Source organism: Mauremys reevesii, linkage group 2 (genome assembly GCF_016161935.1).
Source record: "Mauremys reevesii isolate NIE-2019 linkage group 2, ASM1616193v1, whole genome shotgun sequence".
Taxonomy (NCBI): domain Eukaryota; kingdom Metazoa; phylum Chordata; order Testudines; family Geoemydidae; genus Mauremys; species Mauremys reevesii.
This window is the reverse complement of record NC_052624.1, coordinates 115,175,798-115,247,886: the sequence shown is the minus strand read 5'-3', so window position 1 is coordinate 115,247,886 and position 72,089 is coordinate 115,175,798. Positions and strand designations below refer to the sequence as shown.

The window sequence follows — 72,089 nt, the reverse complement described above, 5'->3', positions numbered from 1 at the left end:
ATAAGGCAAATTATACTTTAGCACACTAGCTGGTCAAGGTGAACCCTAGGTTCCCCCTACTGGTCAGTGAAGTCAGGGACTATTTACTGTTTGCAGTACTGTGATTTAAATTCATAATCTAGCTAGATACTAAAAATCAGTAACCCGCTAGCCCCACCCCCCCATTTTCTTTTGTCCGATGACTGTAGAGGTGTTAACTGGCCACTTCACCTTGAGTGGTCTCTTATAATACTTATTAACTGCTTATGCTAAACAACCTGTTCCACCTTGTATTTAGCTGTGTCACTCTGAGTACCTTTCCCAGATCTGAAGAGCTGTGTAAGCTTGAAAACTTGTCCCTTTCACCAACAGAAGTTGGTCCAATAAAATACATTACTTCACCAGTTTCAATATTAATTATGTTTACTATTGTACCAACTAACTTGGTTGTTTACAACTCTGTTCAAACATGGTAAAATGTTGTAGTGTAGAAAATGCTTCATCCTTTTACTTTAACTCAATACAAAGAATCAGGACATAAGATAAAGCTAAAATGAAACTTGCCTTTAGTTACTACTCAAAGGACAGACAAAAATTGGAGGTGATTTTTTTAAACAAAAGTGTGGCAGAACAGTACTTATTATGATTGGTGATACTGAGGAGGGACAAGGTGGCGGGGCGAGGCAGTGTTGCACCAGCTCATGGGGCCCCTCATAACTATTCAGTTCCAGATTTGAGGCCTATTTTATTTGTAAATCCTATGCTTATATCTGGAAAAGAGACAAGCAATCTTATTTCTCTTTAATTTACTGAAAGAATCCCTCAAAGCAGTTTCAATCATTTTGAAGTCATATTTGTATAATCTGGTTGGTTTTGTACATTTGCTTGCAGAGGTTTTCTGGTATACCTCTCCTGAACTTAGCAATTGGCTCTTCTGAGCTATTTTGAGAAGAACTGCCCCAGAAATGCTGAAGTCATTCAGGACAATTAACACACAGCTAATGGCAGTATCATTAGTCTAGCTTTAAAAGATCTCTTATTTCTTTTACATAACACACGTAATATATTTAAAAGTACGATGATCCTTTTTCCATGGAAATAAAACTACTCCTAAGAGAGATATTTATTCCTGTGCAAATATACAAAATGAAGGTATACAGATGACCCCTTTTCATTCGTTGTGGCTTTGTAATATTACGTAGGAATTTTAAAATACTGCAAAACTATGTTTTTAATTTTGTTCAAAATGTGAAGTTACAAAGTGGACAGATATAAAGAGAGAAATACACATATGACAGTATTGCCTTCTTTCACAATTTTGTCATGAATCTTGCATTATTTGGTGTTTTTTTTAAAGCCCCAGCTCCTGGATTCAAAATATTGTGTATGATTCTTGGCTTTCATTTTTTTTTTAAATAAGACACCTAGCCCTCATAGTTACAGAGAAAATAGTGGGTGTACTCTGAAGGGTCAGAAGGCAAACAACGCCAACACTATTTTACTTTTAAAAATCTCATGGTTTTAAAGCCACTCACATGATTTTATGAGGCCTGAGTCATGATTTTTGAACATATGAGGTTGACAACACTGATATAATATTTCATGAGCTAAGGTATCATTCACCAGGGATAGGAGAAAGCAGAGGCACTGATCATTGTGCGTGTCATCCCCTAGGCAGTGAGTCTATTTTACCCAGAGACATTTTAAAATATTTACAAGACATAAGGATGTTGCCTAGTATAATCTCTTAGTGTGGGTGTGTGGGGATACTGCATGCTGGTCTCGTTCACAGAGTGAGGTAGGGGGCCAACCCTGTCCTGTTTTAAGATCTATCGTTCCACCAGTTCCAGAAACTGGCAGTAGTCATTACTCCCCTCATCTCCTATGCCTGGCCTCATGCTACGGTTGGAATTAGCCCAATAGCAGCAGCTTGTCTGAGCTGCATACCAGGGATACTGCATGGGTCCCATGCAAGCCTGCTGCTGTCTTGTGCTCATGTGACAGACCCAAAGAGTCTGGTGTTGGGGGACTGGAGGATTTCTAGGACTGGTACAAGCAGGGTCTGTGACAGTGACTGTACAGCCTGGCGTTCTGCCCAAGCAGCAACAGCACAGCTGAAAACCACGTGGTGGAAGTGGAGGCTGCAGAACAGGTGGTAGCAGCTCCCAGAACTGATAGTTTGGAAGGAGAGAGAAGGTGGAAGCATCATCCCAGGAAGGAGCTGTAGATTAATATCATTGGGAGGTGCTTCCTTGAACTAAGGTCACACACTGACACTGCTGGTTACAGGTATTCTCCCGGGGTGCCTGCCTCTTTATACCTCTAAGCACCTGAATGCTTACATATAAGTGCTAGTTTCTTTGAAAGAGAGTACTGAATAGAGGGTAGTAAAAGCACTGCTCTCTCCAGTCCCCAAAGGCCCTTTAAAATATGTGCACATCATGGACATGCAATGCAAGAGTCTGACAATGGAGCCAGAGAGCTAGAGCCCAGCACTTGTATGGAAGGGATGGTGGCAACCCACTGCCACTCTCTCTAGCAAGATTTTTTTTTTTTCCTGAGTTCAAGTCTACAACTGTCTCGTGTTGAGAGCCTTTGAGATCAGGGCCGGCTCCAGGGGTTTTGCCGCCCCAAGCAGCCAAAGAAAAAAAAAAGCCACAATCACTATCTGCTGCAATTCAGTGGGAGGTCCTTCGCTCCGAGCGGGAGTGAGGGACCCTCCGCCGAATTGCCACCGAATACCTGAAAGTGCCGCCCCGCTCTGGAGTTGCCGCCCCAAGCACCTGCTTGATAAGCTGATGCCTGGAGCCGGCCCTGTTTGAGGTGCACCTCTGGCAATGAAGGCAGAATTGTAAGCCTGTACATAATAGCTATGAGCTGCCAAAAGGGACATAGCATTGCTCCATGTAAGAGTAAAAGACTTGGCTCTATGGTAGAAGCGTACTTAGCTAGATGATGTTATGCAAAAAAATTCCATTTTTATTTGGGAGATCACTTTCCAGGGTGAAATGTACATTTCATTGTCCAGTCACTAAGCTCTGACTCCATTTTGTTACTCGAAAATCACAGTTAGCAACTCTCAAAGGGAATACATTGAAGAGAGAGAATGTCTGTATGTGAAAAAAGGCAGCTTTTAAGGATTCAACTGTACAGCAGCTTCCGATTTTTTAAAAAGTTCCAGAGACAGCAGATTACTCTTTTAAAAGAAGAAAATATTTTAAGAAAAGTCTGGGGAAGTCATCTGCTTGCTGAAGAAAATTTTTTAAGCTGCTTTAAGTTGGGTTTAGGTAATAATACAGTTAGCAAAGACACAGTTATATATAGTGAAGCAGTGTCATTTAAACTGGAACAGTGTTTTCCCACCAACATAAATACAAAATAATTTTAGGCACTGTGGGTGGCTGTCTCATTATTACAAGGCTTTCTTAACAGAGAGAATGTTTTACAGAAGATTCATCCCCCCGCCAACACACACTAGTACACAGTTACAACATTAAAATCCAAAAAGCTATACAGTTTTCCTAGAAAGGGGTCACTCAAGAGCAACACTCCGATACAATACTGAATTCATCATAACCAGTAACTAGAATGAGGAAGAGGAGAGAAACTATTTTGAAAACCGTGCACTCTTGTGGGGGCTACAGGCACTTGCTGCTGCCCTGGTTACCTGGATGACCCCCCCCCCCATACCTCTGCTAATATTGTTGCACGCACAGAGGATTAGATAAGCAGAAGAGAAGATACTTAAATGATCACAAAGTGTACCCAGGAGCCTTTCAAGCCTCATCCATCGGCAATGCATTCAAAACGTGTCTCACACCAATACTTTGGAAAAAGGGGAAAGGGAAGAAAAGCGACAGCTCGTCCAGTGACCAGGAGCACCCGGCCCGCTCCCCTCCCTGGTGTCTCTCATTCGCCCCAGCTTTCCCCGGCTGCAGCCTCACCAGCACTTTACAGGAGAGAGGCACAGAAAGTGAGTCAGGCAGGTGTATGTCCCACCCCGCGGGGGACACCCCGCGCACGCCCCCGGGGCCTGGCCCGGAGACCTGAGCTGGGTGTGCGGGGACCCCGCAGCAGGGCGCCGGGCGGGGGTGTCCATGGCAGCAGCGAGCGGGCGCGCGGCCTTTGCCGCTCGCTACCGCGAGACTCGCAATCCTCCCCCCCCACTCGAATTCGCGGGACCCCCGGCTTCGAGGAAAAAGAGGCGGGAACTAGCGCCAACCCATCACGTGACATCCCTCAGCACCGCCCCCTGCTCGTCCAGTCCCGCCCCTCGCAAGCGCGTGCAACCGACACATCAAAATGAGCGAGATCCCTGATACCGGTACTTTCCCTGCCCTCTCGTCTATAAATAGACCGCGCCGTGCGTCTGTCACGTTCCCATTACGTACACGCACGCTGACGCACGGGACGGCGTGCTCCGTGACGCAAGCACGTATCCGCCAGAGCTATAAATAGGCTTCCGGCGGTGGCAGCCAGGGGACAGAGTGGTTGTGAGTTGGGAGCCTCGGCGCGTGGGCGGGTATGCGCGCCGGGGGCCGAGCCGCCCGGTTTCCATGGGGACCGATGGTGGGGTGTGCGCGCGCTAATTTCTTCGTGCCCCTTTCTCAAGCAAAGGGGTCGGGAGTCCCGGCCGGGCCGGGTGAGTGGGGGCGGCCCCGGCCCTGCCAGGCTGGGAGGGGGGCGCAGGGGCCTGTGGCGGGGAGGCTGCTCCAGCTGGGGACAGCAGCGTTTCCTGCTGTTCGAGTGTTTGGGGGGCCCCCCGTGGGTCCCGCCTGCGCTGGTATGTGTGTTTCAGTAGCGCTGGGGAGGCCCCCGTCACAGTTCGGGCCCTGGCCCTTCCCGCGGTGCTGGTACGCGGGCGGGAGCAAGAGGTGGCTAGCTTGGGGGGGGAAGGAGGCGTTATCCCTATTTCCACAGCTGGGGAGCTGAGACAGTGAGGCCTGGGCTGCAGTCGCCCTAGCTGAGTCGGGGGTATGGGTGTATTTACCAATGCCAGTGGACTGGTGTAACCCCCTGTGTAGATGCAATTATGGTGGCCTAAAGGTGCCTGATAGTGTATCCCATGTAACTGCCCACACAAGGGGGTTGTACTGCTCTAACTATACCACTCTAGTTAATGAGGTGTCATTTGTGTACCTAGATGAGTTTTAAGTGACTTGCCCAAAGTCCTGTCCAGAAAATCTGGCAGACTTGGGACCTGAACCCAGTTCCAGTATTTTAATCACATGGCCACTTTTTTCATAGCATATGTAATAATCATGTGAAGGATTGGGTGTAACAACAATAATGTAAATAAACTTTGTTTTTTATTTTGTGTATGTGGGTTTCTTGTGTATTTTGCAGTGTAGGTTGTCTCCTTAGTTGTTCCTAATTTTCATTGTAAGCTCTTTGCGAAAGGGAGTGTCTTGATTTTGTTAGTATAACAGCATACAGACTTTTCTTCCATGGACTCATATCTGTTCCTAATGGGACCATAATAAAGTAAATCTAAATAACATAACTTGGCGGCAATAAAAATTGTAGTTAATACATGAAAATCTAAGCATTGTATAAATATTGTCGTCTTTTCCAAAATAGTATTTTTGTTCTTATTTTATATACTCTGGCCTGTAGAATTTGTTTGGTTTGTTATAAGAAAAAATAGAAAGATTAATAAATTTTAAAAATAAATCTGATTGCATAAGTCTTGCTTGGCTGGTCAATCACAGCCAAGTGCTTTGGGTTGGCAATTTGGCCACAGCTACTGTTGCTCTGGCCACTGCCTCACTTCCCTCGTCTAGGACACCATCTGGCTGGTCTTGGTCAAATGAGTAACACAGTCAAATTACTTTTGCAACATAGTCTTACAAATTAAGCTATGAAAATAATTCATAGCTGACAAGTGCTGTAACTGTGTAGCTCTTAATGTGAGAATATTGTTAAAATCTGTATAACAGATCACAAAGGTTGTAAAATTTAACTTAGTACATGAATTATACCTTGGTGCACTATGCCTTTATTGTGTGTTTGTAAGAGCAGATTTGCTTTGCATACTTTTCCCTAGTGAATTGTTTTCAGACATCTCTTCTATCTCTAGGTTTGCAAAATGAAAATTTGTGTGGGGGGGGAAATACTTGTAGCTGTACAACACCCCCCTCCCCCCCCAAAAAAAACAACAAAAACCCCAGGCATGGTGGTTGAATTGTTAAGTATGACACTGACTCGACGTTTGCTCTAGAGCATAGCAGTATCTTCCACTACATGTTCTAAAGCATCCCACAGTGGAAGCTGTATTATATATCAATCTTTTTTTCCTTTTCACCGTGAGAAGTGAAAAAGCTATACGCTTTGTGGAGTGATGCTAACAACAAGATAAACAGAGGAGTGTAAATTTGTGTGGGTTGATGATGTCACCTTTCAATTGCAGCTGTCTGTAGTCATCCTTTACAAATGCCCTTTATTAATTTTTGGCCCTTCAGTACTCCTCTCCTTGTCCTTCCCCCACACAACCTGGGGTTTCAAGCCTCCACTTTATATCTCCTTCCTTCCCCAGTGTCATACTGTCTGGAGTGGCTCATGACTAAGTACTGTTGGAGAAAAACTCAGTTCTCGCTTTTTCTGCTATCTTATTTTTCTCACTTCTAGGAGATGCCAGTCTACATATTTGGTTATCAGTTGCAAGGTCGTAATAACTTCTTACACAGTTCTTTCCCTCTCGCCTCACACCATCCTCGTTTCTACAAGTCTCACGTCATTAGGGTTACAGTGTGGCCTAACTCTTGCTAACTACTAGCCTGACTGTTGCTAACTGACTGACATGCATTAAGATCCCCTTCAAATCTTTGTTAATTCTTTCCCTACTTCCACACTACCAAACTCAGGGCAGACTCCCTGAGGTGGTGGTACATTCTGTAATTAGATTTCACCAACCCAGTACCTAATGTGATCTCCTGGATCACTGGAACAGTCTTACCATAGAGTCCTAGATAGTCGTCCCCTTGGGCACTCCATTCAAACTTGCCACCCAGGCTAGCTGGACTTAGTAAAGTCACAAAATATTCAGGTTGCTACTAGTCCCAAGAGACCAGTCACTTACCCCAGATCAATTTGTACCTTAGATCTCACACCAAAGAGAATGATGGTAGCCAATTCTATAATAAACTAATTGAGGCTTTATTAACTAGGAAAAATGAGTTCTGTATAGATTAAAACAGGCAACATATATACGCACAAGTGAGTTCAACATCTGGTTCTAAAAGGTGACAGAGGTGGTAATTGGTCAGCACTTACTCCTGAGGGTGTTCTGTGCCAAAAAAAATTAAGAATTCTGTGCATAATATTTTAAAATTCTGCACATTTTATTTGTCAAATAAATGTGGAGGCTCCACGATGGCATTGGGGAGCACAGGCTGCTGGCCGCACAGAGGTGGGAGATCATGGTACAGCTCCCCCCCACCCCCTGGGAGATGGACTCAGCAGTGAGGGTGCACCCAACCCTGACACAGCACAAGGACTGGGCCTGCCCCTCTGTGCCAAGTGCACCAGGTGTGGGCAGGTAGGTTCAGCAATGCAGGATCCAAGGGTGGAGGGCCTTGGTGGGGGCAATCTAGGTGTGGATTGAGAGGACAATCTGGATGTGTACATCTTAGTGGAGGATCCGGGGGAGGGGGAGAATCTGGATGCACAGGGGCTTGGGGGGTTCTGGGTGCAATGGTAATGGGACTCTGCATGGGGTCCAGGTAAAGATGGTTGGGGCTCAGCAGGGGGGTCTGGGTGTGTGTGTGGCTCACTGGGGGGTTCCAGATGCTGGTAGAGTGGGGCTGGGATCCATGTGCAGTTGGCTGGGGCTCAGTAAGGTTGCAATCTGGGTGTGGGTGGCTCAGTGGGGTGGTCCAGGTGCAGGGGAAGTGGGGCTTGTCACGGGGTGTGTGTGAGGCTTGGTGGGAGGGTCTGGGTATGAGGGGGTGTGGATGCATGGGGGTTGGGTGGATAGAGGAGCAGCTTCCTGTACAGTAATCCTTCTCCCAGCAGCTGAGGAGCGATGGGTGCAGGAAGCACGCTAGAAGTTTCAGAGCTTCCTATAGCTGTGGGAGAAATCTGGGGGTGGGTCTGACACAGGGCCAGATGCTGTGCAGAGGCAGAGGAAGTCCCGTCCTCCCCAGCCCAGCCAGGACTAGCAGCTGGGCCTGGTGCAGTGAAGGAGGCACTAGTCTGGTTTTCTCCAGTCTTGCCCCACAGTGATTTACCTCGCTGCTGGCTGCCCTGGGCACCCAAAACATACTGCTGGGGAGTGTCACATGACTGCTCTTGTGGCTTCCCTGTTAGAAAGTAATTTTTCTGCAGGGAAGCAAAGAAATCAGCAGGAGACATAAATTCTGCATATCTGCAGTGATGCAGAATTACACCATGAGTAAGCACTGATTGTCTTCTTAGGGCTGATCCAGGTTGGTCCTGAGGATCTTGGCTTTTTTTTTTTGTTTGTTTCTTAGCTCCAGCCCTTGTAAGAGCCCAAACAGCAAAGAGTGGACATGAAAAATCTGTCTTTATTTCCCTCTTCCAGAATTCGAGCTGATGGGATATGTTCTCTGTCATGTAGCACCTTCCTGGGTGTAAGGGGACCTTTAAACTAGCCTTCGTGTCGTGATGTTCCACAGGGGCCCACTTAGTCTTGATAGTTCTGGATGGGAAAGGGAACCACTTTTCCTTCTTAGGTTCACATGTTCAGAGCAGGCATTTTTATAATTATAAAGCAAAATGTACATATCTTATAATGTGTTATACAGACATCACAAGTAAGATTAATGCATGCAGCAACTTACAAGCATTTTATAGAGTCTAAAGACATTTTTATAAGTTCAGCACCGACCTTGAACAACATTAACACATAGGCAAGCTGGTCTGGTTTCCAGCTATGAATTTTTCAAAGTTCAGCTGTCACCCACAGACTTGGTGAGAACTGGCACCTAGTTTACCAGCATCACACCGAACAAGCCCCTTCTGAACTTTCCCCACAGTGCATTTCCCCTATTGGCTAATTGTTTTGCTAGTTTATTTATTTATTAATAATGAAATCAGGATTCACTTCATGCTGGCTTTTTTATTATTAAAACTCTAACCACCATGATAGTGACAAGCTGTTCCTGCTGTGGAAGAAGTGCTGTTGAAATCTACAGCTGCTGATTAGTGGTTAATGTATCTTTGTTTTTTTTTTCTTTTGCTGCTGTCAGACTCCTTTTAAGCATTTTTGGTGACATTTGGTTTTCATTATTTTCTGCTTTTGACTTCTTGCTATTCAGTACTGACTTCAGTGATGAATGGAAACTAAAGTCCCCCCCTCCAATTTATCATGTGCTTCCATATATTCTTGGCTTTGGGGTGCAGTGGCAAAGGCAGAGCTATTTCATACACAGTGACGTTGAGCATTCCTTTCTATTTTGATATTCTTTTGCCCATTTCAACATGTCCCTTTAAAATATACAGAGTAAATAAATGTATTTTTTCTTCTTAATTTGTCCCTATTCATACTAAGTGTTTTATTCAGGTTAAGTGGATCAATTTATCATGAAAAAGCTGAGCTCCTGTGGTGGAAGGAAGGTGTAAACCTGAGAGGCCATTTCTCTGAGTGGTGAGGATCAGGGTGCTTTTAATGAAGCTGCCTTCTCAGATATTTTCTGCATGAGGGTGACAACTGGCCATGAAAGGGGGTGACCACCTGGCTTTTCTTGTTCTTAAAAGGTGGTGGCAAGTGTATGGGGAAGGTTGGACTGAGAGAGGCCAGCTTCTCTCCATAGTCAAACAGGGAGAGGTAACATCTGATGCTTATCTTGCGGGGGGGGAGGAGAGACTGGATCATCCTTCTCATCATGATCCTACTGTATGGGTGGGGGAGGATGGGTTAGAGGGAAGCAGGAGTTGATATTGCACATGCTACTTGCTGTGTATGTTATCAAAACGAAGCACTTTAGGAAGATTTGAGATGGAGCACTCACACCAATTATTTGGTCCATAAGACAAAATGTGCAGTAGACTTCTAAAGTATACCACCTAGTCTCACAGTAGACAAAATTTTTTTTGCTTGGAAAACAATGAAAGGAAGGAATAACCAATGCATAATATTTGCAGCATGCCTTTAATATATTTGTTAATATTTTCTCACTGGAGGAAAGGGACAGATGTAAAAAGGAGGGTTGATCAGGACATAGTGGTGGGATAGGGCACAAATGGTGGCTGTGAGGTCAGGTGATGTTGATCAAGACATCCTGGGAGATGTTAGGGCAACTAGGACATGCTTAGGTTCTTGAAGTTGTCAGGTGTGGAACGGATGAATGACTGGGGGTGATTTGGACATGATGGGTAGGTACTGACTAGTAATACAGAGAGAATCTGGTCTTAATGGAAGTGAGACTTTTCAGCAAGAGTGGGAAAATCCTGGTGGGAGGGAACTAAGGCTAGAGTGGTTGCAATGGGAAGTTAAGGAACCTGGAGAAAACAGCTCATACCAGAGCCCTTATGTTTGCAGTTCAAGAGGGAAACAGTTGATCTTAGTTGGGTAGGGAAAGAAAGGTTTGTTGTAAAATTGAAGATAAATAAATGTTAAAATATTAAATAAAGAGGCAGTTTATGGGGCCAAATTTTCAGAAGAAAGGCTTGAATACACACAGTAAAACCTCAGTTATGAGCACCAATATTCATAACTCTGAACAAAATATTATGGTTGTTCTTTCAAAAGTTTACAACTGAACATTGACTTAATAGGAGGTTGAAACTTTACAATGCAGAAGGAAAAATGCTGCTTTTTGCCATCTTAATTTAAACGAAACAAACACAGAAATGGTTTCCTTACCCTGTCATTTAAAAAAAAAAAAAAGGGGGGGGGGAGAAAAGAGTTTAACATTGTATTGTACTGGCTCTTTTTGTCTCTGCTGCTGCCTGATTGCATACTTCTGGTTCCAAATATGGTGTGTAGTTGACCGGTGAGTTTTGTAACTCTGGTGTTTGAAAGTCTGAGATTCTACTGTATGTACAAATGCCTTATTGCATGTGCAAATCTAGTACTTGCACCTGCAGACACAATAACTACATGTGCCTATGAAGGCATGGAATTGTAAGAATATTTTTCCTATATGAATCTTATATTTCTCTATGAAAAGTTGTTCCTAGTTGCCTTTAATGTACAAAATATATTCTAAAAAAAAAAACAAAAAAAAACCCAGGAGTACTTGTGGCACCTTAAAGACTAACAAATTTATTTTAGCATGAGCTTTCGTGAGCTGCAGCTCACTCGAAGAAGTGAGCTGCAGCAGCTCACGAAAGCTCATGCTAAAATAAATTTGTTAGTCTTTAAGGTGCCACAAGTACTCCTGTTGTTTTTTTTTGCGGATACAGACTAACACGGCTGCTACTCTGAAAAATATATTCTGTAAGTCTTAATATCATTAGGCTGAAAATGAATTCTCTCAACAAGGTAGCGTGAGGGAGTCTGTACAGTTATTGATGCAGAATTGTGCAGATATTCCAGAGTTATGTAGTTTCCTGATCTCTTCTTGGTTCTGGGTATCTTATTTGCAAAAAAAAATTACTGTAAGCACATTTTAGAGTATCCATAGAGGATGTGAATTTCTGTACTTTGTTTGATTTTGAGCCAGTTATGCAAGTCCATGCAAGATGACTTGCTATTAAAGGCTGACAGACAATCTGTTCACTTAGCAACACAGGCTGCTGATAGCACATCATTCTGAAGCTCACCTCATTGCACTGACTCCCTGTTAAATACCAAGGCAAATTCCAGGCTTTGGTCTTTAAAACCTTCCATGGAAACGGCCCAACCTGCATAAGGGAACACCTTGCCACAATCATGAGCACTCTTAGCTGACAATTCCACTTAGGCTGACCAGACAGCAAATGTGAAAAATCGGGACGGGGGTGGGGAGTAATAGGAGCCTATATAAGAAAGACCAAAAAATCGGGACTGTCCCTGTAAAATTGGGACATCTGATCACCCTAATTCCACTGGAATGTAGCTCATGTGAATGGGACTATTGACTGCTGAAGACAGAGCTTTCTCTGCTGTTAGCCCACAACTGAAAGACTCTAGTTGACTACAAGCCTCACTGCCTTCAGAATGAAGTGTAAAATCCACTCTGTCTAGATTTCCTGCAATCAAACTCAAAAGAAAATCTCTTTACCAGGGCTATTGTGAGAGATCTCCCTATTTAAAGGGGGAAAAAAGAAGTCACTCAGGTACAGTGATGAGTGTAAAACCATCGTAAGATGAAATTAAACACTGTACTGTTATTTCTCAATACTTATATTGTGAATATACACATTGCTGTATTCTAATTTGCCTTTGCTCTGACTGGCTCCTGTACTTAGACTTTTCGGTTAGCTTGCCAGCAACAAAAATGCTATATTAATACTTTAAGCATCATTGAACAGTGTCACATGGCTTGTTAGAGAGGTGATGTGGTTGTGAATTGTAAGCTAACTGGCACTCATAATACAGCAATCCATGCTGATCACAAAGCTTTTATGGAAGCCAAAGTCATTGCACTTGAGGAATATTCTGCCAGGAACAGTGTTGTCTCCTTGTGTAACACTTGCACGATGAGAAAGGTCATTCACTTTGCAAAATCTACTCCAGTTCTGGACAGTTAATTTTATATGGAAGCTGAGTGCATGGCATGCTGGAGTGAACATTTCATTCAGCTGCTAAATGCACCCCTAATTTCTATGGACCCTGACATCAAGTCTGCAAGTTGACCAGGTCCTTGCAAAATGATCCTGGAAAATTTACATGTGAAGAAGCTTAAGGAAAATAAGGCAGTAGGAACCTGTGGAATTCCTGTGGAACTGTTTAAAAGTGATGGACCAGCTACTCTTGTGACTCCAGACACTTAAATATTTGCTGGAGAACTGAGTTGGTCCAGTCTGACTGGCAAAGAGGCATTATTTTACCACTTTGGAAACAAAGGCAGCACACTAGGCTGTTGTAACTATCGTGGCATTACTCTTCTTGAGGAAAGAGTTTGTTTCTGCCTTGTTGGCCTGAGCTGCTGATATCTTGGGAAGCAAGAGGAGACCTCAACATGCCTGTTCCACAACAGGGCAAATCTTCATAGCACACCAGTTTATCACAAAAGCACGAGAATTCAAACTCCCCATTCATATTGCATTTGTGGATATCAAGGCTGTATATGACTGACAGGGAAATACTTTGGCTGATTTTGAAACTCAGCCCTCCTTGACAAGCTGTGTATAATGTTGTCTCCTATACGATGACTGCTCAAGCTGTAGTCTTGTGATAGGAGTATGACATTCTATACCTTGGGGGAGCACTCTGTAACCCCCATATTCCTAATTTATGTACAATTGTGATTTTGCATATCAAGCATGCTTTGTAAGGTATCGGGAGAAAGAACAATGGCTTTTAGCAGATCATAACCTATTTAAATATGTACAGTAACTCCTCATTTAACATTGTAGTTATGGTCCTGAAAAATATGACTTTAAGCAAAACAATGTTAAGCGAATCCAATTAGTGTAATGGGGTGTGGGGGGGTTAGGTTCCAAGGACTTTTTTTTCCCACCAGACAAAAGATTTTTTTTATATATAATAAAAATACACACACACACACACACACACAGTTTTAAACAAACAATTTAATACTGGTTTACAGTGATGATGATTGTGAAGCTTGGTTGAGGTGGTGAAGTCAGAGGGTGGGATATTTCCCAGGGAATACCTTACTGCTAAATGATGAACTAGCAATCAAGGGTTAACACGTTATGTAGCCTCACACTCTACAAGGCAACACAAATGGAGGGAGGGGAGACAGCATGGCAGACAGAGACGCACATCGTGTGTGTGTGAGAGAGATGCACATTGCCCCTTTAAGTATGCTGACCCCACTCTAAGTACATTGCCTTTTTAAATAGATCAGCAAGTTGAGACAGCAGCTCCTGCCAGCAAGCTCCCCCTGTGCTGAGTCCTGTCGTGTGTTCCCCCTGCTCTTTGGAAATGTGGTAAGTGGGGTGCAGGAGTAGGGGGAGGGGGACACCTTGACATTAGCCTCCCTCTTCCCCCTACCATTGCACAGCAAGCAGGAGGCTCCGGAGAGCAGCTCCAAGGCAGAGGGCAGGAGCAGCACATAGCAGTCGGGGGAGGGACAGATGAACTGCCAGCAATTGATAGCCTGCTGGGTGGCTGCCGCAGAGGGAACTTAGGGGAGGAGGGAGCTGATTGGGGGGTTGCCAGTCCACCGTGGTTCCAAGCCCCAACCAGCTAGCTCCAATGGGCTGCTCTTCCTGCAAGCAATGGACAAAGCAGGTGGCTGCCAAACGATGTTATAAGGGAGCATTGTGCAGCTTTAAAGGAGCATGTTGTCTAATTGATCAGCAACATAACAAAACAATGTTAACCAGGATGACTTTAAGTGGGGAATTACTGTATATCATCAATGCATATGAAATTATAAGAATTGTGTTGTATGGTTTTCACTAAAAAATGCTGTGGGTTTCAGAAGTGCCCAAATACTAGCTCTCCAGAGACAATGACAAGGGAAGAGGTAACTAACATCCGGCTGAGTGCTGAACAGACATCACCAGCCATTGTCTAGCAGAGGAGTTACAAGTCAATGACTCACAGGACACATATCGGGGTATTGCTTCACCTTGTGACTCAGCAATGCCCACCAGACATGCCTGGACTTGTGTTCCCTAAGCATATGGACTAAGGGTATAAAACAGAACACGGGGCCCACTGCTTGGCCTTTCTCCAGCCCCCACCTATGCTGCAAGCAACAAGGACAATCAGAAGACTACAAGAGAGGAGACTGGCCCATGTTTAAGGGACAAACCTGTATATTAAGGACTGCAGTATCCAATGGAGTGAGAAAAACTGCTCAATTTAGATGTTACCCAGTCTAATAGGGTTGAAACTGTAGACTGAACGCTTATATTTTATTTTATTTTGGTATCCACTCTGACTTTTTGCCCATCACTTATAATCTATCTTTTGTAGTCAATAAGTTAGTTTAACTGTTTATCTTTACCAGTGATTTTTCCTGAAGTGTTCGGTAACGGTGTTTGCTCAGGTTTACAAAGGCTGGTGTATGTCCACTTTCCACTGATAAAGTGGTGAACCAATTAGTAAATTTGCACTGCTCATCTTGCAAGACTGTTTATTCCTGAAGTACAAGGCTGGGAGGATTTGGCTGGTGCTTTTCTCTGTGTGATTCATGAGTGGCTCTGGGAGCATTCATGCAATCTATCTGGGTAGGGGGCTCCACAAGGGGTTGTGCTGAATAATAACAGCACGTGGAGGTGCTTGCTGCTTGTCACTAGCAAAGCATTGAGAGAGACAGCCCAGGCTGGAGAGTTAAGGGGGCACAGCAATCCCACAGTCCAAGGCTACACCCCGGGGATCTGGTCACAAGGGGAAAGAACCACCTTTTCAATTAGGTCAGGCATTTGAAAAGGATGTGTTGCAACCCCAGAACACTTGAATGCCATCATTGTAAACAATGTGCTTGAGTAGCCACCAAGTACATGAATTTTAGGCACATGCCTTAATGATAAGAACCTCATGCACACTGAGTTTGCCAAATCAATGAGTAAGTTATTTGCTGCATTTAAAGCCCCGGAAAGATCAGTGGCAAAAGTCATCCTGAAAATAAACTGGGGTAAAACCAAAATTCTACTACTGTGGATTTTGAATATGCTGTGGGGTCTAGCATCTTAGTGGATGAAAATTGTTGGTGATTTCACCTACTTTGGCTCGGTTGTCAACAACATGGGTGCCAGCAAGAACGAACTTTAAGTCCACACTGCAAAAACATAGTCAATAATGAGGCGCCTCATCAAGAATGGTATAGTAATGATAAATACCCTAATAAAGTAGAGAGGCAAAGCTGAGGATATATAATGCTTCATTGTTAGTATTCTCCTAGTGGGATTGAAACATGCCTGACTCTCAGAATTGAAAAGAAGTTGGACACCATTCAGATGAAGCATCCCTGAATGATCAAAAACATCAAATGGTATGAATTCAAGTTGAATGAAGAGATTAGTTTTCTAACTAGGTGAGTCCCCCTTTCTCAAAATGCTATCTAAGGTAGTATGGATATCTGCTCCAAATGCTTTCCAACTTCCCTATGGGTATCATCTTTGACTTTGACCAGATGAAAGCAGAATACCCTAATACCACAATGTCCAGATGGCATCAGACACCTGTCTCTCACAGGCTTCTTACCCAGTAATGCGCCAGATTTGACTCAGGACATGGAGGTGCATAATGCTGTCCAAGTGACAACATGAAAACCAACCAACAAAAGCTCTACTTCAGTTTCTCTCTCCCTTTGCTGTGTGCAGAAAAATCTTTTAAAACATGATAAAAAAAGGACATTAAAAGCATAGAAAATGGGGCTGTGAAACCATAGAAAGAGAATTTGATTTTTTAAAAAAAGCTTTAAACTCTTTAGATTAATTTCACTTTCCCATCTGTCTGCCTTTCCACCAGCAAGGCTCTTGTCCCCTTAATTATTCATATATTTGTGTGTTTTATAAGGTTTATGTTCATTCCGTTTTGAAACAGTGGTAGCAAAATATATTGCAGTTATTTTAGGGGACAAGAGCTTGGATTGACCTGGAAGGAAGTTGGGGGTAAGAGGAGAAAGAAACAGGGGAGGAAGTGAGACAGAGGGAAAAAAAGTGTGGGGGGGGGAAGAGAAGAGGGGCCTAAAGATTTAATTAAACAGAACTCCCCCCGCAAAGAAAAAAACCCCAAAAACAAAAAACCTAAACAACCTGTTGAGCAGTTTGACAGCCCATTTTGATATTTTAGTACCTGTGTTCTTTTCCTTATTTCAAAAGGTAGGCTAAGATTTTAAATGTTTTTAAATCCATATTTTAATGGATAAAGGAGTGGCCTAGTTTTCAGAAGTGCTGAGCACCGCTGCTCCTATTATGAGCAGAGTTGTACCAGTTGGCAATTTTGCATAGATAAGCCTCGTGCAGACAAGGCCTAGATCAAGTTTACGTAAACAGTAAATTCAAACAGGCCTCTCAGTGGGGCAAATTTATTCCTTGTGTGGCTCCAAGTGAAGTCACAACAGGAATTCATTAAGCTCATGTGGTTAAATCTGGCCAAGCATGTCAGTCCAAACATGGAAAATTGTTAATATATTTACAATTATATACAAATATATTTTTGTTAATATATTTGCCTACTTGCAGAGCAATCTTAATACACTGGTGATTTTGCTAACAGTACATTTTAAACACAAATCAACATTAATTCTATATGTAGTTGAAGAGTCTGAAAGTGGAGTATGAACAGTTGGATGCAGGAGTCGAAGGTGATGCTACGTATAATTAGAATGGTAATTTACCCAGTCTCAAACATGATTTATAAACTCTGTCATGATTAATGAATGACTCTATAGAGGGCATACATTGGCAAACAGACCTCCTTTTTGTAGCTTTATAAGGATAAAAATCAATTAGTATTGCACCTTAATTTAAAAAAAAGTAGCTTATTTACATTGAATATACTTGTACAGGTAGTTCTACCAGTGAGCTAATTATTGTTCTTTTTCAAAGACCAGGGATAGAATGCCATTACTTGAAACTGTGTCCTAGACAGCCATTTTAACCACAGGAAAGAGTCTCTAGTAATGTCTTTAATCTGATTCATTGTCTATTTCCCCTGCTTCTTGATTTTGTCTAACAGATGCTGAGCAGACTCTGGCTCCAAGAAAACATACATTTTAGCATTATCTCATTCTATGTTTTGCAGAATAAAAGTGGCAGTGTCCATTTTCTCATAAAAATGTCTGACAATGAAAATAAGCAACAGGTTCTTCTGCTGTTAGGCCTCAAGTCTGGAAAAAAATAAGGGTCTGAGAATATTATATGCTCAGTCTCACTTTTTTCCCCAGCCACGTGAAGTACTGTATTCACAAGAGTGTCTTTTAGTGCCAGGTTCTCTTTTGGAACCAAGAAGGGAGTACGCTTGTAACTCATCCTGCTGACCTCTCTATGGCATTTGATACTGTTGTCTCCTGTCACTTGCAAAAAGCTCCAGGGATGAATGCAAGTACACCCAAAATGTCTCTCGTCTGTATCAGAAGAAATCCAGAGGGTTATGATGGGAAACTGTTCCTGCACATCTGAAGCCCTGATCTATGGAGTCCCATACAGTGCTCTCCCTTATTTATTCAATCTCTGTAAGGAGCTGTTGGGAGAGCTAGTGAGATAATATGGGACTGACCTGCCAACAATACACAGAACAGCCAACTCTACATCTCCTTTACATCAAACATAAACAGCACGATGTCCCTGTTTTCTCAATGCCTAGTCCAAACCAGCACCTGGATGGAGAGCAACTGGCTAAAGCTAAATCCAGGCAAGACAGGTGATGCTAGCAAGGAAAAGGAAGCACTTTGGAAAAACTTGCATCCCCTATTACACTACTGAAAGTGTCTGCCCTCAGATTGTTAATTTGGTCTATAGCCCTTAGGTCCTTTTTTACTCATTGCTACTGGATACCTAAATAGCTATGGTGGCAAAATAATTCATACAGGTCTCTGGCTAGCCATAGGATTACACCCCATCCTATCAGACCCACCACTGGCTATGGCGTCCCATACATTTTTGGCATTCAGGTTTGATCATTGCAACTTGTTATATTTAGGAATGAAACCCCGCACACACCCCCCAAATAAAAAAACCTACACAACCAACAACAACCCACAAACACAAAAACTTCAACTGATCTAATACACCACACAGCAACACATCACTAAACACCATCACCCTGGTGCTTCACTCTTCCCTGGCTCCTCATTAAATATAGAATTCAGTTCAGGGCTCTGTCTTAATATAAGAAGACCTAGGAACTGGCTCTAACTACCTGATAGATTGCCTCTCCCTCTATGGGCATGACTTCTGATGACAGCCATGTTACACTGGGACTAAAACTATTCACAGAATGGAAAAGATTTGAGTGCAGGAGACAGACCTTTCACAGGAGATGGACCTAGACACTGGACGTCACTCTGGAAATCACAATGGCAAGAAATAAGCACTGTTAACATCATGTATCAGAGGGGTAGCAGTGTTAGTCTGGATCTGTAAAAGCAGTAAAGAATCCTGTGGCACCTTATAGACTAACAGAAGTTTTGGAGCATGAGCTTTCGTGGGTGAATGCTCACTTCGTCGGATGCATCCGATGAAGTAGGCAATCACCCACGAAAGCTCATGCTCCAAAACGTCTGTTAGTCTATAAGGTGCCACAGGATTCTTTACTGTTAACATCATAACACTCAATTAATGCTAAATTAGTTTTGTTAAGTTAATAATTCTTCACAGATACTGAACTTTAGGGTGTGGCTGCTTATTAGGCACCCCCTCATCACCATAGGCACCCTGCCCTGTTAACCTCTTCTGCAGGCCCCTTAAGTACTCCAGACAGTCTTTGTAGCTCACAGAGCACCTTTCCCGGGGCTGGTTTAATGTCAAATAAAGTTCACACAGACCTCAGAGTCCTGAGCCACAAAAATAATCCAATGAATCATCAACAAAGTAAAAAAGCATAATTCAACGGTTCAAACTTCGCGCTCATTCTTCAGCTGACAGTTCTTTCTCTGTTAGCCTACTTCACCTGAAGCCATCATCCCCATTTCTTTCTGGCTAGCACTCAGCCACTGGCCCTACTTCCTTCTTTGTTAGTATCTCCTACACTTCTCTCAATTGTCACCCCTGTGCTGTCTTTTATATTTGAATAACCTGATTCCCCACAGGTGAGGTCATCTTGTAATCAGGGCTGGCTTACTAAGGCAAGCCATGCTGTTACATGCACCTTCCTATTCATATAAAAATCATTAAACAATCAAAGAACCCTGTGGACTTATCAGGCTATTTCTCCTACAGGCAGGCAGGCAGGAAGAGAGAGTATGGTTTTTAACATTTTAAAATACTTGGGAGGTGCTTAGATGATATCATAATCAGAACTGTATTACTATATAGCTAGACAGATAGTTCAATCTTAATCAACTCTTGCTCTATCAGGTCCTAAAATGTCAAGGATCTATTTCTCTATCAAAGCAATTCATTCCTCTTCTGATTGTGCAAGAGGTAGCAGTGGAATACTATATAATATGCATTTGGATTAAAACCCTCAGTGCTTCATCTGATTTCACTAACCCACTGCACAATGTTTCCAGTTGCTTTATTTCAGCCTTCTTGTTTTTTCCACCTCTCCACTCTGTTTTTCACACTTTTCTCCCTAATATCTATATGCCCGTCTACATTGGTCAGTTTGAGGTGATCAAACTTGACACCAATTGCCTCCCTGGTGTCTGTATTTTCTTTATTTTTTGAAGAGAAACTTTAGAAGATTTTTTGAGTCCTCTGGTTCTGCCTATAGCACTGATACGGTAGGCCTCAATGGCTTCACATCCAGCTTCTGCATTGAGAATTACATTCCAAGCCGATCCATCTGATTCATTTAGCATTCTGATTGCTACAGTGAACTTTTGTACTGAAGCAACTTACGTAACTAAGTATTGGCTGCACAGTATGTTGAACCAAACTGGGCCACATAAATAAGGAAATTTTGCCAGCTAGGTGGAGCTTCCCTACCAAGTTTATTTTTTTGTGGTTTTGTACAGCCTTACTCAATAATATCACACAGAATCATTTTAGTAGATGCCAAATTCATGGAGAAAATTACAACTCTAACATAGGAAAATCTTCCTCCATGCACTTTGCTATTCGTGGAGTCAGGAATGCAATACATAGAATCATAGAATATCAGGGTTGGAAGGGACCTCAGGAGGTCATCTAGTCCAACCCCCTGCTCAAAGCAGGACCAATTCCCAACTAAATCATCCCAGCCAGGGCTTTGTCAAGCCTGACCTTAAAAACCTCTAAGGAAGGAGACTCCACCACCTCCCCAGGCAACCCACTACAGTGCTTCACCACTCTCTGAGTGAAAAAGTTTTTCCTAATATCTAACCTAAACCTCCCCCACTGCAACTTGAGACCATTACTCCTTGTTCTGTCATCGGGTACCACTGAGAACAGTCTAGATCCATCCTCTTTGGAACCCCCCTTCAGGTAGTCGAAAGCAGCCATCAAATGAGGACTGTCATGAAATATTGCACTCTTGTTGACATTGATATGAATGGGAGCAGGCAGGGATCATGCCCTCTGTGTTTAATGAAGCATTCTAAACTCATAATAAATAACAACTAGAAAACAAGCTTCTTAAAAGAAGTATTTTGTAGCTGGTATGTAGTTCATAGGCTCCTACATGACTTACTTACCATAACAGCTTCCATAACACCTAAAAGGATGTTTTTGTTCTGAAAAGTGATCCTACAAAAATGGCATCATGGGCTTCTACACTTATTGCCTCTATTAAATGTTCTCAGTTTCCAATTAAAAATGATCCTTCTAACTGCCAGCCATGCAGATTCAACCTGCAATCTAAGAATCGGGTGGGATGATTTCCTTCTTGTGCTTCTTTAGCAGTAATAAAGGGAACTGTAGGTCAATTTACTGTACATCTATGCAGCTCCACTCTTTTCCCATTATGCCTTCAGTAAGTCCCGAGAAACTCCATTGCCTTCAGTAGGGTTACACAGATGTAAATGAGTGGAGCTTAATAAACAATTGTGTTGATGGTACACCAGGAGGAATAGAATCCAGCTCACTATCTCTTAGCTGTATTTGGCTCTGCAGGGAAAACAGGAGTAAAATGCAGTAAAATGTATGTCTCTAATGACATCAGATAGGATTCTAAATATAATAAACAAGAATAAAGTGGTTGAGTAAGAAGGTTCCCTTTTTACACAGTTACTTATCAGCATAAAACTATACTTTAAGGAGCATGGTTAAGTGTGGTTTAGTAACATAATTTAATCAGAAAAAAAACCAGTGAACAAACAAATCTGCTAATCAACTAAATCCATGAGAATTGTGCTAAACTAAATCTCTCAAAATGGAGATTCACATGTATTCATTTCAATTGTAACATAGTATGACAATTTTAACAATTGCTTGACAGAACCCATGGGATATAGTGAGTCACAGGGCTCAGTAACCAGGGTGGGGTGTGCAGGGCACCCGCCTCAGGTGCAAAGCCGCGGAGGCAGGAAAATAGGGCTAGAGGTCACATGTCCCCTCAGCCCCTGATTTTTGGTTGTGCCCCTCCAACCTAGACAGGCTGGGTGGCCTGCTGAGGTGAGTCATGGGGTGGAGGTGGGGCTCCTTTCACAAACTCCATCATGAGCCCCACCATTCGGGGCTGGCCCGAGCATCCGGCATCATTGGCCCGAGCCACCTGGTGTTGCTGCTCCCCCACAGTGTTCCTTCACACCCCCTCAGGGGGCACACCACACAGTTTGAAACATACTCCCCCAGAACCTTTGAATTGTGCCCCCCTACTATGAACAGTTACATGCCACTTTTGAATAGAACGGGATATATGATGGGAAAAAATGGTAGGGGGTGCAAATATGCTGGCGTACCCGGGCGCTAAATGCCTAGTTATGGCTCTGTTGAACCACTAGAAACCATTATGTCATTTCACCAGATGACCATTAAAAAGTGGCAAGTCAGAATCATGTTGTAGTATTAAATAACAATAAAGGATTTTCAGATTAAGGCAATTCCTCCCCTTTTCCCTCTCACACTATGTGTAAATTTCTCTAATGGGGGAATGCTTTGCAACTCTTGAACTCAGTCCTTAACTGAGGGAGGATACTCAGCCTTCCATCAGGTAATGACACATTTAGCAATTAACAAAGTCAAATATGTGAGTTTTGTTTTATATGTTTTCATTGTCATAGTCTGCATCAAAACTAAAATAAAAAAAGCTCATGTGTTTTGCAGACAATGTCAATGTTCCATTATTTCTGTGTCTGTATAGGGCCTGATCCAAGTCAGTCAGTGGGAGCCTTTTCATTGACTTCAGGGAGCTTAGGATATGTTCTATAATCAGGTATTTTGTACATTGCCATCAGTGGTGTATACCAAGCTATCTTCTAGTTTATGTTTGTAACAAACGGCAGATGCTGTAGCACTAAAGGTAGATATCTATACAGAACATTAAAGAAAATCCATTTATACTCGGTGCATATTGTTATATGTGACTCTAATGGGCATGTTTATCCCAAATGGAATCCTCACAGCTAACATTTAGGTTTACTCCCAACCTGATTTTTAATCATGTCTTTACCCAAAGTGGGGAGCAGAGGTTCAGTAAGCAATGGAAGTGTTTTAGTGTTAAATGTGCCTCCTTTAAGCTCATTTTAGAGATGTATTGGCACCATTTACTTCTTGAATGCACTCTTTTTTATATTAATAGAATGCCTAGTCTAGCAGTACCAGAAGAGTGCCGATCCTGGTAAATTTCATAATTGTTATAGCTCAGGAAATCAGAACCATACTTTAAAAACTTAGTAGCTTGTGTATTCATTTTCATTTTTTTCATACTATTTCTGTTACATTACTGGAACATTAGGCTTCCTCCACTGGTTAATTTAACACCTGTAAAATCCCATGTATTTATTAACTAACGTCTCTGTAGCTTAACGTACAAAATGGTCTGTATTTAAGGCTCTGTATATTTTGTGGTCTTGTAGACCTACATTCTACAGCAAGAGCCTCTGTTTTTTGTGGCAGTGTAGCAGTGCTAAATTTTGGGTCAAACCAAGGTTTTCCTGGCCTCTGTGTAGGGAGGGAGAATGTATGACACATGGAGGGAACAGGCTCCTTACTCATCCCTTTGGGTGCCTGCACAATCTTGCCAGCATGGTGATTCTGAGCTAGGAAAAACATGTAACGGATGTGACTTGAGATTCACTGGGTACCACTGACCATTCGTCCAAGGCAAATACCTGAAGCATGACTGGTATTAGTGACTCAGTACACATGCTAGTACTCACAAACAAATGAAATAAGCTGTTCCTATAATGAATTCACTGCTAGATCACCTATTACAATTTAAAGTATTTTACTCTCTCCCTCAGCCAGCCAGGGCATAGCTATAAGGGCTCTGTGTCCTGAAATAGTCACGTGCATGTGTCAATATATAACTCTGCCAAGCCTCCTCCTTTTAACTCAGTGTGTCAGGCATTTGACTAACTACCTCATTATACAGTGGAATTCTTAAGATGAAATCATGGCCCTGTTGAAGTCAATGGCAAACTCCCACTGACATAAATGGGCCCAGGATTTCACTCTGTGTTCTGTGTATATACATATTGATGTAGTTGAAGCCCGCATCACTGGCACCTGGGTGCTTCAGTATAAGCCAATACCTTGGGACATAACAGATCACCCTGGCGTAGATTATTCTGCAGGTTATTCAGGGTTGCGGATTGAAACCCAGAGTGTGGTGACCTGGCAAGGCTAGGCTATGCTAATGGTGAGGGGAGGCAGAGGCAAACCAAAACAAAAGGGATCATTTCAAGTTTTTTAGAACTTCATAAGGGAAACCCCCCAAATCGTATCAGGAGCATAAATAATATAGAACATTACCAAAGACTTACTATTTATAATAATAAACTATATATTACCATCTCATTAACCTTTGTGAGCTTGTACACGCTGTGCAGTTAGTACCACGTGCATTGATATTAACATGAACAAAAGAGATTACTATACAACATACTGTGTCACTTCAGAGAAGAATCAACTTTTCCTCTCCTTGACTGTAAGTCCAGCTCCACTCTTGTTGGCCTGTTCTTAGTTTCTCTTCTGCTTAAAGTGCTTCTTAGATTCAGTGTTCCTGTGGCTCTCTCTTTTCTCCAAGTTTATCCACAAGTGGGGTTTTGTCACCTGGTGGCCCTCTTTTGTCCATTAGGCATTTCTGAACTGTGTTCAGTCAATAGATGTTCACACAGTCACTCTCTCTGTTCATGTACTTTAGGTCCTTTGTGGGGGACTTCTCATTCAATGCTTCCAGGATCTGTGTGCAGCTTTTTGATCAATTCTCTTTTTTCACCAATTATATTTCCTTTCAGTTTTTTCCCTTGATACTCGCTCTCTGGTAAGTCTGTTGATATGATTTCCCTCTTCTTCCCTTTCTCATGTACCCAGGTCTATTTTTTTCTGCTTCTCCTGACCTGAAACCTTTCCTATTTTCCTCCTTCTCACTTCCCAGTCCTCTGCTTTTATTCTCCTGTTCTTCTTTTATTTTATCTCCTCCCCCTACCCAGGCTCCGGTTCATCTGCTAGCTCAGCATCTCCATCCTTCTCTAATGGCTTTTTCTGACTGCTCCGTCGGGTGGATTCCGAGCCTCCTCCCCAGCTCGAGCTGTGTTCCCCTTGGACGTCTCTCTCCCCAGGACAGCATTCTGTGCTGCTGCATCACAACTGCAGCAGGTGCTAGTGCCAGGATGCAGGCTACTACAGGAGGGCATATTCGCCATTCTAAGCCGCTGTCATTTAGGGTTCGTCTACACATAAGAGTTGTATTGCTGTAATTATACCAGAATAGTTAGAGCAGTATAACTCTCCCTATTGTGGATGCAGTTATATCAGTATAAAGGTGCTTTATTCCAGCACAGCTATTTCTGTATGGGAAGCGCATAAGCTATACTAGTATAAGTCATCTTTATACCCAATAAATACATCCATGCTCAGAGACTGTACACCATAATAATTCTGATAAAAAAATCACACCCCTAACTGAAATAATTATACCTGTACAAAAGCTATGTGTATACCAGGCCTCAGATAAAGCTATGTAGACAAATATTTATGTGATTTATCCTTGTTTCCCTTGATTGATAGCCAAACAATTTCAATTAGCAACTGGAATATTGCAAATTTTTACTCTGAATGTCATATTCTGGAGAGCATCATAATAAATACACAATGTATTTTTTATATTCACTGCATAGTGCAAAAATTTAAAAACTGTCTTAGATCTTTTGCTGGCAGTAAATTGGTTTCATTTCTGGCCTGCATTTTGCAAAGAGTGACTCAGAAAAGGAAGTGAAAAAAAATCTTTTAAAACTTTAACTAGAGTTTTAATTTCTGGCAAGCTTGTTGTAATTCTTATGCAACATGTACACAAGATCCTGACTGTTTGTTAGGCATATCTGGGACTAGATTATTGTAAAAGAAATGCTTTTATGTTTCTTTAATTGATATAATATTTTAACTTGCTTAAAATCAGCAAGTGCAATAGCCCATAATTCCAAGGTTGTCTGCTAAAAGGCTGCCCTTGTTGAAGATTACTGTATGTTGGCTCTAGATTCTCTTGATGTTTCTCTCTCTCAAATATGTAATGCACTTTGACATGCAACAGCTTTTGCTTTTAGGAAAGTTTTATAGAGGTGGTACAGTATAAAGTGTGTGTATAATGGCTGTTGAGTGTGTCATATAGCTTGGGGGTAGTGTGGGAATTCAATGTCATGCTGTATAGAGGATTGTGGAATTCACTGGTGAAATACATCAGAATGACCAGGAATCTCACTGCCTTTGGGACAAGATGAAAAACTCACTTGATTTACCTTTCCAACAATAAACAAAGGAATGGTTAAAAAAAAATTAAAAAATGAACAAAACAAAACAATGTGGGGTGAGTGAACGAGACAGATTTAAGATATATAAGATACTTGTAAAATATGTTTGTTTTAAAAGTCTTTTATCATGCTCAGATACCATGGTAATGAGCCTGGCATAGATCAGGTTTAGTGTCACACTCAACGGAGGATAGCATGGGTCTTCAGACAAACCTAGCTAACAATGGAGGTGCAGGCAGAAGTCAACTCTGTATTTAGTATGGTGTGGACAGGATGGTGAAGAAATGTGATATATGACATAGCTCCATTTACTTCATGGAGCTATGCTGATTGATACTAGTGGAGCATCTTGCTTTATATTGTTACTGCTTCATGTAATATTAAATAGTTTCAGCATGATGAGACCAATTCCTTCTGTGGGGGAGGGATATCTCTGTGGTTTGAGCATTGGCCTGCTAAACCCAGGGTTGTGAGTTCAATCTTTGAGGAGGCCATTTAGGGAACAGGGGTAAAATTCTGTCTGGGGATTGGTCATGCTTTGAGCAGGGGGTTGGACTAGATGACTTCTTGAGGTCCCTTCAGACCCTGATATTCTATGATATTTCTTCACTGTCCTGTCCACCATTGTAGATAAAAAATTGCAGCTGCTTGTACCTTGTTATCTAGTTTTGTTTTCAATGGAACTACATTGATTTACATGGGTGGAGGATCTGGTCCATTATCAGGCAGCTTTGAATCAACAGAAATTATGTTTACTATGTTGAGCTTTACAAATGTTACTTGTATCTCCACAAGCAGAATTTGTGGTTGCACTGTGCCACTAGAATGTCCAGTCTAGCTGGAGTGTTAACCAATACATATCTGTTAGGCATGATATACACCAGATTACTAGGTATCATAAGCATGTTATTAATATAATAGTACATTATATATATGGGTGTTTGGGAAGTTATGTTAACGGAACATATTATGCTCTTCCCACAGTTTCATTCACCCATGTACAGTATCCCACAATACTTTAGCTTTGCAAAGTCAGTTTTGGGGTTAGAAAATAGGAAACTTGTCAATGGCAAAATACTTCAATGTTTTGCCCCAGTACAAGCTGGGGAGGTACCTTCATAGACCAGTATCTGGAATGCTACTATCCAAAACAAAGATAAAGAAGGTAAGAACAACAAGTTAAGGAACTGATGGGCTGGATTTTAGTGATGGGCAAAGTTGTTTGTAACTTGTACAGTCAAAATACTACTAGCTGAAATGGTTATCTTTGAAGTACACCTTCTATTTAAGGTGAACACATCTGTGAAAATTTGCTTCCTGGAAGGAGGGCATGTATGTCTCCTTTTTGTATTGTATTATTTTGTTTTTAAACAATACATTTGGCTAAGTTTGGTTATTTGGTCTCTTGAACGTTTTAAAGAATGAAGCACAAGTGTAGTCAAGCAATTAACTACCTTTGAGCAAATAGGATTATTCAAGCTGTCTGGTCAAATAGTCCTATCAAATGAGCAACATTCTTTCTAAGTCCCTTTTTGTTCGATCGGGGTTCTTATTCTTCAAGGAAATTATTTCTTTATGCATTTTAGCCCCTTTCACTTACAACATTTAACACAAGGTACAAATACATAGTTTTCCTTTTTTTATTGTATTTATTATGCACAGAACACATGCCAAGCAATATGTATTGTTTTTTTCCCCTCTCCTGCAATTTATACACCAAGGAATAAGTAAAGTCCTTCCCAGGGAGGAGGGGAACTGGTAGGAAGGCGATCATATGAGAGTTTCATAGTCAAGGATTGGGAACCAAAAGTCTATTCAGAAAGGCTGAGACCATAAAATATTTAGTCCCCAAAATATTTTTCTTTTATCCCCAAAGTATATTATTTGTTTCTTTCTTTCTCTAATTTAATTCATTCATTTCTAATATGCCCACCACCATAGTATCTGGATGCTAGCATAACATTCCTACTGAGTTTCCTAATAAATCTGGTGAATGTGGAAGTTCATAATCTAGGCTAAAATAATGTATCTCTTCACTAATAACAATGCCAATTACAACAAGAAAAACAGACTATCTTTGATATTCACTTTAGGAAAATCTTTGCTTTGTTTTGTCCTCAATGGAAGACACCTGGAGACTGGTTTAACGTCAAATTCAAGCATCTGATTGATTTAGTAGATTTTAGTCTGAAACATTGCATGTTCCCACAGTGCACGATTAAGAGAGGATTTGACAAAGCTACATTTTAAAGAGGCATTAGTTTTGCTATTATGACATAAATTGCACATATTGGGTTACACACAGGATCTGTTTAAAACAAACATCTGGGTTTGTCCGCAGGTATTACACAAAGGAAAAGAAGAGTAGCAATTAATCTCTGGCATTCCTATGTCAATTAAAAAAAAAAGAATTTAAAGCCATTTCAGATACTGTACTGTCCCTGAATCCCCCTGCCAATTTTTGTGATTTTACAATCACATTGTCCCATTTCTAAAAATATTTTTCTTTCCTTGTTACCGTGTGAAAGACCCACATTTACAACAAAAGAAACTGAGTGACTAATGGGGGACACATACAAAGTAGTCCTGGATTAGGGAGCTGGGGAATGGAAAACTGAACTATAGCTAAAGATCCTGTACAGAAATAGTAGGGAAGGGAACAGATAGATGGGGTATAGAGTAAGACAGGAAAGGGAGACATTCAATGTATTAGGAAGAGGTCATGGGCAGGTTTGTGAGTGAAGCTTGGGTTGAGAGCAGAGCTTGGAAAATTACCACCATTTACTATTTTCCAATCTGATGCCTGGCCACAGAATTTCCCAATAGGTGTTAGGAAAGAACAGTACTAGATTTTTGTGAAGGAAAAATGGGATATTCCTAATGTGGCAGCCATTATCTATTATTCTAGATTTGTAGAAATTCTGCTTCTTACTAGAATCACAAGTCAACAGGCCATAGAAAATTTAAAAGGCATCATTTCTCATTTTGGCATTTCTGGAAGAAATAGTCATGATGAGCTATAGTTTACTAGCTTTGAATTCCAAGCATTCTCGTATTCTATATAATTTGGAGAATATTATGTCCAGCTCACACTGTCTAAAGGGAATATAAAGTAGGAGTAAGAACTGCAATACTTTGAAATCTCAAAATATGTGCCAGAAAACCACATCAGGAACTTCAATTAATGAGTAAATGAACTGACTCCAATGGAACCCTAGGATGTATACAGTATAATGTGGATCAGAATCTGGCCTATCATATGTAGGAAATGTGGCACCAGACTAGAATGCAGTATAGTAGTGCTCAGCCTTTGAAGCTTGGCATCCTCTAAAATGTGGCTGTATGCTGCTGTAGGTAATTTTATTTTCTTGTTCAAATTGAAAATTTGAAAATTTCCCCATTAATTTTCATTTTATTATGTAAGCACTCTTTGTTTGCATGAGGAGCATGGTCATGGTGGAGTCTCAATCACTGACCATTTTAAAATCAAGTTGGGATGTTTTTCTAACAGGAATGCTCTAGGAATTATTTAGGGGCAGTTCTATGGCCTGTCTTATACAGGAGGTCAGACTAGATGTTCACAGTGGTCCCTTCTGGCCTTGGAATCTCTGAGCTGCTAGAGCCCTTCTGTGCTTATGTTTATAAATGAGACTTGAATCCCTAGCTTAGGACTTTCCTACCTATGTTGATCTTATTGACCTGGATGCTAGCCATGGCATTTGTTCTTGTTTCATGATGTATGCTCTTGTTTCATGAGCATGCTCTTCTGTAATGCATCTTTTCAGATGAATGACTTCATCTTTAACACTATTATTTAGCTTAAGTAAAAATTGATAAATAAAAAATGAAACAGCAACAAATCCCCAGTATCAACCATATGGGATTCACCTTTGAAATGAAAAGGAAACTTGACTGCTCCACTACATTCAATTGTTCCCATGGACATTCAACATACTGCTCATCCAGTAAGAGAAGAAATAAGCCACAAATACAATTGCCTTGAACAGCAGTGTCCAAATAGGGAAAGGCAGGTCAAATCTCAACCAAAAAATTTAGACTTAGTCCCATGGTAACCATGTACAAATAACTAAACTTAGGAACATTCCCCTAACTACAGGAAAATGAATAAAGGACACCAAACATTTACTGTGGTTCAGAGTCCATTGAGAAAAGCAAGTTCATATTAGCAGATCGGTCTTATTTCTTGCCCTCGATGAACATATCGACTTTCTCTTGTGAATGTAACAATTCTGCCAAATAAAAAAACGACACATTTTAGCCAAGATCTTAAACTTTTCTTCATCACATAGGAACCTCTCTCTCTTGTGCTTTCCCAAGGCAAGAGAACCTTTGGAAAACCTAACTAGCATCTAGGAACATCAGACTTCCTATTTGGTTGGCTGATTTCAAGATCAGATTTCTCCAGTAATGAGTCCAAGATTGGTTGTAGGTGAATATGACACCATTCTGGAGATGGTTCTTTCTGCTCTGGTGATGTATCACAAGAGTGAGCCTGTAGATAAATCTGTTGAGAAGCAGGTGTCCTGGTGATGAGCCCCAGTCTTTTTGTCCCTAGGTTGATGTATAGATATTGCTGGATGCAGTGGTGTGGGCATCATCCAGTTCAGAACTCTGCTGCTCTGTCTCATCTAGGTATTGGGTATCCTGCTGAAACTAAGTTAGTAAGGGACAAATACAGTCCTCTCCTCTTTGGCCATAGAGGGTCCCTTGGTGGTAGAACTGGTAAAACTTTTGCTGCGCAAGGTGAGGGTCTGGATTCAGAGGAGAAGGCAGAGGGTCTGAGGCCCGACGGGCCTGTATTGGGGACAGGGTAGGGCTGATGGAACCACTGCACTTGTGTGTGTGATTGGGGGTGGGGTAGGGAGGGCTGATGGTGATGGCATGTAAGAGCCCACAAAAACTATTTCAATCACTGGACTTCAGTAGCTTCCTCCACAGAGCAGCAATATATCCGCTTTGAAACCTCACACATATCTAACTAGAGTCTGGCCTAGCTATTTGGCTGGGGCTGGACTCATGATTTTTCCTTAAACACTGTTCTGGCCCCCTGTGATAGGGTGGACTAGGCCCTGAGACCCCCTGCTGGGGGCCTCGTGGCCCTGCCACACTCCACCCCAGAACAGAGCAGTGGAGAGGGTCCTGCAAGCTGCATAGAGAGAAGGTGTGGGATGCAGTCAATCAAGAAAGAGACTTCAGGGAGTAGCCAGTAAGGGCCCAGCAGGCCCATATAAAAGGAGCTGCAGGGCTAGAGGGAGTTCAGTCTGTTGGTAGGGACCAGGGGAGGAAAAGTTGCTCCTGCTTGGCGGTAGGGGCTGAAGGTGCTAGACCAGGGTGGGCAAACATTTTGGCCCAAGGGCCACATCTGGGTATAGAAATTGTATGGTGGGCCATGAATGCTCATGAAACTGGGGTGTGGGAGGGGGTGAGAGCTCTGGCTGGGGGTGCGGGCTCTGGGGTGGGGCCAGAAATGAGGAGTTCAGGGTGCAGGAGGGGACTCGGGGCTGGGTTGGCGGGGGCAGGGTGCGGGGATGGAGGGGGCTCCGGCTGGGGTTGCAGGCTCTGGGGTGGGGCTGGGAATGATGGGTTGGGGATGCAGGAGGGTGCTCTGGGGTTGGACCAAGGGGGTTGGAGGGCGAGAGGGGTATCAGGGCTGGGGCAGGGAGTTGGGGCATGCAGAGGGGTGGCTCAGGGGTGCAGGCTCTGGGCGGCGCTTACCTCAAGCAGCTCCTGGAAGCAGAAACATGTCCCCTCTCTGGCTCCTATGTGGAAGCATGGCCAGGTGGCTCTGCTGCACGCTGTCCCATCTGCAGGTGCCGCCCCTGCAGCTCCCATTGGCCGTGGTTCCTGGCCAATGGGAGCTGCGGGGGCAGCGCTTTGGGTGGGGGCAGCATGTGGAGTGGAGCCCCCTGGCTGCCCCTATGCATAGGAGCCAGAGGAGGGGACATGTTGCTGCTTCTGGGAGCTGCTAGGAGCGGCCCCTGACCCTTCTCCCCGGCTGGAGTGCCAGAGTGGGGCAATCTGGGGACCCCACTCCCCAGCGAGAGCTTGAAGGCTGGATTAAAACAGCTAGCAGGCCAGATGCAGTCCGTGGGCTGTAATTTGCCCACTCCAGGGGTAGACAGATCAGTTGTTGGCAGGGACCGGGGAAGCCCAAGAATAGCTCCTGGCTGACAGCAGGGACTAAAGAGGTAGTTACTGGCAGGACCAGGGGGGTGAGGAAGTAGCTACTGGCTGGCTGCTAGGACTCAACTAAGATTGGTTAGGGGGAAGTGGCCCAGGGAAATGTAGAGCAGCAATTCGTAAAGGAACACAGCATGAGGCTGCTATACTTAAATGGTCCCTAGGTTTGGACTGAGAGTATTGGGTTAGACTGGGTTCCCCCCACCAGCCACTGGGGGAAGTGGCTATGCCCTAAGGAAGGGAATTAAAACTGTGGCACCCCAGGGAAGGGGGCTGCACTACTGGGACTCACTCAGCGGGGAGCTGTAGTCAGCAAACTGAATCCAAGGGGATGTCTCGGCAGAAAGGCTGGGGTCACTGAGGACTCAAGTAGAGGCAAGGAGTCCCCAGGGAAGACTCCTCGGGGTACTGCTCTGTCATAAACAGTTAGTTAAGGGTTAAGGTTTTTTTTCGACCTGTAAAGGGTTAACAAGCAGTACCTGTGGACACCTGACCAGAGGACCAATCAGGGACAAGATAATTTCAAATCCCTGTGGAGGGAAGTTTTTTTTTCTGTTCTTTTGTTGTTTTTAGAGAGTCTCTCTTGGGAGTTCAGGGAGTCCAGACAACTTAATCAAGTCCTCCCAGGTTTCTGCAATAAATTCTTCTATTCAAGCTAGTGAGTATTAGCAAGGAACTAGTATTCTTATACTTTTATTTCTGTATTTGCAATTCTGTGTTTTGCTATAGAATTTCTTTAATTCTGTACTGTTATTGCTTTTACTGAGAAAGAAAGGAGGGGGAATTCTCTCCAGAGATTGATAAGTTTAGACCCTGTGTATTGTTCCATCTTGGTTACAGAGACAGTTACTTTCTTTTTATTCTTTAATAAATCTTTTCTGTAAAGGACTTGGTTGATCTTTCCTTGGGTGGATTCTCAGGGAAAGGGGAGGAGGGAAGCATCCCTCTGTAGTTGGATTCCGGTATCTCTCCTAGGAAAAGGGAGGGGGGAGGAAGCAGGGGGGAATGGTTTATTTCTCCTAGGTGTAAGAACTCCATGGATTTGGGGCTCTTGGGATCCCCAAGGATTTTGGGGAAGGACTGTGTCCCAATACACGTACATTATTGGGTGGTGGCAGCTTTTACCAGATCTAAACTAGGATTTTAGTTTAAAAGGATCCATGCAGGTCCCCATATTGGGACCCAACAGCTCCAAGTGGGGGTGAGACCTATGACATGCTCAATACCAGAGTAGAAGCCTTGCAACCTAGCCAGATCAATGAGAGTACTGCGATGGGTCCTGCTGGACTGGCTAAAGACTGAGTCCAGGGACGGCTACAGGAAGACACACCAACTGCGGGGGCACTTCGATAGGCCCCTGTTGGACTGTTTTAGCAGAGGGGGACATTTTGTACCGTATACCCTGGAAGGGGTTGGTTTGTTTCGCATATGGACAGAATGTGGCTTGGACAGAGGGCTGAGTCACCGAAGACCCTGCCTGACAAGCGCAGCGGCCGACGGAGGGCACCATGAGAGGATAAAAAACTGCATGCATGCACACACTCAACCGGGGGGCACTTGTGAGAGGTGGTGCCACACCATTACATTCCCTTATCTCTGTACATTTGTAATCAATTTTTTTGGAGGAAGAGTTCAGGTCATGTAGTTTAATGCTATAGGATGGGGCCCAGAGGAACTGTAGAGGATTGGCCACCCACCATGTTGCCAGCTCAGTCAAGTTGAAGGAGAGGTCTTTAGATTTGCAGGTCTTTTGTTATTAGAAAAATCTAATGCATTGATCCAAATTTCTGGAAGAGAGATCAACAGTATTTTATATTACATAGTTCAAATGCATGGGATGGTCTTTATAGTTTCACATGATGCCATTTTCTTTTCCAGTTTTCTTTTAAAAAATCTTTTATTTAATTCAGACAATGAGAGTATCCTTTAAAAAGGTTTTATAGTTAAAGACCATTATAATATGTCAACGTAGCAGGCACAAAATACAGGTATTTCATATATCTGTCATATTTTGATTACTGGATCACACACTGGTAAGTTTCAATGTATGTACAGAAATACTGTCAAATTTTTATTCATATCTGAAATGTGTAGTTTATGAACTAAACTGAGGTAATGAACATTACTACTAGGTCTTTCAATATGGACACTTTTTAAAGTTGTAATATTTTCACTTGTAAAACCTAAAACAAAACTTATATCCCCTAAGGAATTTTCATTCAGAGATTTGTTAACCGCCTTTTTGTCTGAGGAAAATCACATTTGCCTTGAGTACACAATATTTTCTTCTATTTCCTGTAACAAGCTGCTCTCTCAAAGGTCTCCTTTCAGTGAACTATGCTTCAAAGACTACAACTCTTTTCCAGTAATGTGAGGTCAATAAATCCATGCCATTTATTCTATCCTATCTGCTTGGAGCAATCCCATGGGAAGAACTTCTCATAAAACCAAAAACATCATGAAGGGCTGAATAGTTATCTTTATAAAGATGTTAATAGGACACTGTTAACTAAAAAACCAAACCAGAACAAAAAAGCAACACAACAGTAATGGCTGAATATTTTGTATTCTATGGATACTATTGTTAAAAGTCAAACCTAAGATACTTTAACTAAAAGATTAGAGGGAAAAGGTTTTCTCACTCTTTTCAGATTGTTTACTGTGTGAAATTGATAGCACTTTGTCTATAATCGTTTCATTGTTTACACCTGTATAGTCAAGGCACTAAATTAGTTGTCGGTGTTTGTGTGGATCTTTCACAAAGTAAGAGAAGAAGAGAAAAAACTTAAAACCCCAGAAACCTGTGATTGTAAAATGACAAAAATTAGCATGTGGGGCGCCAGGACAGGTGCAGGACCTGAAACTATTTTTACTTGATTTTTAAAATATCGACTAGAGTTGAGTGTGGGCACTTTAAAAGAGCTCATCATTAAGGCTACATTGTGCATTTACAACCTGCCCTGTGTAAAGGGCTCCTGAACCTAAGGTCTGGAGAGGCCACATAGGAGTGAATTCTTACTCTTTGCCCCATGGCCATGACCTGGCTTTAAGTTTTTATTTGAATGGGTCAGAGATTAGGGATATGACAATAAAATGCTCATTATTAAATTTCAAAGTCTATTAAAATGACATTGAATTTGAAAATTGTAAAATTATTCAGCAAAAACAACAATCCCAGTGTTCTGAACAAATGTAACAACAGATTAGTGAGTCACAGGAAATGATTCAGTCAACTTTTCTAAGCTTTCAATGTGTGTTTCATGTAAGAATCTTTTTGTAAATGTTTAGACAGTTATGGTTTAGGAGATAAATATTGCAATTTTATGGATTTACGGGTCTGACGTACAAGTATGTGATGCATTGTTGTCAATTTACTGGACATCTGAAGTTAGTCAATTATTATACTCTAGCCTAGTGTGAGACAGGGATTTTGTTTGTAAAATTACAGTAGTTATATGCATTTTTAAAAATGTCATATTTGGGGATAACAGATTACACATCAGATATTCAGCACCAGATAGCGATGATTTGAAATTACCCAAGCTTTTATAAATAAAGTCAGGAAAACCTGTTGGGCCATCTAGGTCATTCCCCGACCCATTGCATCACTGCAGAAGAGCATTCATAGACCTCTGTAGAATTTCTACTAGTTTCCTGTCTAGCCTTAAAAACTTCCAGTGATGTAGTGCCATGACCTCCTTTGGCAGGTCATCCATTGTCCAACTAGCCTAGCTGTTATAAAGTGCTTTCTCGTTTAAATATTTCCTCTCTTAATTAGAGCCCATTAATTGCATTAGTACTAGCATTGACTCCAGAAAATAATTCTCCCTTCTTTCATGCTAATTTCTTGCAGCGACATTTTTTTTTACTATTTTATTTCAATAAGACTTTTTCCTTAATATTTTAGTTATTAAGAAGCAGAAGAGGCAAGTCAAATACACAGGTACCACTCAGTTAAAAATATAAACACTACAAATATAGAACCCAATTCTGCTCTCAGCTACATTCATAGAATCATAGAATCTCAGGGTTGGAAGGGACCTCAGGAGGTCATCTAGTCCAACCCCCTGCTCAAAGCAGGACCAAACCCAACTAAATCATCCCAGCCAGGGCTTTGTCAAGCCTGACCTTAAAAACCTCTAAGGAAGGAGATTCCACTACCTCCCTAGGTAACCCATTCCAGTTCTTCACCACCCTACTAGTGAAAAAGTTTTTCCTAATATCCAACCTAAACCTCCCCCTCTGCAACTTGAGACCATTACTCCTTGTTCTGTCATCTTCTACCACTGAGAACAGTCTAGATCCATCCTCTTTGGAACCCCCTTTCAGGTAGTTGATATGAATCTGGAGTAACTCCCCTAAAGTCAATGGATTTACCCTAGATTTACATTGATTCAACAGAGAGCAGAAGTTGGCCTGCACATATCCATTATTAAAATATAGACATCTGTCTTTCTAAGGAGACATGAACCTGGAGCCCTGGCCCCTTGTGGTCATTAAATATTCCATGACGGCTTTTGCAAGAACAGAGCAGCTACCTCTAGTGTTCTAGCCGAATTCCAACTTCAGAGTAATTTCTGTCTCTCTAAATGAATTGTCCCTACAGCAAAAGGTACCCTAGGGAAGCAGCTTCGGTAAGAGGGAAAAGGTCTGATGGGGTATGTGCCAGATCTTGGGAAAACAGAACCTGTCAATGGCTTTTAGGATGTCACGTACATAGATGGATTTTCTACTGGGGAAAACAGAGTTCTCTCTCTCTCTCTCTCTCTCTCTCTCTCTCTCTCAGCAGTAAGACTTTAAGATACCCCACAGCAATAACCTCCTGTATTTATTTAATGTTTTAGGTTAGAGACACAATTAAAAAAAACCCCACAGCAGTTGTGTAGCTGTGTGGCAATGAAGATTAAGTGTATAGGTATCTACCTGTAGGGTCTGAGATCTAGGAGACACCTAACATTCTCAGCTGCAACAAGGGGAGATAGAAAGGCCATATCTTTTCAGGTCCAAATCTTTCTGGAAGTGGACTGGACTAGCACCTGCTGAAAAGAGAGTCCACTTGTTTATATCCCTGTGACATTTGACTGGATACATTGGATCAATAGTTCTTAAGAAAATACAATCCCTGAAAGAATGGTTTAACACAGGGGTAGGCAACCTATGGCACGGGTGCCAAAGGCGGCACGCGATCTGATTTTCAGTGGCACTCACACTGCCCGGGTCCTGGCCACCAGTCCGGGGGGCTCTGCATTTTAATTTAATTTTAAATGAAGCTTCAAAACATTCTGAAACCTTATTTACTTTACATACAACCATAGTTTAGTTATATATTATAGACTTATAGAAAGAGACCTTCTAAAAAGGTTAAAATGTATTATTGGCACGCGAAACCTTAAATTAGAGTGAATGAATGAAGACTCGGCACAGCACTTCTGAAAGGTTGCCGACTCCTGGTTTAACAGATTGACCAACACACTTTGTTACATGTAGATACTTTGAATGTTCTAATACAGTGGTTCTCAAACTTTTGTGCTGGTGACCCCTTTCACAGAGCAAGCCTGAGTGTGACTCCCCTTATAACTTAAAAACACTTTTTCATATATTTAACACCATTATAAATGCTGGAGGCAAAGTGGGTTTTGGGATGGAGGTTGACAGCTCGCAACCTTCCATGTAATAACCTCACGACCCCCTGAGGGGTCCTGACCCCCAGTTTGAGAACCCCTGTTCTAATACAAATATCTAGTTGGGGCCATTGGGTTTTGTTTTTTATTTCCACCAGAAAAAGTAAGGAGGTCTTAAATCTTCCTTATAAACATACTTTTAAAAAATGGTAAACTCGAGATTCTTCAAGAATAATTCTATCTGGCAAAAATAAACAGGCACTACTTTTACTCTAAGTCATACCTAAATCTGTTTAAAAAAAAAAAGTTGAATTGAGTACCATGCCTTTTAAAACAAAATTGTAGCAAATTGCGTAGGATAACACCATAAAATAAATGAAAAAACCCCAACCTTTTAATCTGCTATAGAAGAATTGTGTTTGGAATTGTGCATATTGGTGAAATTCATGGGAATTTTAATGATATGTGATTGTTTTATTTCAGTCATTCACTCTCTTTTATAAAAGAACTTGCAGTGTTTAAACCATTCATTTCTAGAGCTTACATTCCCCCTCTCCATAGTCTTACATACAACTTTTATATGTAAGCTAAAACATGATTTGATTTAAAACCAAAACAAATTGTATCTGGTATATAAGACTCCAAGATTTTTGACTTTATGATCTTGTGTCATTTAGATAATTACATATTTTCTCTCTACTACGAATAGTCCCCTGTTCCATTTGGCAACCATTTATTCCCACATCCCCATTTTTGAAATGGAGCTGAAATTAATACAGCATGTTTTGTTTGGCAAGTGAAACGTTGTTCTCTAATTTAAGTGTATAATTTGGAAATAAAAGGTTATTTTTGGGTTGAATGGGTATCTTGTGTTCAACCATTATTAATTATCTATTTTCACTTTTGTGTCATGGCTGTTTGAAAGGACCAAAGAATAACCCCAACTTGGTGTTAGTGCAGTAATTACATTTTCTTCATTTGGAAAGCTCTTAAGCTGTTGAACAGATCTTACAATAGGCTAAAGAGAGCTAAAAATAAACCACAGGCAGTTCATATTAACTGGGTAATAACAGGCAACAGAAAGGCGCAGTATCAAAATATGATGAAAACAGGAAGTTCATTACACAAGCTGCCCTTTTCTGATAGGTATGAATTTGTAAAGCCTTAACTAAAATAATAATCCATTAAAGTTTTAAATAAAAGCAGAGAGTTGCCTATTGTTCATAGGTCAATGTAGGTGAAAAACACAATATGTTGTGAAAGATTTAACAGTGTTCTGGGAAACAACCCTATTTTCACTGACTTTTTGGTGACACTAATTTTAATTTTATCCTCAATATGGACGTGATTCTGCAACCTTTCTGCCAATGCATCAGCAGTAACAAGGGCTGGATCCTTATTTTAGGGAATTCTCTTCAATTTTGGCTTGAGCCCCGAACCCAATAATCTGGGAACCTCTGAACACTCTGAATGTCTTTGCTAGGCAAATCTGCACCCATTTGCTAGCACTGAGGCATAAACAAACTTTATTGGGGGGAGGGGGCTGGTTAGAGCCTCTTACCCCATCTTGGCAACATTAGGGCAACCCCATACCAAATCATTGTCCTGGCTTTGCTCAGGTGGGTTCTCAACAGAGTGCTCTCAAAAATATGAGCAGCAGGAAGGGTCCCATCCCCACCCTGGAAAGAGTAAGGCCCCCTCTCTACTCCTTACAAGCTGGGGCAGCAGCAGGAGATTCCCCCAGTACTTACTTCAACAGGTAGGGTATATCTTGGTGGGTGGGGTTGGTCAAATCCACTGCACTCTCTTCCTCCTGCTATATGCAGAATCCTCTGCTGGAGTTGCATCAGAATGGTCCTCCTTAAGGCAGTTAAGATCTCAGAGAGATGAACAGGATATTTCCCTCATGTCAGAGCTATAGTTCCAGGCTCTCTGCAGACTCAGATAGACATTACTTCATCAGTTATGCTCAGGTTAAATTTTTAAGCTTTTCTTTGCAATCATAGGGGCTAGAAATATTGGTTTTTTTTTTTTAAATGAAAGTTTGGAGAATTACATAAATATGTGACTCCAGGAGGAGGCCCCGAGGCACATTCCCTGTAATGCCTATGCCATAAACTAGCCATGACCTAAATAAAAATGGCCTGATTTTATAGGTGCGGAGTCTTTGCCATTCCCATTTACTTTAAGGAAAGCAGCAAGTGCTCATCACCTCTGAAAATTAGGCCATTTTTATATATGCCTGACAATGGATTAAACTGCCTAACTTTTTATGACAAAGTGAAAAGGTTGCCCTTTTCCTCCCTCAATGAATCTGTTTTAGGCTTTATTTAGCTTAGTAATGAAGACTACTCTTCCAGGGCTCAGAGCTGGGCTTAGCTGTGAGAATGAATGCAGTAGGACAATTGACACAAATTTCTGTTTCTCCAAACCTACACCAAATTAACTGAAAATCCTTTCACTGAACGTTTAAAAGGCAAGATAAAATATATATAGCTGTTTCACCAGCAGACTAGAGGGTTCATTAGCATACAAGCTGCCTGCCTCCCTCAGAATGCAGGCTGGCTTAAAATGTTTTTTCCTTTTTTCTGCCATGCAGCAGTATGGAAGCTAGGAGTTGGTTTTAGCTCGTTTAGAAGCTTGAGCTGTATGGAGCTGCAGAGAGAGAATGCATTTGATTTTAAGACCAGGGAATTTTGTTTATCTGAGGATAATCAATCAAGCCACACTATTTTTCACATCTGGATTATCACCTTGAATTTTACTCAGGGCAGCTGTAATTTATGTCTGGCTGCTTGTATCCCCAGAGGTCTCCTTCTAGCAGCCAGAAAAACCTGGGTCAGAGACCACACCCCATTTTCCCCAGCCACTCTCTCTCTACTCTAGGGGCTGTAGTATTTTACTGATGAGCAAACCAGTGTCAAGATAAACTCTTTATTATGAACAGAACTACGTGCAGCAATGTAATGAAGTAACAACTTTCTACTACTCTGTGTAGCTGCAGTCTGCATCTGCCCTGGGCTTCTTTGTTTCTGATCATAGGAAACCAAAGACTGCATCTGGAGTATACAGGAAGTGTGGCATCTCAACACTTTGTAGAAGACTTATTCTGTAGCATAGGGGCTATGAAGAGTTGTGCAATTGTGCAAGCACACAGGTGCTTGTGTGTGCAGTTCCCCATTATGTGTGCCCAAAGGCTGATTTTGTGCAAAAATTAGATGTTTTGTGGGTGGTCCTGGAGTGCTTGAATTTTTGTGCTCATGTTTGAAAATGTGGTATACACAAGTGGGGCAGATACACAGTTGTCCAAATTAGGGCTGCCTAAGAATAGTATGCAAGAAGTCCCTTCCTCTTAGTGCTTCTATGCAGGAGGTTGCCAGAGTTGGATAGCCAGCACTCTGATCACAAGGTGTTGACTACTACCTTAGAAAGGCATGTCTGGGCCTAGCCTTTGCTCTTGCCCCATCCTGTGCACCAGGAAAAGGCTGCAGGTCTGGATTGAGGGAGCAGATGCTAGAATTATTAACCAGCTATAACAAGGACTGCTCATTGGTGCATAATCCCCATAGGATCTCTGGAGACATCTTTTTGGCTGCTGGTCTCTACAGGCACAATACTGCATCTGCTACCATTCAGGCACTTCTTCCACACAATGCAGCTCTGCCTCCAAAAACTTTAACAGGGATCTATGTGTATCTGCACAACCATGTAGAATACCACTGTATCTCACCCAGTGCTTTCTATTAAACTGATGTTTCTCTTGTAATTGGATAATTTTCTTGGCAAATAAAACGATTTCAGATTGTATATTTGCTCTGACTCAGAGGCTTTTCATCCAACATTTAATCCAGCCAATAAAACAGCTACCAAAATGAAGATGCTCTAACATTTGAACTGAATATCTCCACTCAGTAGGGTGAAACACAGTCATATTATTGAATAATGACAATGGTGATTCACCCTTCACAAACTCTTTATGGAAGGTAAGCACATTAAATAGTCTAAGCAGATGATACTTTGTGGAATGCCAGGCATAAATCCAGACTGATAAACTATAGCAGTTATCTTTTTACAACTTGGCAATTAAAATTTTGGTGGTGAATTTGGCATCTTTATTTACTACTGAAATGAGCCTATACCATCCATGAAGGTTTATTAGCAAATCTCAGAAGTAAGTGCCTCTCACAGTTCTTGGAAGTATGTCATTGGCAAAAGCTTTCTTGCAAACTTCAGCCAAGATTTCCCGTGATATGTCCTCAAATTAAAAAATAATAATTTGGAAGCCCTATCTATCTCTGGTGTTTTGACCCCATTTAGCTCACACCTACACTCTGAGAACTGGTGACTCAGCAACAAGAACAATAGTTTCTTGTTCAGCAGGTGTTGACCCTCCTACAAACATGGAGAGCAGTGGCAAACCCTTCCATGAGACACCAAGTTCAACTCCAGTCATCACCACTATACTGGTTAAACTTACAAAGATGGGACCGGAAGATCACCATGAGGCATTGTTGGTTACACTTCGATGGGTAGCAACAGTAGGACAATAGCCACCTGAACAATGAGCCATTCCACTGACCCCATACTTGATGGGGCTGGTCCAGGCTGCCTACGGGGGGGCCACACCCAGTTGCTGAACAAGACTGTGCTTGAGTCAAAGCCACGATGTTGGATTATTTAGATATCATAGATGAAACATGTTTCCAGGGAGAAAGATACACAGCAGGGGCCCGGCCAACTCAAGAACACTGCTGGCACTGGCTTCAACTGAGATGTAAACTGGGGTGCAGGTTGCTGAGAAAATTGTAATAGAACAATTTACTCAGATACTCCTGGCTGGGAGCATTGATGTATCAGCCTGAGACATTGTCTGAAGCCTTAAACTTTGTGGACAATTACATGACTGCGACAGACCTCCTTCCAAGATGGTTGGGGGAGGGGTAGTTATATGGCGTCAAGGAAACCAGCATGCTTGGAAGCATATGCTACATGAAGAGTCTGGCCTAACTGGAGCCATGTCTCTGACTCAATATTGCTGATGGTCAGAGGTCACAGAATGCTGACCCAACCTGGAACAGAAACCCAGAGAATATTCAGACCTATAGAAAGGGCCTTTTCTGGGGCCAGACTTTCCATGGGTGATGATCAGGCCACAACCCCCACTTTGGAAAACTGTTTTGCATATGGACAATGGGGTCACCTCCTCTGCGACTGCCCTTTTTATGGAATATGACTAAGGCCAAGCCTGGATGGACATCATAAGGGTCCTGAAAATGAAGCCTGGCTAAAATGGTGGTCCCTATACAAATTAATCAGGGTGGAAGTAGCAGGACTAGTTGACTCTGAATGCAGCCAGACATTGGTTATAGAGCAGCTGATAGGTTCTAGGGTTAGTTTCTCCTGAAGTATCTTCCTTCAGTGTGCGCATAGATACATATAACTGTACTCCACTAGGGAAGTCCTGTTGGTGTGGGGGGGGGGGAACATATGTGAAATCTCTTCATGGGGCTAGTTTCCACCCTGGCGTACCCAATAATCCTGGGCAGAGACCGAACCTATTTTAGGAAAGCCATAAAGGAGTGGGACAATCACCCACCTGCAGGGACTACAACAATCTCAGAGGCCCAAGAATCCTTGAGACCAAAAGAACTGATGGAGTCAGGTGAAGCAGAGGACCCTAGAGAAGGGACTTCCCACCAGGAGAGGGACTCTCTCCTTACCATGAAGAACAATGAGACCACACACCTCTTAGACATGGAGCTCCTAGCAAGATATGTTGATTTGTAGGTGAACAAAGGAATGACCAGATGCTAAGATGGGCTTATGACCAGCTAGCAATGGCCAATGGCAAAGTGATTTACTCTCAGCTGCTAAAACAATGGTTCCACTTTGAGCTTAGGAGGGCAGCTCTAACACCTGGAATGGGACCACTGAACCAAAGAGGTGGGGGTAGCTACTCATGCCAAAAAAATATTGAAGGAAAGTGTTATTATTTGCTCATTTGGTACCATGCACAGGACAATTGGTGTGTAAGAAGACCCTCAAGTGGGTGGTGACCAGGTTCTACTGACCAAGTATACATAAGGAAGTCAAGGACTACTGCATGTTCTTCTCTGAGTGTCAATGGGCTGGCCTCAAGAAGATCCCAAAAGCTCCCCTAGTTCTGTTTCCTACAGTAGGGGTATGCTTTAAAAGAATAGGAAGGGACCTAATGGGACTCCTGGAGAAAAGTGCAGCAGGGTATCAACATATCCTGATGGTCTTAGACCCTGCAACTAGGTATCCCAAGTCCATCCCCCTTCACTTTATGAATATGGCAATCATCACATCTGTGCTTACAAAGTGTTTTGCTCAGGTGGGGATCTGACCAATCAGGGGACTAATTTTACATCATGTCCATTATGATCTAGTAAAGCTTAAGACACTTAAAACATTGACTTACCACCCCCAAACAGACAGATTAGCTGAGCAGTTCAGATGCTGAAAGAAATGCTGAACTTTTTAGTATCAGACCCTTGTCACGGGGACAAGTTACTCTTGTAACCACTGTTATTTATCATCAGAAAGGTTCCGCAAGCACCCACAGGATTCTCCCCATTCAAGCAATGCAGGAGTCAGTCTGTGGGATTTTAGACCTCCTATGGGAGCATGGAAGCAGCAAGGAACAAAGGAGACAAATGTGGTCCATTATGTACTCCAGTTGTGGGAGAAGCTTAAGGCTTTAGGGACCTTTGCAAGGGAAAACTTATCAAAGGCCCAGCAAAACCAAGAAAGGGCCTATAATAAAAGTGTCCATTTACAAGAATTTAGATGTGTTTGACTGGATGCTATTATTGCTGTTGAGTTTGAAGTTGAAATTGGCCTGGTGGCAATGGCCATTTGAGGTAGTGAAACAAATGGGGCTGGTTGACTACGAAATTTGGCTGCCAGAGAAGAGAAAGGAAACACAATTGTACCACATTAGCCTTTATGGGGTTAAAGGCTTAGAAAGACCAAGAGACACTCCTCATAACACCCTCTCTGCCCGTACCTGAAGTAGACCTTCAGCATGCAAGACTCTTGAGTCGTACTGATGGAAGAAGACCTTAGAACGGAACAGAGGGTCCAAAACGCAGCAGCTACTAGGATCTTTTTCCATGGTCTTTTAGACCTGGCCAGTATGGCCTACCATCACACAGCCAAAGAACTGAGACAGTAGGTCCATGAGAACACACAACCATTCCCTCAAAAGATGTGGGGGACTGTCTGAGAAGAGCTATGAGACCTGGCGGTCATGGAAGAATCTCACAGTGAGAGGAAGAATCGCATTGTGCTGGTGCTGAAACCAGACAGGACAACTTGTTTCTGTGTTGATTTCAGAAAGGTAAATTCAATACAGAAGTTTGACACCTACCCCATGCCCAGTGCGGATGAATTACTAGAAATGCTGGAAGCTGATAAGTTTATCTTCAGCCTAGAGCTAATGAAAGGGTATTGGCAGGTCCTGCTGACCTCCAAATCTCATGAAAAAACTGCTTTCTCCACCCCACTCAGTCTGTAGATATTTTGAACTATGCTGTTCGGCTTCCATGGGGCAGTGGGTACATTCCAATGACTCATGGATCAGTTGGTTAGATCACATGGACAATGTGTGGCAGCATATATAAATGACATTATTTACAGCCACACCTGAAATCACCACACAAGCCATGTTACTGCCATCCAAAGGCTCTCAAGAAAATCGGACTTACTGAAAACCTGTGTTCCCTGTAAGCTGCGCGCTTGGGTGGCTGCCCAGGAGAGATTCAAGTGCTGCACAATTGATTAGCAGAGGCATGCACATCCAGCCGGCACCATGTGTTCAGGCGCCCCTCCCCCCGCTGCTTTGCAGCCATGTTGCTCCTGCAGCTGCTCCCAGGATCCTCCTGCTGGCTATGCAGAGCGGGGGAGGGAGGGGAAGGAGGGTGCTGATGTCAGGGTGCCCCCCTGCCACTCCCCCAGCCCCTGTACCCCATCTCCACAGAGCAGGGTAGAGGGGACAAGGCTCATCAGGACTCCCAGCAGCTCTGAGGTCAACAAGCCTTTGGGTGAGTGCCTTAAAGAGACAGCTCACGGTCTCTCAGAGACTTCCCCAGCAGCCAGCACACACAATCTCTGTCTCTGTCTGTCTGTCTCTCACACACACATGCGTGTGCACACACACACATACACACTCTCCCCCTCCCCCATGCCCATGTACCCCATTTCCACAGAGTGGGGGAGGGGAGTCATGGTTCAGGAGGAGGAGCGCTTTCAGTGAATGCCTTAAAGAGAGAATGGGCATCTCTCAGAAACTTCCCCAGCAGCCAGCACACACTGTCTCTGTCTCTGTCTCTGTCTCTCTCTCACACACACACAGTGTGTTATTTTAGTTTTTTGACTGGTCTATGCATTTCATAATTTTTATTCCTCTCTTACGCTTAAATTTAATTCTTTGAGTAGTGAGTTTTAAAGTGCCTAACTTGTCCTGGATGGAGTAATTATCCCTATGGTAACTTTTTAAAAATATATATTATATCTAGGTTTTTTGTTTCTACTCGTGGTGCACATCCACACATTACATTGGTGCACATAACAAAACATATTCTGCACATGGGTGAAAAAATTAGAGGGGACATTGCTGCAAACCCTGCCAAATGTAAGATGATGAGACAAGAAGTCACACATCTCGGTTATACTGTGGGAAGGGGAAAATCGTGGCCACTGATTGGCAAAGTGCAGGCCTTAGCAAGCTGCCCCATTCTGCCAACAACAACAACAACAACAGGTACAATACTTCTTGGGCCTGGCAGGCAATTATAGACGTTTCATACTAGACTTTGCCATGATTATGGCGTCCTTCACAGACCACAGGAAGGATGCCAGTTCTAAAAATACCATTTTGTCGGAAGCCTGCAACAAGGCATTGAGGACACTAAAAGATCATCTGTGTCAGGAGCTGGTACTTTTTCACCCAGATTTTTTGAAAAAGTTCATTCTGCAAATAGATGCCTCCAATGTAGGACTTGGAACAGTCCTTTCACAGGAGTTTGATGGAGAAGAAAACCCAGTTCTCTATATAAGCAGAACACTCTTCCCCTTGGGAGATGACTTATCTGGTCACCGAAAAGGAGGCCTTGGCTGTGACATGGGCTGTAAATGCCCTAAGATTCCATTTGTTGGGGAACATCTTCTTTCTGGTAATGGACCATGCCCCTCTTTGCTTCTTGAATGCTATGAAGGATGCCAACCCAGGCATTATGCAGTGGTACCTATCCTTATAATCATATAGCTTTCAGGTACTTCATTGAGCTGGGAAGGCTCCTCGAAACATGGATTTGTTTTCCCAGAGGGTGAGGAACTTGGTGCTGATAACAGTACCCTGGGTCCTGTTTTGAGGGGCAGAGTATGTGATGGAGTGTACAAGCCTCACACTAAAAAGGAAGGGGTTAAAGAGCTGCTCTGGGCCCAGGCCTCCCCACCCCACTGCACCTGCAAAGACTGTAAAGGCTGGAAGAGGAGCTCAAAAAGGGGAGCCTAGTAGCTCAATGGCAGGCAGACAGTGGAGGTGAGCTGACCTACACTCTGAGCTCCTGGGAAGGAGCGCCACATTAGCTTGTGCTGCCTGAGGCCTGGCTATAGTGACCTGACCAAGACTCCAAAGAAAGGACCTGTGACTCTCTGAAGGTCAGAGACTTTATCTGTGTGTTTCAGTTATTTACTTTACCCTGTGGGAAGAGAGGGACTGGTAGGAAGTGACCAAGGGAGGCAGTCGCATAGCACCACAGAGTGCAGGACTTAGCTGCCTACCATTGGGCCCTGGATTGTGGCCTGGTGGAGAGATCAGCCTGGGTTCCTTTGCCAACCCCTAAAGAGGGACGACTATAGAGGTGTATATCTGACGTGTGGAACATAGCTGGGGGGAGAAGACCCTGAAAATAAAAGGTTCTGGGTATGAGATCTTGACCCACGGGGATAGCCTTGAGGACACCTGCTTAATCCTGAAGTCTCCCCCATTGTTGAATTCTTTATACATACCCCAAAAGGGACATACTTGAATAGGTGACCTGGCCAGATGGCAGAGTCATTGGAAGGACAGACCAATGTCCATGCTAGGTGGAGTGATGGTAAGAAAGGGGGACTTCCAGGAGGAAGACAACCTGTCATACCCCTGCCTGAACACTAGGTGGCAGGCGTATGGCACCCCCTCTACAGTCTCCCATATATTTTGCTACTTCTCCCAGAGAAGGTTAATTTGGAGTGAGTAGTCCCTTATATTTTGTACGATTGCCAAAGCCTTTGGTTACATGGGATGGGAATGATCTGAGATGCTCTTTTGGATTCTTCTTTGCATATTGAAAGCATTTTGGTTCAGGAGAGTATCCTGAATGCTGTCTAGGCCAGCTGTGTGGGATATAGCCGGTATAAACCCCTTTGGGGGCAGCAAGAGGCTCTTTTCCACTATAGGAGCAATTAAAGACCCGGTGAAATGATAAATGAAAGGGATCTGTCCCTTTACCATGTGCCTAGTACCTCTTTATTAATTGGTAGAGGGTTTGTGAGGGTGGGGGAATTCTTTACTCCCTCATATGGCTTGATAAATGGTTATAACACAGAAGCCTGGGCCTAAAGCCCCCAACTGCCATGGCATGATCTCAGTGGCTTTGACAGACAACCACTGAAACTGCAGCACTGCAGGAAAGCTACTATGTGTGAAGGCTGTTTTGCTATCTCCAGCTGACTGAGAATAGTGAGCTGCCTCTCTTCATGGGGAGAGAAAGGAAAAGGCTATTGCTCCTCAGCCAGCTGCTGAACTAACTGCCTTGCAACCCTTCCGCTTTGCAAAATAATAATAATATATAAAGTGCTACAGCAGAATACAGACAACACATAGGCTGGCCTAGAAGGGACAGGAGAGTTCTCCCCCATGGCCAGAAGGGGATGGGAATGAGACAACAGAAGAAGGGAAAGTAAAAATAGGAAGAGAGAAGTGGAAGAAACAAGGAAAGGGCAGAATAAAGGGAGCAAGGACAAAAAATAACACAGCACATGGGAGAATTAAGTGGAATGGGGGACAAGAAATAACTGGGGAACTGGAATTGGCATTAATACTTACTGAGAATTATAGCAAGTAGAAGCCAAAAAGACCTATTAGTAGAGCTGGCAGAAAAATGCCAATTATTTTTCATGGAAATTTTCAGAAAGGGGGAAAAAATCAAGGAAAATATTTTACAAATTTCAATAAAAACTTGAAACCAAAATGTTTTGTTTCCAAAAAATGTTGCTGTAAAAATGTTCTGTTTCTAGTTTTTTAAAGATAAAATGGAAAATTTTTGAATAAAATGAAAACTTTTTTGAAAAAAGCCATTTTTCCCTTGAAAAGAAGTTTTAGCAATTTTTTTTTGACAAGCACCATCTATTAGATCATCTAATTCTATCTCCTGCCGGAGTGGGATCATTCCTAATGGACATTTTCTAGTGCTTTATCCAATCTACTGTTAAATGTCCCAATCAATCAGGTTTCCATTAGTTTACATGCCCAGACCAAGAGATGTTTTCCCTGCTATCATTTTGGGGTTTTTTTGGTTAATTTCACCTAGTTATTTGTATTATACCCTCTTGTGCCATCCTAATTAATTCCTCTTGTGTGCCATGTTAGTGTTTATACCTTTTTAATATTTGTAGCCTGTAATCATGTCCCTCTTCTGTTGTCACTTAGCCAAGCCACCTTTCTTGCTGACTCAATCCCTTCTATTTATTCTTGCAGTTTTTCCTCAGAATTTAATCCAATTTGTCATCATTTTTCTGGCAATTAGGTGCTGATGATTCAGGGTACTCAGCGATCGATTTCTCGGGGATCGATATATCGTGTCTCATCTAGACGTGATATATCGATCCCCGAAAGTGCTCCCGTCGACTCCGGAACTCCACCAGCATGAACGGCGGTAGTGGAGTCGACAGGGGGAGCCGCGGACGTCGATCCTGCGCCGTGAGGACGAGAGGTAAATCGATCTAAGATACTTCGACTTCAGCTACGCTATTCATGTAGCTGAAGTTGCGTATCTTAGATCGATTCCCCCCCCCCCAGTGTAGACCAGCCCTTGAATACATTTGGCCAAATTCAGCCTTGATATAAATGGGTGTAACTCTAGTGAAGTCAGAGTGAGGGGGTACTGTTGTGGGCAGAACCCCTGGGCAAAGGGCACTGGAGTCTCGGAAGGACACGGGGCCAGTGGCAGGTGAGACACTGGCCTGCAGAGGGTGCTCTGGGCTGGAAGAGCTAATTCCCAGGACGACCAGCAGGAGGCGCCGCACCACAGGGTCATAGTGGACCACAAGCTAAATATGAGTCAACAGTGTAACACTGTTGCAAAAAAATGAACATAATTCTGGGATGTATTAACAGGAGTGTTGTAAGCAAGACACGAGAAGTAATTCTTCCGCTCTGACAAGGCCTCAGCTGGAGTATTGTGGACAGTTCTGGGTGCCACATTTCAGGAAGGATGTGGACAAATTGGAGAGAGTCCAGAAAAGAGCAACAAAAATGATTGCACACAGGCAAGCAGCCTAGTGACCCAGTCTGAAGCTGCACATGTGCAGGAGATGCACCCTTGCATCCTCAGTTACCCTCAGGAGTGAGATATCAGGTTGGATCACCCCTGCCTGTGTAAAACGGTGCCAATATTCAGATTAGTGTCCCTTGGTGCTTGTAATGATGCCTTTCTGAAACCACCCAGACCCTTTTGTCCCATCTTGCCCCCCATCCCCCACCCCCCCAGGCCAAATTCACTGTGTTTAGGGCTCTCACTGTGCTGGGTGCTTGCCAAGGGAAAGTGAGAAAGAGGTGTATGTAACTTCTATGATTCAAGGTTGTGAGTGCACTCTGTGTATTATTTATTTTGCTTCTGCAGATGTGCCCTTGAGGGCCAGCTCCTACACAACAGCGGAGTGCTTCCATCAGATAAGGAGGTGAATGAGGAGGAGTAAGGAGGACATGTTTAGAGACGTGCTGCAATTCTCTGATGCTGCAGATAGCGAGCACAGAGCGTGGAGAGAGACAATTAATGAAAAACAGAATAGATAGCCAGTAGAGGAGATGGAGCAGGAGTGGATGATAAAACTGGTGGAGGACCAAGCAGAGATGCTGAGCTCCCTGACTGCGCTGCAGTTGGAACACATGCATGCTTGACTCCCTCTACAGCCCATACACAACTGCGTTCCAGGCCCTCCCCAAACTCCTCCCTTCCCCCCTCTCCCCATGTTCCTCACATATTCCCAGTCCATTGCAGTACCACTTGCACTCCACCCTTAGGAATATGTTTCATAACGACAGCTGGACTTACACACAGCTGTGAGAGCCTCATTTGAGAGAGTGCTCCTCAGTGTCATGTCCCTTGTACGAAATGGAAATCTGTGTATTACCATTTAATAAAAATTTAGTCTTAGAAATTATTTGTGTCCTACACATGGTTGTTGTTGCTAAAATCCATACACAATGGCAATGGGCACATTTGCAGACTACAATTAACGCTCAGGCAGCAATCATTACCAGGGTCATTCAAGGTGACAAGTAAACAATGCTTGGCTGAATGCATGACAGAAAAACACACTACTGGGGCTTATTGTCAAAATACTGCTTCAAAGCCTCCTTGATTCAAATAGCTCCCCACTGAACCCCTCTAATAGTCCTGGTATATGGCTGCTCAAAAACAGCAGCCAGGCAATCCACCTCAGTACTTCACCCCTGGGGAGACTCTTCCCCCTTAGCTTCACAAATGTTATGCAGAGCACAGCAGGCTGCTATGACCATGGGAATATTTTCCTCACTGAGGTGTAACCTGTCAAAAAGGCAGAACCAGCGACCCTTTAATCTGCCAAACACACATTCTATGGTCATTTTGCACCTGCTGAGCCTGTTGTTGAAGTGCTCATTGTTGCTGTCAAGGTTTCTTGTGTAAGGCTTCGTGAGCCATGGGAGTAAGGGATACGCTGGGTCTCCTAGGATCACTATGGGCATTTCCACATCCCGTATTGGAATCGTCTGGTCTGGAATGAAAGTCCCTGCTTGCAGCTTTCTATATAGGCCAGTGTTCCTGAAGATGCATGCATCAGGCACCTTCCCTGACCACCCCGTGTTGATGTCAGTGAAATGACACCGGTGATCCATCAGTGCCTGAAATACCATTGAGAAGTATCCCTTTCTGTGAGGTACTCCATCACAAGATGATCTGGGGCCAAAATTGGGATATGTGTGCACTCTATCACTCTGCTGCAGTTAGGGAATCCCATTGCCATCCACTATTTCCCACACATTGCCCAGAGTCATAGACCTTTATAGCAGGAAGCGATTAATGGTCCCGCACACTTGCATCACCACAACCCCCATGGTGGACTTTCCAACTCCAAACTGATTCCTGACTGACCAGTAGCAGTCTGGAGTTGCCAGCTTCCACACAGCAATTGCCATTCACTTTTCCACTGTGAGGGCAGCTCTCATTTTGATATCCTTGTGCGGCAGTGCAGGGGTGAGCTCTACACAAGGAAGGTGGCTTTGCACATCTGAAAGTTCTGCAGCTACTGCATATAATTCCATACCTGCATCACGATGTGATCTTACCACTCAATGCTTGTTTTGTGATCCCAGTATTAATAGTCCACCATGTGCAGCTGCTCCGTGAATGCCAACATCAATCTTGAATTGTTTCTTTCCATGGCATACAGCAAGGCAGGCACCACAGATTCATTTTCAGATTCACAGCTCATGAAATACTGCAGGATCAGCTGCATTGTGTTCATAACGCTCATCACAAGACTGGAAAGTGGTGCAGGATCCATGCTTTCAGGCAGAAATAGCGGGCACACAGTAAACAGGGGAAGCTGAAAAATGGCACAAAACATAATTGGAAGCTCATGGAATGAAGTACGGAGAAAACTGTGTCATGGGAAGGTGAGCATGCTCCTGTGCTGCACTGCAATCCATTCCCAGAGCTCATAGCGGCAGAAGGTGGCAAGTTGCACAGTGGGATAGTTATCCACTGTGTACTGCTCTCTCTGCTAGAGATGATAGAGCATCAACTGTGGACATGCTCTGCTGACAAAGGGAGCGTGGTGTGAACATGCATGAGAAATGTAATTACAGCAGTTTATGATCATCGACATAACTTAAGTCCACTTAACTCTGTAGTGTAGACATGGCCGTAGGTCAGGGTCAGCAATCTTTGGCACCTGGCCCATCAGGATAAAGCTGCTAGAGGGCTGGATTGGTTCGTTTATCTGGAGCATCTGCAGGCATGGATTCCCGGAGCTCCCACTAGTCACGGTTTGCCGTTCCCAGCCAATGGGAGCTGTGGGAAGTGGCGTGGACCAAGGGACTAGCCACTGTTTCCTGCAGCTCTCATTGGCCAGGAACGGCAAACCACGTCCAGTTGGAGCTGCGAGGCTCCGTGACTGGGGATGCTTCAGATAAACAAACCGGCCCAGCCTGCCAGTGGCTTTACCCTGATGGGCTGGGTGCCAAAGGTTGCCAACCCCTGACCTAGACAGACAGACACTTCTATTTTTGCTGTTATGACCAAATCCTTCATTTTTACATTAAATGAATCTATTTTCTTTTCAAATCTCTTCTAGTCTGCTCTGAGTTTAAGGCAACCGTAACTATGATATTATTTCAGTGACACTTTTTCTTTCTCTCAGGTTCATCTTCAAAGGCTTTATCCTTTCCAAAGCCAGCATGCTTTCCTCTCCCCTTTCTTTTTGCCTACTAAGCTAAGAAAGCGTCTGTCAGAGGCAGGGGCGGCTCCAGGCCCCAGCACGCCAAGCGTGTGCTTGGGGTGGCAAGCCACGGGGGGCGCTCTGCCGGCGCTGCGAGGGCGGCAGGCAGGCTGCCTCCGGTGGTTTGCCTGCGGAGGGTCTGCTGGTCCCGTGGCTTCGGAGGACCTCCCGCAGGCACACCTGCGGCAGGTCCGCCGAAGCCGCGGGACCAGCGGACCCTCTGCAGGCAAACCACTGGAGGCAGCCTGCCTGCCGTGCTTGGGGCAGCAAAATCCCTAGAGCCTCCCCTGGTCAGAGGGCTGTATGCATCTTGAAAGAAATATGTCTAGTCCACCTAGGAGCCTTTGAGAGTCCTCAGTTTTGAGGTGGATCCCGGTTCCAGTTAGCTTTGCACCATCCCTGATCTTAGAGGCCATCCAGGCATACAGTCCTCATAAAACATGTAAGTTTCTGATGCCCTCCAGAGGATTTCAGTAGCTGTGAGATATAGGCATCATGGAATTTGGCAGTTGCGAGAGTGTTCTAATTAAGTTTACTGCACTGGAGAATTCCTGGCCAGTGAACACAGTAATCTGGGAGATTTGGAACTAAAAATACTACTATTGTCTCTGGCCAGGATTTTGTGACACAATAGCTTGAGCTAGTAGTGTTGAGTCAAGAGGCTGGTGTAACAGGGTTTACACTAGAACTTAATATAGAAGAAAGCTATTGCTAAATGATCACATTTTAAAATTAAGGTAGTTTGCACTGCAGTTTGTCTCTAAGACAGAAAATTGATGTATTTTTACATTTTATGAACAAGAAATTCATGACACAGTATGTGAAACCAAGAAAAAAAAGTCTGAAATGAGACACATTCCTCTAGGGAAGACTTACTGTGCCTACATGGGTTAGTTCCGCTGTGTTAACTTTTAAGTGAGATTATTTTTAAACCTGGTATTCTAACCAATTTATAAGAAAATTTTAACCCTTTTCTTGCTAGGCATTTAGCATGTTGCATTAGGAATCTCTGATATCAAGAGGCACAAATTTGCTTATTTTGGAGTGTGGATGAGTTTTTTTAATAGCAATTGTTGGCACTATGATCAGTCACAGAAAATTATAAAATGTGACTGATGAATGGAATTTGTTTAAAAGGGGAGGCTTATTATAAGAATCTTAGATGCCTTTTTGGCTTCAGAGGTTTCAAGAACAGCATCATTAATTCAGGAAACAATTGTCCTACACTGAAGCCAGAAGATACTAGTTTAAGACCTGTAAGCTCGAGAGTTGGAGAGAAAATAGTTTTTCCAAGTATTTTGTACATGGGACAATTTTTTTTAGTTAAATATTTATTGGTGTCCTGGGTTTTAAAAACTTTGTTGGAAACACGACATTTCATGTAACAGCCTAAGTCAGGGGGACTCACCTCTTTGTATGTTTAATTACCTCTTTGTATATTTAAAACCTCATATTCTTACATTGCGTTGTGTTGCATAATTTAACTTTGTTCCTTGTATTATACCTTGTCAATGCATTATCTTTTTTTAATGTATTGAATTTTGTTCTGTGAGATTCACCTAATCTTTCCCATCATAAACTAAACCCTGCCAGTGGTCACTAAGTGTATCTGTGTAAGTATGCACCCTGGTTTTTTCCCTACTTGAGACTCTCTAATATATAATAAGTGACTAGGCTAACTTAATACAGCCTTTATTTCTATCAGCTAAAGGGATGCTACTATTTATTATTACTGTTAGCTCTATAACTGTATATGGCTCTTATCAGAATGTAAGATATTGCAAACTAAACAATAGTTAAATCATTCATTTCCTGAAGGATTTATAATCTGTAGCCACACTCTAAAGCAAATTGCATATTGCAATAAAAGAGAGGGCATAGTGGGATCCTTGAGTCTCACGTTGCCATTCTTTATAAGAAAATGGTGACTGTTGACTGTATTTGCAGGCAGGGCCGGCTCCAGACCCCAGCGCGGCAAGCACGCGCGTGGGGCGGCCCTTTCCCGGGGGGGACGGCAGGCTGGGCCGGCGGACCTGCCGCAGTCATGCCTGCGGGAGGTCCAGCGGAGCCCCGGGACGACCGGACCTGCCGCAGGCATGACTGCGGACGGTTCGCTGGTCCCGCGGCTCGGCTGGACCTCCCGCGGGCACGCCTGCGGCAGCTCAAGCAGAGCCGCCGGACCTGCGAACCGTCCGCAGCTGCGGGAGGTCCAGCCGAGCCGCGCGACCAGCGGACCCTCCGCAGTCAGGCCCGTGGGAGGTCCGCTGCTCCCGCGGCTCCGGGGCGCCTCCCGTGCATGACTGCTTGGGGCGGCCAAAAAGGTAGAGCCGCCCCTGTTTGCAGGTAATGCCTAATGCACAAAGTCACAATTCAGCATTCCATCCCTATTCAACAAACTACTTAACCATGTGCTTAACTGTAGGCCTGTGCTTAAGTCCCATTGACTTCAATAGGATTTTAAGTTCAAAACATGCTAAGTGCTTTGTTGAATTGGGGCCCAGATACAGACTCCAGAAGGTCACCAGTATAACTGAAAACTCCAGTGGGTCCTGTTCATGCCTTTCTTTCACTGGTGGAAACCCAGTCACAGGGCTTCTAGTGGCATGCAATCCCCGCTCCTCCTGGGGGACTACAGCAAGCAGGCACAGGATGAAAAGGCTTCTATGGTGTTACTCTCCCTTGCTGGAACCCTGACAAACAGAACTAGTTGAAGAATCTAAGGGTGAATGCCTCCAAAGGTGCCACTATCTTTGCTGACACAAGGGGTACAACTTGCACTCTGCCTCCAATCAAGCTTACTGACTTCACTGGAAACTCAGTGCCAATTCTGATAACTCTACTGAAGTCTTACTGCACAACAGAGATGAAATAGATGAGACATGGAAAAGGAGATTAAAGTGAATGGGTGTTTGTGAGACCCTTTAATAAGGCTGTATAATTACAGTAAATTTTTAAGGCAATCCATGGATTTGTGATGGGTAAACCATCTATTTATCATAATCTCACTGTCTCATTTTTCTTCCCCAGTTCATTTTCTTACTTTATTTACTTCATTGTGCATCTCATGATTATTATATACTGTCTTACTCAGTGCTTTAGAAATATTTAAACAGGTGTGCAAGGGTTCCTTCATTATCCTGCTCAGGAAGAAAACCTGGAAAGCTAAGGAGGAGCCCTACTGGTCAAGGATGGTGAAATAAGCTTGTCACGGGCTGGCCGGCCCTTTAAAAGGGGATTCAGGCTCAGCTTTGCCTGTGATGATCAGCTACCCTCCGAACTGATCCTAATCATCTGGGGATCAGGTGGCCCTGTGCAATGAGTGGACCCAGCTAAGGGAATGAGAAGGTTTGCTCAAAAGGCTCAGTTGGCAGAGGTGCTTCAGAAAGGAGTTCCTATCTTGGGAAGGGTCCTAGTAGGAGAGAGTAACGAAGACTCTGAAATGGGCCCGAGGGAAGGCTAACCCACAGATAGACAGCTTTGGGGGCTAAGTGAAGTTGAAGGTCGGGAGTAGGGGAAGGGACTTCAGGGAAGAAGCCCTGAGGGTCAGCATCTTGGTGGGAGCTGGGCCTCCAGTGCGAGAGCCTGGGGATGCAGTGCTGAAATGGCAAAGACCTCTGTAGAGCTCAGGAGGGGGTGAAGAGCCTGAGGAGAATTAAGCCTAAGAAGGGGATGTGGGAAAGGTCTAGAAGCAGGCTAAGGTAAGAAGTGCTTCTGTGAGGCAACCAAGGGCCTGAGTAGATGAACTTTGGCTGCTTTCTATGGGATCCCTGACGGGAACTCTTAGAAGAGGGTTTGAAATGGGTTCCCTTACTAGCCGCAGAGGAAGGTGGTGATGAGAAGACCCCTGACAAAAGAGGTAAGGACTTCTGAAAGCCTTGAGATAAGAGGGTGTAAAGACAATTGGGTCCAGAATCAGGGGCCAGAGACCTGATCTAAGGACACTGCACTTTCTGTTAGGGTATGGAAGGTGTGGGCCTGAACATGACTTGCTGGATGAGAAGAGGCAGACCACTGCAGGGCTAGAGTGGCAGGCAGTGAGGAGAGCCTGCCATGTCTATCCACAAGAGGTGCTCTAGCCATGAGTCCATGTTTCTGCACAATATATGCAACTAATATTGTTCAGTTTGAATAGTAGGACTAAAACTCTAGCTACCACCAGCCTCGGTTACAATCAGCAAGGTGACCCTGACACACACCCCAGCTCTGAGGGTTTTTTTCCAAAAAACTGTGTGCTCTGTAATGTCCAGCTATTGCCTGGACATTTCAGAGAAATAATAAGGTTTGTTTGTTCCTCTAAAGACACAAAAGCACATACAGCTTACAATTTAACTTGTGTAAATACACCCTTCCCTTTAAACACAGCAGAGTTGATTTGTAGTAAAAATAAAACATTTATTAACAGGACATAGGTTAAAAGATGCCAAGTAGAAGGACTAAAGTTAGAAAGGATTACAAGCAAATAGAAGTGAAAACACACCTAAAAGTCTAAAACTTAACCTAGCAAAGTACAGGCTTTGAGCTAGTTTCTTTCACCATTTTTCTTCTTCCCAGCCATGGCTGATGTTTCCCTCAGGACCGTTCACAGAAGTATAAAGAGCTGGCTTTCCTTGTCTTCCTAGGTGAAAGACTTTTGCCTAAGTGAGTTTCTCACCTATATTCAGTTTCCAGAGACTACATCAGTCCCCTTAGTTTAAGGACTCATCTTTGTCAGCTTGGAAGAGCTTGAGTTTTCTTGTCTGTCTAGTGATGAATGTCAAATATGTTTTCTGTCTTTCCTTATATCTTCCAAAGTTAAATTACTTTGTTTCAAGAGACAGGATGACCTCATGCTGTTGTTCCTTTCCTGTGAACTTCCTATCCCGTTGTTGATTTCTATGTAAATAGAGATTCCATTGTTTTGATTCCACTATGCTTCATTTGCATTGGAGACAGGTAAATAGTGGCCATCTGTCCTGTCTGGGAGGGAAATTGACCAGATTTTAAAGCATAATATCATTAAGTATCCATATTTCCTCATTTAGTGTTACTACATTTAACGGATATTAATCACCAGTGTGTCATTAGCTTTCAGAAAACATATCTCTATACACTTTTATAATACAGCAATATTGTATACAATCAGTTCATTAAATTGCTTATCGCCTGAGATTTAGTGACACCTCCCCTTCTTTATAGACCGGTAAACCTTTGAAGTGGATTCTTCTGAGGGCTAACCCTCAAAGGAAAGTTTATTCAAACCTTGAGGAAGGCAACATGGATGCTAGTGATGAAGGAAGCTCCATGCTTGTTCTTCCCCCACTTGTTAGTTTAATAGCTTTGTTTACCTGATATGTAAAAATGGACCTTCATTGTCATTGTCTTTGAAGATCAGGCTGGTCAGAGAATCAAATACACTTTCCTTTGTCTAAAGTAGATCTGTTTAACACATTTCAGTCATCTCTCCAGCATATATCCATAACTCTTAATACACACCATATATATATGTCATGCAAGAATATTAATGATCGGTGAGTTATTTTCAAATGATACCTCACAAGGTATATCTTGTACAAAGATTATTACAATAGTGTGTAGGGTGTGACTACAGGGGATGCTTAGGGTCACTGGTTCTGAAGTACAACAAGTAACTAACTTGAAACTGTTTGTTTTTAATGACTATCAGACAGCATTGTGAGTTATTCAGGGCAGGGATTATTCCTTCATGTTTGTGTGAGCAGCATCTAGTGCTGCTTTGGTGCTTCCAAGGTGTACAAATAAATAATAAATGACAAGAAATCATTCAGCTGTCCAAAATAATTATTGCTGTTCGGGAAAGGCTAGGTGAAAAAGTAAGCTTTGCATTTACCTTGGAAGTTGCGGAGGTTCGTGGTCATTCTCAGTTCCTGTTGGAGTCAGTGCCATAGCCATGAGCCAGCCAGCAGCTGAAAACTCTGGCTCCAGCATACGTGGAAGTCATGATTAGGATTGACAGATCCAGAATTTCTAACGAAGAGATATGTTGTGGGGAGTCAGATTATTTGTGAGGTGAGGTAGCCTCTTAGGTAGCATAGCCATAGCCCATGGAGGGCTTTGAAGAGAAAGGACAGAGGCCTGGATCCACAAAGAGACATAAGTACCATTGAGGTTCAGCATCAGGATGCCTAGTTTTTAGGTGTCTGAAAAAAATCACAGGAATAACACTACTATCCAGAGTGTCTGAGTGAAGTGCTTAGGCTCCTATGGGGTGCCTGGAGAGAGACGAGGCCTAAAAATGTCATCCACAAAAGTCAGCACACTAGGCCGGGAGCAGCCTAAATTTGCCAATAGGACAAGCCAACAAGAGGGGAGTGTCCAAAGCCCCACCATCTGACAGAGATAAGTGCCTAAGTCTGGGCTGCAGAGAGGAGCCTATCTCTCCTTGTGATCTCTTGGAACCAGGCAGAACCCCATCTCTTGGAATCAGACAGTTTAGATTCCCAAGTTGGGTTTTTTTAGGTACCTGCTTTACTCCACACAAAGTAGCTGGAGGAGTGCACATTATGCCTTTTTAGCCCAGTGGCTGGAGCACTCACCTGGAATGAAGGAGATCCAGGTTCAATTCCCCTCTCTGCCTGTTGGGGAGAAAAGAGGGGGGAGGCCCCTGTTCAAATCCTCTCTTTTCCCCCTGTGAAAGTAGAATGAATTATATTGTAAAAATAGAATGGATTAAAGAAATAAGGAATGTTGAAATATAGTTGTCAGGAAGAGAAACATTAAGGTATGAAACAATGGGTCCACTTAAGCTAATGGTGGGACATTAACAGGAGATCGGTAATAGTTAGTAAGGAAATAAGATATGCATATCTAGCCCAGGTAAACTGATCAGATTCTGCTCCCTTTTGTTATCTTGTTAAGTTCCCGCCCTTTTTATCTGTATAAATAAGATAATGTGAGTGCCATGCAAGGCCCAAACTATCTGGGTGTATTAGCAGAGCGCTTTGCTAATAAAACAGAGTGGTCTGACAAATTGTGAGTCCTGAGTCTGACTTTGACACCCCTCAGGTAGAGGGGGGAATTGAATCTGGATCTCCCACATCATAGCTGAATGGGCACTACCACCTCTTCTTCCTCTGGGAGCCAGGTTTTGAATGGAGCTCAAGCAGGAGGTAGGCCTCAGGACACCTAGAGGGAGAAAGCAGGGTGCGTGCCCAGATGCAGAAACATAAGTGCCTAGGGAACTTTTACGCGCTGCGTAAGTTTAGGCACATACAGGGTTAGGTGGCAGTTGAGCAGGGGTTTTGTGGATTGCAGTGGAACCTAAAACTGGGACATAGGTGCCTGAAACCCCAGATCTAGGTGCCTAGGTGCATTTGTGGATGTGGGCCAGAGACCTTCAGTCTGATTTGACGTTCGATAGAAGATAGTTAAGCGCAGGGAGAATGTACTCTTGGTGACCTGTGTTGCTTAGAAGGCAGGCTGACACCTTTTTGAGCTAACTGAAGTTTTTTAAGGGTTGGTGATCTCAACTAATAGTGCATTTGCATGAAAAGTGCCAACTCTATATTGCAATAACCAAACCTTGAAGTTATGAATATATGGGAGACCAGGGCCAAGTCAGAACCTGACAGGGTGGAGTATGGCCTCTTGGTATAAGACGGCATCACTGTCTGAGTTCCAAAGCATCCCAAAGCTGAAGACCATCTTGATGGCTTAAGAGAGCATGACCTCAGTAGGGGCAGCTATTTTTTCAAAGTGTTTCCCTACCACATAACACCCATCTTGCTAGGATTTAGTTTCACCCAGATGATCTTCATCCGGGTGCTGATCTTGGTCAGGCCCTGGAACAGCTGGGCAATGGAATTGATTTATAGTAACAAAAGGGTAGATACAGTTGGCTGTCTTTGACATTTGAGTCCATCCATATTGTCTCATGATTTCTCCCAGCAGCTTGAAGTAGATATAGAATAAGAGTGGGGAGAAGACTGAGCCTTGTAGGATTTAAAAGAGAAGTTGTATATCACTACCCCCTGGGATCAGCTATTAGTGCGTTTTTTTTTAATATGTATGATTAGAGCACTCTGGTAAAATAGTGTTTAAATCAAACAGCCATGACACAAAATCTATTTCACCACCATATCAAGGAGGAGGAAAAAAATGAATATTTTACTTGTTTGTCAAAATCAATTATTCACCCTCCAGGCAAGGGGCAAGCTGATTTTTCCAAAGCTAGATTCTACACTTTAAACTTCCCTTCCCAGTGGAGCTCCATTAATTACCACTGTGGGAAAATATAAAAACAGACACTAAAAACTCAAACCAGACATAAGAAAACATTTTAAAAAATAAGACTTTATGTTGTTGAACAATCAAGTTTGCCAACTCACATAGTCAAGCCTTTGGAAAAAAGGGGTGTCCTCCCTCTTCTTTGGACTGAGGCAAGGAGCTTAATTTATAAGGCCCTGAGGTTTCCCCTGGAGAATGTTCTTCTGCTGTTCTTAACACAATGATTCTAAGAGATGCTAGTTCCCCAAAATAAAAGAAAATGATGAGTTGATAATTTTGTCCATTGATATACTTTGGGCCACATGCCAGGTTTGAAGTAATCTAGTATGTGTAGGTTTTGCACATTTGAGTGTATTATCACTGGTGAATGTCTTTTATGCATTAACTAACTTCTTAGACAAGACAGACATTTTGGGGGCCCTGATTTTGATAGGAATTGACTTTAATGGGCTTTGGATCAGCCCTGAAGTCCTTCAGTCTTCACTGTGGTGAATAAATGAACTGAAGATTTGCAGTTTATGATGTCCTTTTGAATACTGATTACATTTCAATATGGTGATATTTTATCACCCAACCCCTGCACTGATTCAATGGCAGGGTTGCATTATCTTGTACTATCTTGTCCTTACTTGCTGCACTGTTGATTAACAAGCATAATAAAATGTCTGCTGCCTTATGGAATTCTTGGTGTGATACAGAGCTGTGTAAAGGTGTGACAGAGTGTTGAGATCTGACAGGTGGGTCAACACTCTGATCACTGTAGCCTCAATTAGTTCCCCCTCAGTAAGGGCTGACTGAATAATTAGATAATCAGAAGGAGAAGCTGGGGGAGATAAGGAATTAATTAGCCCTCAGCTGACCAACCTGATAAAAAGCCAGGAAGCAAGCATTACAAAGTAGGAGGACAGGGCTAGTTGAGCCTGGGACAAAGGAGTGAGTGTGATCTTAGCAAAGAAGTACCAAAAGAAGTAGAGGTTAAAGCTGTGATGATGCACTATGCTGGTGTTGGTGGATGGGTTTAGAATAAAATATGGCCTGTACTCACATGGCAAAAGTGGGTCTGAGCAGTTTCTAGGGTATCAGAGGATGGGGACAGAGCATAGCCATGTCACAAAGGGATTAGGGGGCTTCCTCACAAGTCATACTAATCATGAGATGTATTTCTGAGGATGTTATGAGCCACTGAAAGTAAGATGAGTGCTGTAGCAAGCTTGACTGAAGTGTTATTGCTTAATGATAATACTTTGTATTCTATCAAAGGCTGTCAAAATGCTTTCATGAACATTAATAGATTCAGATTCACAATGCCTCTATGAGATATTGTAGGTAAATTTATTGGGTCCCGTGCTGTGACGAACTGAGAGCTGCTGAGCATCCCCAGCTCTCACTGAAGTTAATAGGTGATGAGGACTGTTGCACTTCACATGATTGGCTGCACGTTGCCCAGGGGAAACTGAGGTGCAGAGAGGATAAGTGACTTGCCTAAGGTCACAAAGGATGTCTGTGGTAGAGATGGAGATAACTTCTTGATCTTCTGTTTCCCAGTTCTGCTCTCATTATTGAGTAACTAGGCCATGCTTCACTTATACATTACAGAACTCTTGCAGATTACTTTTAAGATGTCACCTCAGAGTCTTAATTTGGTTGCTCTTATATTTGTCTTGCATAATTAAAATCAAAGCTTGTAGGTAGTCACCTGCAGTCAAGGTTGCCTGACACATCCCATTATAAGACTTCGTTTCCAGTTTCTTACCACTTTTCAGCCCAAATGGTTAAAGTTTGGCACATTTCCCTGCCAGATTGCTTCCTCAGACTGAATTTTTTGGAAAGCTTCAGGTAAAACAATTCAACCATTTCCAAAAGTGAGATTGGGGGGGAAAATGTTTTGCAACTGTTTAATTAATGCTTATAATCATTCATTGAGAATCTGTAATGCCCCTATGCATTGGCACTGGGACTTGAAACTTTGCAGGGGTTAGGGTGCCTTTTGTGTCAGGGCTGTGACTATTTGTCTCCTTATGAAAAAATGCCCAAATTTGGCCAGTTTATAGCCTCCAGAAAAATCTTATGTATGCTCAGTAGGGAGCTATTGAGCAGCTAAATTCTCTGAAGAGTCTGTCAGTGTGTAAACAATGATACAGGGATCCTACAGACAACAGCCTTCCTCTCTCCACAATCCTGTCTGTGCAGTGAATGAGGCAGTAGGCCTGGGGAAGGGGCGGGAGTTCTTGTGATCATGTAATTAAAGATGGTCTCATAATGCATACTCGCAAGGGGACCTAATTAAGGTTGCATGGGCCATCTTAATTCTGGCATTTTCTAATTTTGAAGTTGCTTGACTGCAACTTATTATTTTATGTGTAATAGTGTACATATGTAGCGGCACCCTCATGCACTGCTTGTCAAAGACTGTGCTGCTTGTACAACTTGGACCACTTCATCCTGCTGGACTTCCTCCATGCCCCTAATATGTGAGTGTCCCCTGTTTCTTTCTAAGTTCCATTCTTCTTTATCAAACTACATCTTCTAGTTTTTTTTCTGTGTCAGGCTCCTCCTCTTTCACGGAGTCTCACAAGTTTCAATTTTTCATCCTTACTTTTTTCCATATACCTTTTCTTTCTTATATTATTTCTAGTCTTACCTTCTACTTTGACACAGGTAACAACTGTGTACATCTTTCAGCACCTTTAATAATTCCTTTCTATCCATTCTCTCTGCTTATCTTTCTTGACTGACTAAACTCAGTTTCCTTCATCTAAATATCTTGGGCAAATGAAGCCCCCTTAAACACAAGTGCACTCTCTGTATTTTGCTTCTTGACTCAGGCAGCTCATTTGCCTCCTGTCTTGGTGTGATGCTTGAATGTGAGCTTTACTTCTCCCAAATCTCCTCTTTCTTTCTTTCTTTCTGCAGACCTATGACCATCTCAGTGATTTTGACCAATTATGCCACTGCCTTTATTTCACCTTTGACAAAATCCCATCAATGTCTTCATTTCCTTCTTTCACTCTGACTTTTGTAATTCCCTCCTTTAGGGGTTCCTCAAGTACCTGCTCTTCAAATTCATGCACTTGTAGAGTATCTGCCGTTTGCACATATACAAGCAAGGGCAGCGATCACAATGTCTCATCCTTAAGCAAATTAACAATTGCCTTGCTTATCTTTTAAAACCCTCTGTCTAGGCATTATTATTCTCATCAGAAGTGGTATCTGAGCATCTTACCTACTGTAGTCTTCAGTATTGCCAACCCCAATCCTGAGGGGTAAATCCTGAGGTTTTCTTAAAAAAAAAATTTGAATACTCTTCATTTACCTCCTCATTTTGTGTGTGGAGTCTTTAGGGTGCACTCAGTCACATTTTCTGCAACCATGAAACAGTCTTCTGAGGGGAAGGAAAAAAAAAAAAAGGAAGCTGAGGTTCTCATGTGATCACTTGTTTCCCACAATGGGGACTTTCAGTAAAACACCAGATATTGTGCGTCTCCTCATACAATCATGAGAGTCAGAACAGACACTGTAACTCTTTGTTCCTTTTTTGCTTCCTTGGTTTGTCCCACACTCGCCTTCACTCTATCCCTTCACCACTGTTAGTGCAAGAGCCTTCTCCTCTGTAGTTTCTGGTGTGTTCCCATCTCAATCACTCGTCACTTTTCAAATCTCATCTAAAACATCTCCATTGTCTGTATCTTATTTTTTCCCTCTTTCTCTACTATTTTCATTCCAAGTGTATTTTTCAACTGTGGAAAGCAATTTGGGATAGAGTTTATGTGGAAAACATTAAACACCATAAAATTGAATTATACTAATGTTTTATGTTTTGCTGCCACGCTCTGTTAAAGTACAACGTTTAAAGATTTATTTATGTCCTATTGCATAGTCTTCTACTTTTTGTACTTCCTTGCTGCGCCAATAATAAAAAATGATCTGTTCCTCCTTGTGCTATTTGTATAGTCTGCCCTAGATTTAAGGGGTTGGACATAGGCACCTTGAATGTCTCTTCCAGCTCCAACTTTTATTACTCCAAATTATTTTTGTGTCAATAGCTATTGTCTCCTTTCTAGTCATCCTGTTCTTCTTCTCTTGTTCTGTCCGGGACATACATTAGCTTGTGGCATCAACTGATAAGATATAAATGATAAGAATAAATGTATTAAATTTGTAGGTATGTGAAAACCTTTAGAGATAAATGCCGTAATAGAAAATATAAGTAAAATAGCTGTAATCACAAGTAAGGCAACATAACCTAACACTAGGGGAGAAACCCCCTTCTCCAACATGCGGTACAATAAAAATACAATCCAGCAGCAATACAAAGCACAAAGAAAATAATGTCTTGACCTTTGCTCTAGATGATTCTATAAACATACCTCTTAGAATAGTGAGACAAAATGTGTTTCAGAGCCACAGGCTCTTAATGGCAAAGCTCTATCTCCCACCCTGGGAATAGTCAGCAGTGCAGATCCTACAGATCCTGGCTGATCTGAAGGGACATAAGGTGACAGTGTGTTCTGAAGATACTCTGTTCTCTACATCTAAAGCTTTAATTCCCAATTGTAAGACCTTAAATTGCACTTAGGGAGCCATAGGCAGCCAGTGCTGTTTGTTACTGACTGTCGTGGGTGAAGGCCCTTGAGCAGTTGTGCTGAGACTGAACGGATGTGGCAGGAGCAGCAGGCTGATGACAAAGGAGACGGCTTCTGTTTACACACTAATACCCTAGCAGTTGCACACTGGTAAAATGGACAGCGTGAAGGGGTTTTAATAAACTATCATGGCCCACATTTTTTAAAATGCACTGAAGGGATCTTTAGCTTAGGTAAAAGAAGCGTTGCTGTAGAGTAAATGGGGGAAGTTAAAAACACAAAAGAGTAAAGTTCAGCAAGAGAGAGAGAAGCAACCAGTGTAACCATAGAAGTTATTTATTGAATAATAGTGATAACTACCCAAGGAGAGCTTAACCTTTAATAATGTATGTTATGTTGGTTTAATACCTAAGGTAGAAAGGAAAACAGAGAGAGAGAAAGAGAAGGGGATCTCATCACTCCATGAGGCTTGAACTGGTCGGGGTTCCCAGGTGATGGTGGTAGCTCAGGGTCCTGAGTGCTGGAGACAGGCAGAGTCCCCAGCACGATCAGTCAGGAGAAGATGGAGTCCCAGTGGAGCTGATGCATAGTTTGGATCTAAGCATCAGAACACTTACTTGAACATAGGTAGGGGTTTTTGTAGAGAAATAACAATGGTTCAAGGGAGAACACTAGATTTGTTTATAGATGAACTGATGACTCAAGAGCTTTCTTTAGGCTAGACAATAGAAGCTGATCGCTCTTGGCTATGGGGTGGTGTTTTCTTCCAGGGAGCTCACAATGCAACTAGACTGCTTCAGTATTTTGGATATCAATCAAGGATTCATAACTAGAATTGGTCTGATAACTGCTGAGCTGGGTGTGGGCAGGTGTAGGTTCATTAACATCTGGAGCAGAGATTCCCATGATGCAGTGCTTCCCTGCTTTTCTGGTCCCAGAGTTCAGTACGGGTCTCTGTTCTCCATTCTGTATGCTAATCCCTGTCCCATCTTTCATGCAGATGAGGCTAGGGGAGTTGTCTGTGCTCTCCATTCTGTATGCAAATGGAGATGTCTTAATCTTGTCACCCTTGTCAGGAGGGGTCTAGGTGTGTCTCCAAATGCCCTTCACTGCTCTCTGCAAGACTTTTCTCTGATCAGTCTTGGTTCAAGCAGAGACTGGCGGGGTGTGTGTATGTCCCTCATGAGTCAGACAGGCCAGACACTGCGCCCTGGTTCCCCCAAAACACAGAGCTCACTGGTGGTATCTGTGTGGCTCAAAAGCTTGTCTCTCTCACCAACAGCAGTGGGTCCAGTAAAATGTATTACCTCACCCACCTTGTCTCTGTAAAAATAAGTAACATTTACAAAAGAAGAAAAGTGTGGGACAGTATTGGAGCTGGAGTAAGGAGCTTGAAATCTATCTTTAGTATTTACGTTTTAAAGTCTGGTTTCCTTTATGATAATAGATTATGTCCATGGTTTCCTTAAAAGCTGTACGAAAAATTGACACTCTTGTATGTATTTGCCGCCTTGCTCTCTATACAGGAGAAATCCGCTTTCCATCTCAGCTGGGAGATTTTGGACAGTACGGGTCATCCCCAATTCAATTGAAATAATTTGATAATTTCTTGAGCAGACGGCAGTTTTGGGAATCTTAGCTTCTGTTTCAGCACAGTGTGAAAAACCATGAAGGCTCAGTCAAGCAATAACAACAATAGTGAGAAGCCTCTGCTTTAGAAACGTCTGAGGGGATGTTTCAGTGATTGATAGTCACTTCTGGAGCTATCAGCAAAATCCCCCAGAACAACAAACTAAATGCTAAGGAGCAGATTTTGTCTGGCACTAGCCTGTATGTGAGGGGGGTCATGTAAGGAGCTTTCCTTCCCTCACCCCAAGGCCCTTTCCCAAGGACCAGTCACTGATATGAATGGTGGACAGGGACCATGCGTGGCACGTGAATTACTGGCTGGGGAAGGTTAGCCCCCAGCTCCGCCCCTTCCACCCAAAGCCTTGCCCCTTCTGCTCCACGCTGGAGCCCAGAGGCCCCCCCCCATAGCTGCCAGCCCCTGCCCCAGGCTGCGCCCCATGTCCTGGAGTGCTGGGAGGGAGGGTGGATGGGCAGTGCAGCTACAGCCCCCTCAGCCCTGGAGCACTGGGAGGGAGGACAGGAGGCGCCACCAGAGGGGGCCCCCCCAGCCCCGGAGCGCTAGGAGGGCAGATGCACAGCGTGGCCCCAGTCCCTGGAGCCGGGCCGCAGAGTGGAAGCAAGGGGCCTGGGGGCAGAGTATGGGCAGGGTCACACCTGGCTGTTTGGGGAGGCACAACCTCCCCCAGCCTATGGTACCCACTGCCCATGACAGGGACTAATCCTCCCTCCAGCTCCAAATCACCCCAAACTGGGCCGGGAGGAGATCCTGCTCACCAGTCCATTATGGACTCTGCATTAGCCTGTGGAGCTGGTTGCACCATACCAAGGGATAGCACAGTGCGCACCATCGTTTTGCCTGCAGGGAGCTTGGGAATGACTTGTGTCTTAGGAGGAATAACTGCTCCCTGATTTTCCCAAAGGATGGTATGATTTTACATCATCCACAGTGCAGGCCATTGTGTTACTTACATACTCTGGCTCTAAATGCTGCACATGTGCTGTGTGTGGGTTTTTGGGTTTTATTTATTGGCTTCTTCACTTATATTTATCCCATTTGAAAATAGGCAAAAAATGTTTCTATAGCTTGAATTGTAAGTGATGCACATTACTGCACAGGAAGGGGGTGGGCAACGAATTCTCACAAAATCATATGAGAGGAAAAGAGACACATGACTGAGTTTGAATATGTGCACTTCTCACACAACAGGAAACCACAGGTATGTATTACATTAGCAATTGAATCAAACACTGTGTTTGTGGCTAGAGTGTCTTTATCCAAGGTGCCCTGCCTGATCATCACCCAAGTATTTTTCAACAGGGATTGGAACCCAGAACTGACAGTGACCTACACTCAGACAGAGGTTGATTGGGACCGTTAAGGTAGTTAGTAGTGTGGTCACATGCAGGAGTGCAGTGCAGTACATAGGGAAACGCCAGGCTAAAGCTGTGCAGTCTAGCAGCTAGAGCACTAGATGGGGACTCCAGAGACCTGGGTTCTATTCCTGATTTGTCTGCTGGCCTGCTGGGTGTTCTTGGGCAGATCACTTTCCCTCTCTTGGCTCAGTTTTCCCATTTGTAAAGTGGAGATGATAGTGATCTCCTTTGTAATGGATCTACTGGTAAAAAGCACCACATCAGAGTGTGGTGGTGACAGTGTTATTAATACTGTGATTGTAGTAATGTCTCAAACTATGAGGAGGTGTCCTGGCTACATAAAGGCTTATACATCCATGCTTCTAGTGTTGGACCTTTCCACAGCATTTGATTTAGTCAATCATGCATGCATGCCTGTTGACCAGTCTCAAAGACATGGAGGGTAAGTAGATTGTACTAATTCTTCTCAGGTGGCATCCAGAGAATCATATTGAGCACCTACTCTCCACCTCCAAAGCACTCATCTGTCAAGTCCCACAGGGATCCATCTTCTCCCTCATAATGTCCAGTATCTCTATGAAGCAACAAGGAGAGACTGTGAAACAGCTTGAAATGCCAGTAATATGCAGATGACACCATGATACGCAGCTTTACATACCCTGTTTCATATCAGACAGAAACAGAACTTGCTGCTAGTTATCCAAAGTGTGCTAGTTATCCAAAGTGTAAGATCAGCAGCTGGATGAACAGCAATTGACTGAAGCCAAATACTGATGTATGAGTGATGTAGAGCTGAGTGTCATTTGTGTGCTGCCGGAATACATTTTCCTCTGGTGGTTTCATATCAATGCCGAACACGCTGTTTAAAATAATTACATACACGTGGAATTTTTATAAGATTTTTTTCAGTTTTAAAAAATATGTAGCTTGACTGTGAACCAATCACTGTGGGTATGTGATGCTCAATATTTGACCTATGTTACTTTGTTGTGATTTGTCACATAAGTCACATGTTGTTGTTGTTTGTTGTTGTTTCTGTTTTCAGTCTGGAGGAGAATAATTTTCAGGGTGACCATCAGTCTGTCTGTCCATTTGTCCCAATGTGACAGGTTTCAGAGTGATAGCTGTGTTAGTCTGTATCAGCAAAAACAATGAGGAGTCCTTGTGGCACCTTAGAGACTAACAAATTTATTTGAGCATAAGCTTTTGTGGGCTAAAACCCACTTCATCAGATGCATGGAATGAAAAATACAGTAGGCAGGTATAAATATACAGCACATGAAAAGATGGGAGTTGCCTTACCAAGTGGGGGGGAGGGGGTCAGTGCTAACGAGGCCAATTCAATCATGGTGGATGTGGCCCATTCCCAACAGTTGACAAGAAGGTGTGAATATCAACAGAGGGAAAATTGTTTTTTGTAGTGACCCAGCCACTCCCAGTCTTTAGTCAGGCCTAATCTGTTGGTGTCCAGTTTGCAAATTAATTCCAGTTCTGCAGTTTCTCGTTGAAATCTGTTTTTGAAGGTTTTTTGTTGAAGAATGGCCACTTTTAAGTCTGTTATTCAGTGTGCAGGGACACTGAAGTGTTCTCCTACTGGTTTTTGAATGTTACAATTCTTGATGGCAGATTTGTGTCCATTTATTCTTTTGCATAGAGACTGTCCGGTTTGGCCAATGTAAATTACTACTTCAAAAGTTATTTTTCCTCCCTGGGTATCCTGTTGTTAATTGATTTGTCTCGTTAGACTGACCTCACACTTGGTAAGGCAGCTCACATCTTTTCATGTATTTATATCTGCTCCATGCATCTGATGAAGTGGGTCCTAGCCCACAAAAGCTTATGCCCAAATAAATTTTAGTCTCTAAGGTGCCACAAGGACTAATCGTTATTTTTGTCCCAATGTGAGTGAATGTAAAATTTGACTTTCATAGATACTTGTATATGTTAGTTTGAAATTTGCTTTGCACAAACATTCATGAAAGAAGAACTTGATCCCTCAAATGTTTGTGGAAAGTGAACCATAATGGAGAGTTGTAGACAGCTGAAGAGAATTAATCTTAAAAGTCAACCAGATATAGAAAACTGTTTGCTGTATTTGTGCAGTTCTATGTGGCAGTGTATATAGTTGTGAGAAATGAAAGGTGGGAAGGGTTGATGGAGAAGATCAGATT

The 72,089-nt window shown here is 43.0% G+C and overlaps 2 long non-coding RNA genes across 2 annotated transcripts; one reads left to right on the top strand and one right to left on the bottom strand.

The window, feature by feature from the left end:
• Positions 1–22,845: 22,845 nt before the first annotated feature.
• LOC120399521 lies at positions 22,846–51,772 on the top strand. The gene is made up of 2 exons (XR_005595208.1): positions 22,846–22,966; positions 51,232–51,772. It is a non-coding gene; the product is annotated as an uncharacterized LOC120399521 (long non-coding RNA).
• A 6,880-nt stretch (positions 51,773–58,652) lies between these two features.
• On the bottom strand, positions 58,653–60,724 carry LOC120399520. The gene is made up of 3 exons (XR_005595207.1): positions 60,643–60,724; positions 59,937–60,073; positions 58,653–59,047 (listed from the first exon to the last, which is right to left on the bottom strand). It is a non-coding gene; the product is annotated as an uncharacterized LOC120399520 (long non-coding RNA).
• Between the last annotated feature and the right edge of the window lie 11,365 nt (positions 60,725–72,089).